This window comes from Talpa occidentalis, unplaced genomic scaffold (assembly GCF_014898055.3).
Source record: "Talpa occidentalis isolate TD23 unplaced genomic scaffold, MPIMG_talOcc4v2.1 talOcc4.3, whole genome shotgun sequence".
Taxonomy (NCBI): Eukaryota; Metazoa; Chordata; class Mammalia; order Eulipotyphla; family Talpidae; genus Talpa; species Talpa occidentalis.
The window spans coordinates 3,167,730-3,239,818 of NW_023603184.1; the positions used below are offsets into that span (position 1 = coordinate 3,167,730).

The 72,089-nt window shown below is 34.8% G+C and overlaps 8 protein-coding genes across 8 annotated transcripts in view; 2 read left to right on the forward strand and 6 right to left on the reverse strand.

The window, feature by feature from the left end:
* Positions 1–3,665: 3,665 nt before the first annotated feature.
* LOC119254462 (olfactory receptor 4P4-like) lies at positions 3,666–4,598 on the reverse strand. Its single transcript, XM_037521563.1, has one exon. The coding sequence runs from the start codon at positions 4,596–4,598 to the stop codon at positions 3,666–3,668; it is 933 nt and encodes a 310-aa protein (XP_037377460.1).
* Positions 4,599–11,592: 6,994 nt separating this feature from the next.
* LOC119254281 (olfactory receptor 4P4-like) lies at positions 11,593–12,525 on the reverse strand. The gene has a single exon (XM_037521397.1). It carries the CDS (start codon positions 12,523–12,525, stop codon positions 11,593–11,595), a length of 933 nt encoding a protein of 310 aa, XP_037377294.1.
* A 7,822-nt stretch (positions 12,526–20,347) lies between these two features.
* LOC119254463 (olfactory receptor 4P4-like) lies at positions 20,348–21,280 on the reverse strand. Its single transcript, XM_037521564.1, has one exon. It carries the CDS (start codon positions 21,278–21,280, stop codon positions 20,348–20,350), a length of 933 nt encoding a protein of 310 aa, XP_037377461.1.
* A 2,726-nt stretch (positions 21,281–24,006) lies between these two features.
* LOC119254282 (olfactory receptor 4P4-like) lies at positions 24,007–27,061 on the reverse strand. Its single transcript, XM_037521398.1, has 2 exons — positions 26,145–27,061; positions 24,007–24,049 (listed from the first exon to the last, which is right to left on the reverse strand). The coding sequence occupies exons 1-2, from the start codon at positions 27,059–27,061 to the stop codon at positions 24,007–24,009; spliced, it is 960 nt and encodes a 319-aa protein (XP_037377295.1).
* A 6,358-nt stretch (positions 27,062–33,419) lies between these two features.
* Positions 33,420–34,355, reverse strand: LOC119254283 (olfactory receptor 4P4-like). The gene has a single exon (XM_037521399.1). It carries the CDS (start codon positions 34,353–34,355, stop codon positions 33,420–33,422), a length of 936 nt encoding a protein of 311 aa, XP_037377296.1.
* Positions 34,356–49,571: 15,216 nt separating this feature from the next.
* LOC119254464 (olfactory receptor 4C46-like) lies at positions 49,572–50,640 on the forward strand. The gene has a single exon (XM_037521565.2). It carries the CDS (start codon positions 49,584–49,586, stop codon positions 50,511–50,513), a length of 930 nt encoding a protein of 309 aa, XP_037377462.1. The 5' UTR covers positions 49,572–49,583; the 3' UTR covers positions 50,514–50,640.
* Positions 50,641–55,931: 5,291 nt separating this feature from the next.
* Positions 55,932–56,880, reverse strand: LOC119254284 (olfactory receptor 4P4-like). The gene is given in 2 exon segments (XM_037521401.1): positions 55,932–56,418; positions 56,420–56,880. Coding segments are annotated over 2 exon segments (948 nt in total).
* Positions 56,881–70,474: 13,594 nt separating this feature from the next.
* Positions 70,475–72,089, forward strand: part of LOC119254285 (olfactory receptor 4C46-like) — a 3,985-nt gene continuing 2,370 nt past the window's right edge. Inside the window, exon 1 of the mRNA XM_037521402.1 lies at positions 70,475–70,505. Within this exon, the coding sequence (XP_037377299.1) occupies positions 70,475–70,505 (31 nt within the window). The remainder of the gene's footprint in view (positions 70,506–72,089) is intronic.

Below are 72,089 nucleotides of genomic sequence, written 5' to 3' on the forward strand. Positions count from 1 at the left end.
TTTTGATACTTTTACAAATTTTTATAAGTAATTGATTTTTTAAATTGAGATAACATTAGGATCTTCCCATCAGGTATCACCACTTAATACACCGACCTCAAAATCGCCCATAGTCCCCTATCTTTGGCCATTATGCTTTCTTCAAAATGGATATTTTTAAGCTTAATGCCCCCCTCTAGATTGAGAGTTTAGTAACACTGAGTAAAAATGAAGTTTCTAGCATTTCAGCATTGAGATCAAAAGCCCTTGTTTAATGGACGTTCACTTCCACATTATGGCCCAGGTTGCTATACTTGGCTCAGTTAGCTTGTGTCAGGTCACAGAAGGAGCTAACTGCTAATGCCTTTCTGCTTCCTGCCTGTCACACTCTAGACACCCTTAGGGACATATAAATTAAGATAAATCATAATTGATCTTTCTTATATTACTTAATCTGCTGAAAAACTTTAACATTGATAAAGTACAGCTTATTTTTAAATATTTGATTTATTTATGTTTGCTTAGAAGAACTGGGGCCAGAGATGTGGGAGATGAGAGGATTCACCAGAGACAGAGTGGGGAGCAGAACAGGTAGATTTACTGAAAAATACTGCTAAGGGGAGCAGAGGGCATAACAGCAGTAGTCTGCTGTACCAGGTGGGTCGGCTCTTGCCAGGGATGAAATCAGGGTGTCCAGGTGGGCCATGGAGGTGGTAGCGCTGAGTTTTGTTTTTTAAGATTTATTTATTTTTATACTAGAACCAGGGTACAAGCCAAATGTGTGAGAGGGTCAGAAGATTCACCAGAGACAGAGCAGGGAACAAAACAGGCAGATCTACTGAAGTACACTGCTGAGGGGAGCAGCAGGTGTAACAGGAGAGGTTTGCTTCACCATGTGGGATTCTTGCCTGCCGGCCAGAATCAAACCCACATTGCAAAGGCTGCAGACAGCTACACAATGCAGCGCTCAACCGCCTGTGCCAGCCCGGAGGCCCGGTAGCACTGAGCTTTAACCTAGGGCACCAGGTTGACCTTATTTTATTTTTAACCGCACTGTTTGTATCATATTTAAAACATTTTTACAAATCTAAGACCACAATGTCATATATATTTCAAATAATTGTTTCATAGTTTGCATTTACATATATACCTTTTAGCCCATTAAAAGCAAATATTTGTTTTCCATATCATAAGCAATATAAATTTCCAAGGAGCAAAATGCTTATTTCGACATATTGTCTTTCAGTCTTTACATTGACAAGTATTTTGTAATGGTTTTTCAACACATACATTTAAAGATTTATTTGTTTATGCATACAAGAACTGGGGTACAGGCCAGAGGTGGGGAGGTGAGAGGATTCACCAGAGACAGAATGGGGAACAGAACAAGCAGATTGACTGAAATACATTGCTGAGGGGAGCAGCGGGGAGTCAGGAGAGGTCTGCTGCGCCACATGGTTAGCTCCCTGGCTGGGGATCGAACTCATGCTGCAGTGGCAGTGGATAGCTTCATAGGTTGAGTCTTAACCACTTGCGCCACCAGGGAGGCCTAACACATATTTAAATTTCATGATGATTTTCTCCCTATATTATTAATTACTACAGTTCAATTCCTCTTTGCTATAATATTTCTACATAGTTATATTTCCCTCATTATGATTGCTTCTCTTTAACATTCTTTTGCCATGTCTCCAAAATGATCGTAACTGTTCCATTGCATGTACATATTCCAAATATCTTCCAGCAATTATTTATAATACTTTCATAAAATCACTTTATCCAGTCCCTTCTCTGTCATATTTTTTGCTATTTAATTTAAGGGGAACAAAAATCTTTTCCTAACATTTCCATCTGGTTTCCTCAGAAGAATTTCTCTGATGTCTCTGCTTCATTATAGTCACAAAAGAGTATGCTGTGCCACAAAATATTTATTTTCAGAGTAGATACATGTTCATAGAAAAAGAAAGTGAAAAGAACAGAGATTTCCATATACCCACTCTGCCCCTCCAGAGTGGGACATTTATTAAAATACACTGTATTCACACTGATGTACCACTATTAGGAAAGTTCATAGATTACAAGAGGGTTTACTTTAAGTGTTATACAATCTATGGGTTTTATCATACATAGTAACAGAATCCAACCTGTAGTAATACGCAGAGAATCACTGTCCTAAAAATACTCTCTGTTCTTCCAATTCATCCCTGCCATCTCTCCACCCAACCCTGGCATTACTGATCAATTACTCTCTCTTGCATTTTCCAGAAATCATGTAATTTATATCATAGAATAGATAGCCTCTGCAGAATAACAGCTTTTATTTTTTAATATGCATTTCAGTTCCAACATGTGTTTTCATGAGTCCTTAGAACATGTTTTGCTAGATTTTGAATGTAGATGTGTGTTAGATCTCGATCTAGTCACCATCAATTTACTTTAAAATTTTAATCAGAAGGTATGGTAAACATATTTTATTAAACAGATCCTTAAACTTAAAAGAGATTTTATTAAATCTCTTTAACAGATTTGTGTTGAAATAAGTTTGATTCAGCATACTGCATATTGATTCTCTTATCACTAGCTGATATTATTTATTTCGAAGTAATGTCAGGAACATTGACCTGCATTTAAATAGATTCTACCTAATAATTCTTTGCAACACAGCTGATTTCTGAAAACACTAGAGATGAATATATGACAATTTTCTATCAGATTTTAAATTTATTATTTTAATTTCAATTTCAACTCCCCCATTAGCACCAAATGTGAAAGCTATGTATTATCACACTAATCCAAAAGGTTTAATTTAGTTTATCATAATATATATTCTATTCAACTCACAGATCTAGATAGCATTAGCTTATTTTCTTCAGTAAATGTTTTTTGCTGAGGGCCTCCCCTGGTGAAGCAGGCGGTTGAGCGCAACGCTGTGAAGCTGTCTGCAGCTTCTGCAGTGCCAGTTCAATCCCAGATGCCAGCGAGGGTCCCACATGGTGAGGCAGACCTCTCCTGTCACACCCACTGCTCCCCTCAGCAGTGTATTTCAGTCAGTCAGCCTGTTCTGTTCCTCACTCTGTCCTGGTGAATCCTCTCATCCTCCCAAGCATCTGGCCTGTACTCTGGATCTTGTATAAATAAATCTTAAAAAAAAATAAAAAATAAAAAACAAATGTTTTTTGTTGATACAACCCTACATATATCATCCTACTCTTCAACAAATACAACTACAATTAATTTTGGTATGGAAGCTTTAGAATTTGATTATTTCTTTTTTAGAATATTTATTTATTTATACAAGAACCAGGGTACAGGCCAGATGAGCGGGAGGGTGAGAGGATTCACCAGAGACAGAGTGGGGAACAGAACAGGCAGACGGACCAAAGGCACTGCTAAGGGGAGCAGCGTGTGCAACAGGAGAGGTCTGCTGCACCATGTGGTTTCTCCCTGGCCAGCAGGGAATCGATTTTCACACTGCAGAGGTTGCACACAGCTTCATAGAGCAGTGCACCACCCGCTGCGCAACCGGCAAGGCCCTGATTATTTCTTATTTGTTATTGTAGTCATTTATTTTATTCATGATACATATTAAAATAGGAAGTTTAAGAAAGTTTTCCTAGTTTTATCATTCACACCCACTCTTTTTCCTTCACTAAGTTGTTTATCCAATAAATTTCTTCCTCATTTAGTTATGTGCTTCTTTTGAATAGTAATATTTGACACCACAGTTTCCTCATGGTGTTTTTCATCTCTGCATTTCTCAGGGTATAAATTAAGGGATTGAACATAGGGGCAACAATGGTGTAAAATAGTGCAAATATTTTGTCCTCAGGAAATGTAGTGGGAGGTCTAAGGTAGATAAAGATTGCAGGTGCAAAGAAGAAGGCAACCACAGTGATATGAGACCAACAGGTGGAGAGGGCTTTGCGTCTTCCCTCAGCAGACTGCTTTCTTAATGTGAATAATATAACACCATAGGAAAGAAATAAGACAACAAAGATAACTAAGGAAAGAATACCTGAGAAGGTGATGACAAGGATACCAGTGAGGTAGGTGTCAGTACAGGCAACTTTTAACAAAGGAAAAACATCACAAAAATAATGATCAATTTCATTAGGACCACAGAAGGGCAAAATGACTGCCATGATAAAGAGAGGAAAGGAATGGACAGCTCCACCCACCCAAGCACCTAAGACCAGGAGATCACATCTTGTCCTGTTCATGATAATCATATAGTGGAGAGGTTTACAGATGGCAACATAACGATCATAAGCCATGGCGGTGAGAATGAAGATTTCAATGCCCCCAAAGAAATGCATTGTAAAGACCTGCAACATGCAGCTACCATAGGAGATGGTCTTTCTTTCCACCAGCAGGTCACCAATTAACTTAGGAGTAACAGTGGAGGTGTAGCAGATGTCCATGGTGGCCAAGTGGATGAGGAAATAGTACATTGGTTGGTCAAAAAGAGGACTGCATCTAACAGAGGCAAGGATCAGAAGATTACCTGCCAACAAGGTAACATAGCAGAATAAGAAGAACACAAAACAAAATATTTGTATGTTCTTGTTATAAGAAAGTCCTAGAAGAATGAATTCTGAGATATTTCTCCGGCTTTCCATTTTGATTTTTGTATGTTATGTACAAATGAGTTACATACCTAAAATAAATAAAACAGAAATTTGCTGAAAAATGAAAATATGAACACAATAATATAAATTTATGAAATGCAGAAAAACATGAATTTTGTCTTAATAATAGTAAAGCTTGATTCATTGGTCAAGATGCTTTTACATTATGTTTTTCTCATAAGTCTACTTCTGAAAACTTTTATAATGATATAATGAGATGATATGTATCTTTTTACTCAATAATACTAATATTTAAAAATATTTAAGTATCATTTCATAGCAAAAGTGTTTATTACTATACATTATATCATTTAGTCTAAATAACTTTAAAAAGTTTGCATATTATTCCTCCTTTACAATTATTAGCACAATTCCCTAATAAATGTTTTAAATCCTGATTGAACTGCTGAACTTTAATATGGATAGAGCATAGTATTCTTTGCATTGTGATCAAATATTGTCAAGGAGTCATAATAAGTTGTAATAATTGCTGTTATATTAGAAAGAATGATTGAAAACTATCAACACAAAGAAAAATTTCAAGAAAAGAAAAAAAATAGGAAATGATCAGCAAATATATTCATATCATTATTACATATTTTATGTCCTAAATACATTTTGTATAAAATATACTCTTGTCAATGTTAGTGTGTCTGTGGTGAAGGAAACATAAAATTTTTAAATCCCAGGTTTATATTAATGGTGTAAATGTCATGAATTTTGCCAGGTATTTCAGGTTTTACAACAATCCAAAGAATGCATGTCAATAAAGGTAACTTGTGGACAAACTCTGAGGTCAGTTCATTCAGGGGATATTTGTTGCAGTTATAAGTGAATGTAAAATTCATGGATTTCTACCTATGTATATAAAGCATATTTTAAGACAGTACAAAATGATGACAGAACACTGCCAAGGAATTATCTGTACAATGTGTTTGCAAAAAGTAACATACCTCCCCTTAGACTGGATATAAAGCAACAGTCAATTTCTGACCACCATGCTTGCTAAAAAAAACCCAATGCTTTATAACAGGTTATTTAAAAATCATCTAGTTATTGATTCATGAATTCATTCTCTGTGTTATTTATAGTCTGGCTATTTAGGTAGAAGTAGCTGACAAATATGGCATTTAAAACAATGGTAAATATTGGAGGACATGCAAAATCTTTAACTTGTTCTTATTTTGTATCACATTCAGCTTTCTATATCCTTATGTAACAATTGGCAGTAACAGAACATTCAGCAGTTAAAAGTATCTCCAAAAATATGAAAAGATTTAGAAGGTGGGAAGCATTCATTTCATTTATATGTTCTTTGTCTATATTGTGGAAATGTTAACTTTAGACTTATTTATTTAGATAAAAAAGATTGATTTGCTGATAATTATATATGTGGATGTGTACTACTTATGTGGTAGCAATCCATTAAATCTCTCACTTTAATATGAGAGATTCAGATAAAAGAATCAGCAATTTCTGAGGGTTAAAAAGTATACATTGTGATAGTGAGAAGACAAATATCTTTATTCTTCCTCAATTTGGGGCTACAACTCATGTGTGAAAGCTGGCAGGAGAGCAGAAGGGTGTCTGTAGGACAGAAATTATGATTATTTGAAACTTCATCTGAGTAGAAAAGATCTTGTAATATATGGGGAACCACACAATTGGTCTTTTGGGGTATTTATGTGTGGGAAGAACTATGGAGTGCCTAATATAAATAGTATTTTTATTTTTCTGATTCTAAAACACTTCCAATAATTTTCCATTAGTTACACAAAGCACTACACAATGAAGATATCTGTAAGTGATGCAGACATTTAATGAGGAATGCATGAAATAATGGGAAATACCCGGGAACATATGTGGCTCAAAACAGTTGTTTTCCACCATGGTCTTTCCTCCTTGAGAGCATTTAAAACAGCTACAGAAATTGTCATACACATAAGACAATCAGGTTTAATGGAAAAATAAAGAAGAACTATTTATACCTTGTATTTAATCACTGATTAGACAAATTTCAATTTCAGTGTTCTGACTGTGTAAACCTGTTAGTTGGTTGATAGATTATTTACCTTAAGGCATTTCTTAAAGCACTTATCAAAGCTTGATATTTTTTGTACAACAGAACTATACTTTCCTTGGTAGTATTGAATAAAAATTATACATGTATTTGGGTTACACTATCTGTATATAAATAGAAGCTCTTATATTTGAATCAAAGTTGCCCCCACATATTGCAAGATTTTCTTAGTGTACCATGGAGAATGCACCATGCTATAAACTTACCTTCATTGATTCAGATGTAACTCATCTACTCTAGGATGGCAGATGTTTTGAACTACAGCAACATCTTCATTCTTATAGATGTTTAAGTGTAAAGTGGACTATTTTTTAATGGCAATACTTAGAAGTACCTATAACAAGGTTGGGACATAACTTACTACTAGCATGAAAATATTCTGTTCATACTATTGTTCTTACTGGAGTTTTACTAGGGAATAATGAACAATTAAAACTAAAGAATGCTAAAACATTTTTGTACATATCAAATTATTATGTGCTGACAGAAAATTTGCTAACTGTGAAGAGATATATAGACTAATAAAAGATGATGTAATAAGTCTATAACATGCCTGGGGGACACTCCCCATATTAAGGCAACATGGCTAATTCACTGACCATCAATCTGAGTGATGGTCAGGTCAGTTCCGGTTTCCATTATGATGCACTTATACCTCAGACACTTACTATTAACTATTTGTTCCCTTACCAAAATATGGATTAAAGTGCACTTTAAAAAACAACAATTCACCCACATCCAAATTAATTCTCTGAAAATAACTTGGAAATCTCAACATATCCTAAAATTTTCATAATTTATAAAGAAGGTGATCTCAAACATTAACAAAAAGTATCATACATACAAAGTGAAGTGCATCTTCATCCCTTAGGATAGGAGAGCAGGAATTTTCACTCCATATATAGCACAACTCTTGTTCAGAATAAAATTTAAACAAAAGTATTTTCAAATTCTTTCAAGACTACACAACTTAAGCTTAAGTTCAAGTGATCATCTATTTTATGTCTCTGATAAAATGTGATTCAGAAGAGCAGAATATAAACTAGAGTGCAAAAATAAACAATTAATAGTCTTGGAAATCTCAAAGTATTTATATCTTCAATGTACTCAACTCTTGAATGCATTCTGGGCAAATATTGTTCAACTGCTCTCCACGGTAAAGTCCCTGGCTCCCCTGGATGATTACCTTCCACACTTGTCTAACCTGTCCCACACACCAGTCTCAGGAGCCCAATAAGTCTAGTCAGAAGGAGAAGTTCAAGAAACTTGGATGACTGTGCTCTTCCAACTCATTGATGAAGGAGGAGAACCATGTAGTATACAATCATATTAGATCATCTTTCAGAAATTTGAGATGAGGTAGCTCAAGAGAACCTAAATGGATCCTTTCATCCAAGTGTGGAGTACTATCAAGATACTCTGCATGTAAAATATTTAATTCAATAAAGTCTATGGCCTACATTTTAAATTTATGTGTTTACTCATAGCTAGGGATTAGCATTATTGAAATTTATGCTTGGGGAATGGGAGGTAAAGAGAACACAAAGGAATAAAGAGTTGTCCCTCTATAAATATATGCAATCCAGACAAAGTTTTTCTTTTGCCTTTGGAACACCAGGAAATCAAATTTATAGTATCTAATCTAGTTCAGCTCAAACTGTAGAACAAAATAATCACCATTATCATCATAATGTATTGAGAGAGTATTGGGTTATTTAAGTTCATCACATTATTTACTGTAAGTAACAATGTTTATATAGATATATTAGTAGCTCTATTGTACAAACAAAAACACAGGAGGCTTAAGAGGTTAAATACCTAGCTTCAATATCCAGTAAGCAACAGATATAACAAAACAGGTATATCTTCTCTGTTTTGTATACTTTTTGAATTTTTAAATAATTGATTTTTTTTAAATTGAGATAAAATTAAGATCTCTCTATCTGATATCACCAGTTACTGCACCCACCTCAAAATCACCCATAAATCCCCTACTAAAGTTCATTGTGCTTTCTTCAAAAATGGGTCCTTTTAAGTTTAATGTTTCCTTCTAGATTGAAAGTTTCATAATATATAGTAAAAATAAAGTTTCTAGTATTTCCCCATTGAGGAGATCAAAGCCTGTGTTTACTGGATGCTCACTTTCACATCAAAGCCTGGGTTGCTAAAGTTGGCTCAGTTAGCCTGTGGCAGGTCACAGAAAGAGTTACTGCTCATGTCTTTACTGCTTCCTGCACAAATACTGTCTAGATCCCTTAGGGACTTATAGATCAAGATAAATCATTATTGATCTTTGTTATATTGCTTATTCTGCTGTAAAAAGTTTAACATTGATAAAGTACAACTTATATTATTTTTGAACCACTACTTGTACTGTATTTAAAATCTCTTTTACAAATCTAAGACCACAAAAGTCATATAAATTGCATTAAATGCTTTATACTTTTGCATTTACATATATATCTAAGATTTTTAAATTAAATCTGTATAAGGAATAATATATAAATAAAACATAATATTATTGTTTTATGTTTATGTGATTTAAACATGAATGCTCAATACCATTGCTGAGAAAACAATCCTCTTTTATTTCAGGTAAACCTAAAATCACTCTAAAGTAAATAAAGTATTTAAAAGAGAAAGTCATTGTAGGGAATGAGAGATAGCTGGGTTTAATTTCTCCCTGATAGTCGCATTGAGATTCACTCAAATTTGGGAGTTTCACAATTACTTCTTTGTTACTAATGCACAACTAATGCTGATCTAGATATGAAATCAGCATCCAAATAAAGCAAGCAGGTCTTATGTCGAATTCTTGCCAACCCCTTTTCATTTTCTTCAACAAAATTACTTGAGTCTGTATACTATGAGCCCATTGAAAAGTTAAGAATTATTTTCCTATGCAATAACCAATATAAATATTCTAGGAGCAAAATGCTTGTTTTCAACACATTGTCTTTCAGGCTTTAGACTGGCAGATATATTGTGATGGTTTTTCAACACATATGTCTAAATATGATGATTTTGTCTTTTTATTAGCAAAGAGGTTCATCCTCTTTGCTATAATATTTCTGCATAATTGTATTTCCCTCATTATGTTCACTGCTCTTTAACATTATTTTTATCATGTCTCCAGAATGATTGTAACTCTTCCACTCTATGTACATATTCCAAAACACTTTCAGAATTTTAACTGTGTCGCTTTTCACAAAATCACTCTAGTCTTTCCTCTGCTGTGGTCTTTGCAATTTAATTAAAAAAATCTTAGTTCCAATCCTACTAGGCATGCACAAAAATCTTTTTCTAACATTTCTTTCTGGTTTCTCCAGAGAAATTTCTCTGATGCCTCTGCTTTATAATAGTCACAAAACAGTATGCTATGTCACAAAATATTTTTTATTTAATAAACTTTATTTTCAGAGTAGTTTGAAGTCCATAGAAAAAGGGAGTGAATGGACAGAGATTTCCATATACCCACTGCCGCCATACAGGTACAACCTCCCAGAGTGGGGTCTTTATTAATGTGTGTCCACAATGACACACAACTATTAGGCAAGTTCATAGATTACATTAGGGTTTACTTTAGGTATTATACAATGTATGGGTTTTACCCTATATATTAACAGTATCCAAAATGTAGTAATAGCAAAAGTTTCATTGTCCTAAAAACCCTCTGCTTTCCTCCAATTCATCCCTACTACCCTCTATGTCCAACCTGTGATGTTCACTGGTCAGTTTACTCTCTCCCATGCTTTGCATTTTCTGCAAATCATGTATTTTACATCAAAGATTAGTTAGCTGGTGCATATTGGCAGCTTTTATTTTGTGATATGCATTTCAGTTCCAAAATGTATTTTCATGTGTTCTTAGAACATGTTTTGCTAGATTTTGATTGTAGTTAAATATGTGTTATGTCTGAATTTAGTCACCATCAATTTACTTTTAAATTTTAATCAGAAGGGGTGGTAGACACATTTTATTAAACAGACCCTTAGACTTATAAGAAATGTTATTGAGTTACAATATGTTTATTCAGCATCCTGAATTATAGATTCTCACTCTGTCATCATTAGCTCATATAATTTATTTCAAAGTAATGTCAGGAGCATTTACCTGCATTCAAATAGATTCTACCCTAATGTTTCTTTGTAACACAGCTGATTTCTGAGGACACTAGGGAGAAATATATGATAATATTCTATCAAATGTTAACTTTCCTGGGCCTCCCTGGTGGCGCAGGGGTTAAGACGCAACCTATGAAGCAATCTGCAGCCACTGCAGCACAAGTTCGATTCCTGGCCGGCCAGGGAGAAACCCACATGGTGGGACAGACCTCTCCTGTCTCGCCCGCTGCTCTCAGCAGTGTACTTCGGTCCATCTGCCTGTTCTGTTCCCGGCTCTGTCTCTGGTGAGCCCTCTCAACCCTGGCATCGCTGGCCTATACCGCAATTCTTGTATAAAAATAAGTCTTTAAAAAAAATGTTAAAATTCCTACTTTAATTCCTATTTCAACTTCCATTTAGCACCATATGTGAACACTATGTATTATGACACTAAACCAAATGTTTAAATTTAATTATCATAACATATATTCTTTTATACTCACTGATCAAGATATCATTATCTTACTTTTCATTATCAAGATATCATTATCAAGACATCATTATCTTACTTCATAAATGATATATATATTCATCTTAGTACTCCACAAAATCAACAATCATTTGGGTATGCAAAGCTTAGAAACGGACTATTTCTTTTTTGATATAGTAGGCCAATTTCTTCATTTATTCTATTCATGATACATACTAGTAGAGTATTTTAAGAGAGTTTTCCTAATTTTATCATTCACATCTACTCTTTGTATTCACTAAATTGTTTACCCAATAATTTCTTCATTATAAATTATGTGCTTCCTTTGAAAAATAATGTTTGACACCAAAGTTTCCTCATGGTGTTTTTCATCTCTGCATTTCTCAGTGTATAGATTAAGGGATTGAACATAGGAGCAATGTTGGTGTAAAATATTGCAAAAATTTTGTCCTCAGGGAATGTAGTAGGAGGTCTAAGGTAGATGAAGATTGCAGGACCAAAGAATAAGGCAACCACAGTGATATGAGACCAACAGGTAGAGAGGGCTTTGCGCCTTCCTTCCGCAGACTGATGTCTTAGCGTGAAAAGTATAATGCCATAAGAAAGAAATAAAACAACAAAGGTAAGTAAGGCAATCAAACCTGAAAATGCAATCACAAGGACACCAATGATATAGGTGTCAGCACAGGCAACTTTTAACAATGGAAAAATATCACAAAAATAGTGATCAATTTCATTAGGCCCACAGAAGGGCAAAATGACTGCCATGATAAAGAGAGGAAAGGAATGGACAGCTCCACCCACCCAAGCTGCTAAGACCAGGAGATTGCATCTTGTCCTGTTCATGATAATCATGTAGTGGAGAGGTTTGCAGATGGCAACATAGCGATCATAAGCCATTGAGGTAAGAATGAAGATTTCAACACCCCCAAAGAAGTGCATGGTAAAGACCTGCAACATGCAGCTGCCATAGGAGATGGTCTTTTTTTCCACCAGCAGGTCACCAATTAACTTGGGAGTAACAGTGGAGGTGTAGCAGATGTCCATGGATGACAGGTGGATGAGGAAATAGTACATTGGTTGGTCAAAAAGAGGACTGCATCGAACAGAGACAAATATCAGAAGATTACCTGCCAACAGGGCAATATAACAAAATAAGAAGAGCACAAAGCAAAATATTTGTATGTTTTTGTTATCAGAAAGTCCTAGAAGAATGAATTCTGAGATGTTTCTCCGGCTTTCCATTTTCATTTTTTGTATCTTATCCACAAATTATTTATAGATCTGAAATAAATAAAACAGAAATTTGAACAGTATGACAGTATGAACACAACATCATAGATATTCTGAAATGTTGTATGAACTGGATGGTGTCATAATAAAAATTAAGCCTGATTTATTAGACTAAGATGCTTTTATTATATATTTAGCTCATCAGTAATTTTAGAAAATTTTTATCATGCTATAATTTAAATATCATTTGATAGCAAGAGTTTATTATGATAGACTATACTATTTAGTCTAAATAACTTAAAATATACTTGCATATTTCTCCTCATTTAAAATTATCAACAAATTCCCTGGTATATGTTTTCAAACACTCAGCTTGACTGCTGTAATTTAAGTTGAATAGAGCAGTCTTCTTTGCATATGATGAAATATTTTCAATGTGTCACTTTATTTCAATTGATAATCATGGTTGCTTTAAAAAGAATGATGGAAAAATCTCAAGGCAAAGAAAAATTATCAAGACAAGATGAACATTTTGGGAAATGATCTGCAAATACTTTCATATTTCATGTTTATATTTCATGTTTTAAACATGCTTGTATAAAATATAGTTTTGAAAATGTTTAGTGTCTGTGGTCAAGGAAACATAAAATTGTTAAATACCAGGTTTATATTACTTGTATAAATATTGACTTTTGCCAGACATTTAAGGTTTTACTGCCATCCAAAGAATGAATGTTAATAAAAGGAGATCCTATTGAAGGTAACTTGTGGACAAACTCTGAGGTCAGTTGATACAAGTGATATGTATTGGAGTTATAACTAAATAAAAATTTGCAAAATATAACATAACTCCTACCTCAGCCTGGATCTTAAAGCCACAGTCAATTTGGCAACCCCATATGTTTACTAAAAAAAATAAAATGTTTTATTAGAGATTATTCAAAAATTATCTAGGTAGGGATTCATTAATTCATTGTCTGGGTCAGTTATAGTCCTGCTGATATTTAGGTGGAAATAGGTTACAAATATGGCATATAAAAACTGGTAAATACAGGGGGATAGGTAGTCTTATTTAAATTATGATTTGAAACTTTAAATTAATGAAGTGGAAATTTTAACTTGTTCTAACTTTGTATCACTATCTGCTACCTATATCCTTCATGCAACAATTAGCAGTCACATAATGTTCAGCCATTACTGGCATCTCAAAAAAGTATTCATGATTTAGAAAGTGGGGATCATTAACTTATCTTCTACTGATTGAAACTGATATTCTTTGTCTATATTTTGGAAATGTTAATTTTTGATATATTTATTTACATAAAACAAATTGATTTGTTGATAATTATTATGTAAGAGGACAATGAACTACTTATATGATAGCCAATCATCTAACTCTCACATTTTAAATACACGGGATTCAGATAATAGAATCTTAGAAATGTCTCAGTATTGAAAATTATTCTGCGGTTATGAGAAGATAAAAATCTTCACTTTTCTTCACTTTGGGATTACAACTCATGCATGAGAGCTGGAGGCATAACAGAAGGGAATCTGGAAGATAGCAATCGTAGATATTTAAAAATTCATCTGAGTTTAAAAGAACTGTATGTTAATGGCATACCAGATAACTGGTCTTTTGGGGTATTGATGTGTGGGAAGAACTATGGACCTTCTAGTATAAATTGTATTTTAATATTTTCTGATTCTAAAACATTTCCAACACTTTTCCAACCATTAACAACAACAACAACAACAAAAACCTCATGTAAGAATCCTGGCTTGATGTCTAGGTCATCATCTGCATTTGATCTATGGTAACCCTTAAGCCCCTCACCTGTTTTCTTGGAGAAAATACTACATGGCTAGTGTTTGGAAAAGAGGGAGGAGGAAAGTGTGTTGAAGAAAATAGCATCATAAAATACCATTGTGATATTAAAGGAAAGGTGTCTGAAATAAAGAATAAGTAATATTGGGCAATCCCTAGACAAGTGATTACAGTCATTAGAACAGTATAACACAAAAGAAGGAGACAGAAATGTGTGAAACTATGAAATGCAACTATTGACAGCTGTGATCCTTAAATTAACTGATTGATCTATTTATGCCTCATTTTCTTCCTCTATGAAATGCATTACATGATGCAAATATTTAATGATGGTTACAGCAGTACCCAGCAATAAATATGGCTCAAAACAGTCTTTTTCCTTCCATAGGCTTTCCTACTTGAGAGCATAAATAACTACAGAAGTTGTCATGCCCATTAGACAATTAAGTTTAATGGAAAAATAAAGAATGAATATTCATAACATGTATTTAATAACTGATCAGACAAACATCAATTTCCTTGACTTGGATGTAATAAGTCTTCTTTAGGATGGTAGATGTTTTGAAATACAGCAACATCTTCATTGTTATAGATGTTCAAGTGTAAACTGGACTATTTTTTTAATGGTAAATGCAGAATGTATATAACAAAGTAAGTATATGATTCACTACAAACATGAAACTATTTTATTAAGCTGTATTTTTCTTTCTGGAGTTTAGCTAGGAAATAATGAAAAATTAAAAAGTAAAGAATGTTAAAACTTTTGTAATAATCAAATAATTATATTCTGGCTGAAAATTTTCTAACTTTAAAAAGATATTCTAAGACTAGATAAAAGATGATGTAATAAGTCTAGCACATGCCAGAGGGATCCTATTCATATTAAGGTGACATAGAATATTCACTGACCATCAATCTGAGTGACTTGCAGGTCAGTTCCAGGTTCCATCAGGATGCACTTCACCCTCAGATACTCACTCTTAAATGATTTGCTCCCATACCAAAATCTGGAATAAAAATAAGTTCACAAAACAGTAATTCAATCACATCAAAATTATTGACCAAAATGAAAATGCATACATTGTACAAAGATGAAAAAAGATGTAAGAATTATATAAAATGAAATATTTAAATAAAAAAGAAATAAATAAATAAAATAAAAAATAATTTGGAAATCTCAGCATGTCCTAAAACTTTCACAGCTTACAAAGGAAAAGATGATTTCAAAATTCAAAAAACTATCATACTTAAAAAGCAAAGTACATCTCCATCACTTAGTAAAGCAGACTGGGGATTTCAATCCATATTTAACACAAATCTAGTGCAGAATAAAATTTAAACAAAAAGTATTTTTAAAGTCTTTTAAAGCTACACAAGTATTTAGGTCTCTGATAAAATGTGTTTTGAAAGAACAGCATATAACCTAAAGCACATTACAAAAATTAATAGTCTCAGTAGCTAGAAGTGTTTATATCCTCAATGGCATTCTTGAACACATCCTGGGCAAATATTGTTAACCACTGTCTGTGGCAGTGTTCCTGGTTCCCCTGGATGATTACCTTCCACACTTGTAGTAACTTGTCTCACCTGCTATTCCCAGGAGTCCAATAAGTCTAGTCAGAGGTGAAGTTCAAGAAAAATGGACATCTCCATGCTCTTCCAACTTGCTGAAGAAGGAGGAGACCCAATTAGGCTGTTAATCATATGAAATTTTCTTTCAGAAATCTAAGATGAGGTAAATCAAAGAAAACAATGCATGGATAATTATAGTCCAGGTATGGACTACTATGGTGATTCATAGTGTAGAGATACATAATGTAATAAATCTATGAACTGCAATGTAATTTGTACATGAATGCTTATAGTTAGTGACTAACATTGTTGCAACGTATTATTGGGAAATGGGACACAATAATAGGGAAAGATAAAAGAGAATATAGCCCCCTCTCCATATAATTGCCAGAGTGGAAAAGTGAAAAATAAAATGTGTAATAATAAGCAGAAGAAAGCATGCCAATGAAAGCAAGGCTTCCAGGTGGTCAACCCTTCAGTTCTTTCTCCTACCACTGAATATTCACACATTGTTTGGACTGAACCTCACCTGTAGGCACTGAAGTTTATTTAGTGTGTCTAAATATCATATGCAATCCAAAGTTTCTTTTGCATTTGGAACATCAAGAACATAAACTTATAGTATTTAGTCTGGTTCAGATGAAGCTACCCAGCAAAATAGATGATCATTATTGTCATCATCATCATTATCATCATATAATGTACTGAGAGATTATTGGGTTAAGTTCATCATTTATTTCATACATATAATAATGCATATATGGACATATTAGTAGCTCTATTATGCAGACAAAAATACAGAAGGCTCAATAAGTTAAATATCTAGTTTTAATAGCCAGTAAGCAACAGAAATAGCAAAATGGTTATTTCTCCAATTTTTTGGTGTATAATTTTAAATTTTTTTAATTGATTGATTTTTTAAATTGAGATACCATTAAGATGCCCCCCACCTCAAAATAGCTCATAGTCCTCTATCACAGGCCATTGTATTTTTAGGGGCCTCCCTAGTGGTGAAAGGGGTTGAGACAGCCTACGGAGCTGTCAGCAGCCACTGCGATGTGAGTTTGATTCGTGGCCAGGGAGCTACCCACATGGCACAGCAGACCTCTCCTGACTCATCCACTGCTCCCCTCAGCAGTATATTTCAGTCAATCTGCCTGTTCTGTTCCCCCTCTTCTTATCCCGCGCACCTCTGACCTGCACTCCAGTTCTTGTATGCATACATAATCTTTTTAAAAATGAGTATTTTTAAACTTAATGTTCCCTTCTAGATCCAAAGTTTAGTAACACTGAGTAAGAAATGATGTTTCCAGCAACTCAGCATTGAGATCAAATGTCCGTGTTTACTGGATACTCATAGCCACATCATGGCTCAAGTTGCTAAACTGACTTATTTCACCTGTGTCAAGTCACAGGAAGAGCTAGCTGCTCATGTCTTTACTGCTTCCTGAACAAAGACAGTCTCACACCCTCAGGGACTTATAAAATTAAGATTAAATCATAATTTATCTTTGTTATATTACCTGATAAAGTACAACATCATTTTTTTGAGCAACACTGTTTGTACCATATATGAACATCTTTTACAATATGACCACCAAAGTCATATAAATTTCATATAAATCTTTATACTTTTGCATTTATGTATATATTTAAGATACATTCTGGATTGAATGTGTGCAAGGAATATGTATAAATAAGAGATAATATTTTTGTTGTTTATGTTTATGTTGTCTTATACAAGAATGCCCAACACCATTGCTGTGGAAACCTTCCTTTTTATTTCAGATTAATACAAAATCACTCTAAAATAAATAGAGTGTTTAAAGAGAAAGTCATTGGAGGGAATAAGAGTTAGCTGGATTTACATTCTCCCTGATAGTTACATTGAGATTCACTCAAATTTTGGAGTGTTCACACATTTATTCTTTGTTATTAATGCACAACTGTGGGTGACATTAAAGAATGATCTAGATATGTGATCAGCATCCAAGTCAAATAAAGCATGCAGGTGTTTTGTTGAATTCTTGCCAACCCATTTTCATTTTCTTCAACAAAATTACTCATGTCTTTATACTATGTGTTCGTTGAGAAGACTTATTTTCCTATATAATAACCAATGTAAATACTCTAGGAGCAAAAATGCTTGTTTTCAACACATCCTCTTTCAGTCTTTAGACTGACAAGTATATTGCGATGGTTTTTCAACACATACTATTAAATCTATTGATGATTTTTTTCCCTATATTAGTAATATCTGATGTGCAATTGCTTTTTTTAAAGATTGATTTATTTATTTATACAAGCACTGGGTTCAGCCAGAAGTGCGGGAGGGTGAGAGAATTCACCAGAGTCAGAGCAGAGAGCAGAGCAGGCAGAAGGACCGAAGTACACTGCTGAGGGGAGCAGCGGGAGGCAGGAGAGGTCTGCGCGCCATGTGGGACCCTCACCATGTGTCCTCACCATGTGTCCCTGGATGGAACCTGCGCTGCGGAGGCTGCGGGCAGCTTCGCAACCCAGCGCTCCACCACTGTGCCACCGGAGAGGCCCTCAAGTGCTTTTCGTAGTAAAATTTCTACATAATTGTAATGCTCTCATTATGTTCACTGCCCTTTAACATTATTTTTGGCATGTCTCCAGAATGATTATAACTGTTCCGTTCCATGTACATATTCCAAAATCCTTACAGAATTTTAATTGTGTCACTTTTCATAAAATCACGCTATCCACTCCTTTCTCTGTTGTGGTCTTTGCTGTTTAATTTAAGAAATCTTAGTTCCAATCCTACTAGGCGTGCACAAAAATCTTTTTCTAACACTTCTGTCTGGTTTCTTCAGAGAAATTTCTTTGATGTTTCTGCCTCATTATAGTCACAAAACAATATGCTATGTCACAAAACATTTTTTTATTCAATAAACTTTATTTTCAGAGTAGTTTTATGTCCATAGAAAAAGGGAGTGAATGGAACAGAGATGTCCACATACCCACTGTCGCCATACAGGTACAACCTCCCCCTCCAGAGTGGGACATTTATTAAATTAAATTTTATCCACAATGACACACAACTATTAGGCAAGTTATTGCATTAGGGTTTCTTGAGGTTCTACAGTTTATAGGTTTTACCACATGTAAAAACAGTATCCAAAACGTAGTAATAGGGAGAAGTTTCATTGTCGTAAAAAAACTGTTGCTCCAGTTCATCCTTATCCCTCTCTAAGTCCAACCCTTGATGTTCACTGGTCAGTTTACTCTCCACAATGCTTTGCATTTTCTAGAAATCAGGTAATTTATGTCAGATTATTTAACCTGTACAGATACACAGCTTTTATTCTGTAATATGCATTTCTGTTCCAACATATATTTTCATGAGGTCTTAGAATGCATAGTATTTGTTTCGCTAGTTTTCTGTTAGGTCTGGATCTAGTGGCCATCAATTTACTTTTAAGTTTTAATCAGGGACTTCCCCAGTGGCGCAGCAGCTGGAGTCCAGCACTGTGAAGCTGTTCAAGATGTCCATAGCCTTTGCAGCGCGGGGTCCATTCCAGCCGGCCAGAGAACTTACCCACATGCGCGACAGACCTTGCCTGTCTCGTCCGCTGTGCCCTGAGGAGTGTTTCCCATCAGTCTGCCTGTTCTGCTCCCTGCTCTGTCTCTGGTGAGTCCCCTCACCCTCTCGCACTTCTGGCTGTACCCCAGCTCTTGTGTAAATGAAACTAAATCTTAAAATCAATCAATCAATCTCTAAAAAATTAAATAAATTTTAATCAGAAGGGGTGGTAACACATTTTTTTAAACAGTTCCTCAGATTTATAAGAAATGTTATTAAATCTCAGTTGAATAGGTTTGAGTTGCAATGAGTTTGATTTAGCATCTTCAATTATTGATTCTCACTCTACCATCACAAGCTGATATAATTCATTTCAAATGCCAGGCACATTCACTTGTATTCAAGTAGATTCTACCCTAATATTTCTTTGTAACACATCTGATTTCTCATGATACTGGAGATGAATATATGATAATATTCTATCAGATATTAAACTTATTTTAATTTCTAATTTTATCTTCCCCATTAACACCAAATGTAAACACTATGTATTATGATGCTAAACTAAAAGTTTCAATTCAGTTATTGTATATATAATTTTAAGCTCAATGATCAATATATCATTAGCTTATTTCCTTTGTAAACTATATTTTTTACATAAAACTATATATATATCATCTTTGTACTACACAAAATCAAATCCATTTTTAATTAATCTTGGTATACAAGATTAAGTATTTGATCATTTCTTCTTGATATTGTAGCCCAATTTCTCTCATTTATTCCATTCAAGATACATTTTAGCATAGTAAGTATCAGATTTTTCCTAGTTATATCATTCACATTTACTCTTTCTATTTCACTAAGTAGCTTATCCAATAAATTATTTATTTGCTTTCTTTGAAAAATAATGTTTGACACCAAAGTTTTCTCATGGTGTTTTTCATCTCTGCATTTCTTAGTGTATAGATTAAAGGATTGAACATAGGAGCTACAATGGTATAAAATATTGCAAATATTTTGTCCTCGGGATACGTAGTAGGAGGTCTAAGGTAGATGAAGATCACAGGCACAAAGAACAAGGCAACCACAGTGATGTGAGACCAACAGGTGGAGAGGGCTTTGCGCCTTCCTTCAGCCGACTGATTTCTTAGTGTGAATAGTATAATGCCATAAGAAAGGAACAAGACAACAAAGGTAACTAAGGAAATAATGCCTGAAAAGGTAATCACGAGGATACCTGTGATGTAGGTGTCAGTACAGGCAACTTTTAACAGGGGAAAAATATCACAAAAATAGTGATCAATTTCATTAGGCCCACAGAAGGGCAAAATGACTGCCATGATAAAGAGAGGAAAGGAATGGACAGCTCCACCCACCCAAGCTGCTAAGACCAGGAGATTGCATCTTGTCCTGTTCATGATAATCATGTAGTGGAGAGGTTTGCAAATGGCAACATAGCGATCATAAGCCATGGCTGTAAGAATGAAGATTTCAACACCCCCAAAGAAGTGCATGGTAAAGACCTGCAACATGCAGCTGCTATAGGAGATGGTCTTTTTTTCCACCAGCAGGTCACCAATTAACTTGGGAGTAACAGTGGAGGTGTAGCAGATGTCCATGGATGACAAGTGGATGAGGAAATAGTACATTGGTTGGTCAAAAAGAGGACTGCATCGAACAGAGACTAAAATCAGAAGATTACCTGCCAATAAGGCAACATAACAGAATAAGAAGAGCACAAAACAAAATATTTGTATGTTCTTGTTATAAGAAATTCCTAGAAGAATGAATTCTGAGATGTTTCTCCGGCTTTCCATTTTGGTTTTATTTTATATACAAATGATTTATATATCTGAAATGAAACAAATTTAGTGAAAGATGACAATTTGAACACAGTACTATAAATTGTATAAAAGGTTGAATGACATGAATGGTGTCTTGATAATAATTAAGCTTTGTTAGACTAAGATACTTTTACATTATATTTAACTTATACGTCTATTTTGGAAAATTTTTGTAATGCTATAATGAGAAGATATTTTACTCAATATTACTAATAATTTAAAATATTTAAATATCATTTGGTAACAAGTGTTTATAATATATATTATATTATTTAGTCTAAATAATTTAAAATATATTAGCATATTTTTCTCTTAAAATTATCACAACAAATTACTTGATAAATGTTTTAAAAATTCATTGAACTGCTGAAATTTAATTTGTTTAGAGCATAGTATTATTTGCGTTATGATCATATATTGTCAATGGGTCATATTAAGTTAATAATCACTGTTATATTAAAATGAATGACTGAAAAATCTCAAGACACAAAAAAATTGCCAAGAAAATTTGAAAATTTTGATTAATGATCAGCAAATACATTCATATTTCATTATTACATATTTCATGTCTTAAATATACTTTGTATAAGATATACTCTTGTCAATGTTAGTGTGTCTGTGGTCAAGGGAACATAAATTGTTAAATCCCAGGTTTATATTAATGTTGTAAATGTCATGAATCTTACCAGGTATTTCAGATTTTACTACAATACAAAGAGTGGATATCAATAAAAGAAGATCCTATTGAAGGTAACTTGTGGACAAACTCTGAGGTCAGTTCGTCCAGGGGATATTTGTTGAAGTTATAACTAAATGTCAAGTTCATGGATTTCTACCTTTTGTATATAAATATTATATTAAGACAGTGTAAAATAATAACAAATAATAACAGAGCACTGCTGAGGAATGATCTGATCCAATGAGTTTAAAAAAAATGGCACATGTCCTACCTTTGCCTGCATCTAAAGCAACAGTCAATTTTGGATGTCCATATGTTTACTACAAAAACACAAAATGCTCTATGAAAGATTATATAAAAATCATCTGGCTAGTGATTCTTTCTCTGTGTTATTTATAGTGGCTGATATTTAGATGGAAATAGCTTTAAAATATGCCATTTAGCAATTGGTAAATAGTGGGGGATGTACTATTTTCTAAATTATGATTGAAATTCTAAGTTAAAAAAGTAGAAATGTTTAACTTGTTCTTATTCTGTATCACATTCAGCTTCCTATATCCTTCATACACCAATCAGCAGTCACAGAATGTTCAGAAGTTAATAGCATCTCAAAAAATATGAAGTTATCTAGAAATTGGGAGTATTTACCTATCTCCTCCTTATTGAAACTGATAGATATACTTTGTCTATATTTTGAAATGTTAATTTTTATGTATTTATATAAAATAGATTTATTATTATATAAATGTACTGTTGACTACTCATATTGTAGCAAACCATCTGAATGTCTCATTTTATTTTTTCTCTCTATTTTAATTTTATTTTATATATTTTTACATCATTTTTCATTTTTGCACAATGTATGTATTTTCATCTTGGTTATATGTCTCATTTTAAATATAAGAGATTCAGATAAAAAGAATCTTAGAAATTTCTCAGGATTGAAAAATAGCGCTCTGTGGTTTTGAGAAGACAAAAATTCTTATTCTTCCTCAATTTGGGTTTGCAACCCATGCATGAAAGCTGGATTAATAACAGAAAGTTGTCTGCAGGACAGGTTATTTGAAACTTCATCTGAGTTTAGAAGACCTGTACCATAATGGGGTACCAGACAGATGGTCTTTTGGGCATTTGTTTGTGGGAAACGCTATGGAGTTCCTAATATAAATTGTATTTTAACATTTTCTGGTTCTAAAACATTTTCAGTACCTTTCCATCCTTTTTATAAAAAAAAATAAAATAAAATCTTCATGTAAGGATACTGGCTTGTTTTCTAGATCATCTACATCTGATGTATGGTAGATCTTAAGCCTCCATCCTGTTTTCTTGGAGAAAACAGGCTAGTTTTGGCTAGTGTTCAGAAAAGAGGGAGGAGGACAGTGAGTTGAGGAAAATAGTATCATAAAATACCATTGTGGTATTAAAGAAAAGGTGTATGCAAAAATCAAGATTACAAATAAAGAGTAAACAAAATTTGGTAATCACCACACAAGTGATCACATTGATCAGACAGTGCAACACAAAGGAAGGAGATAGATGTGGATGACTATGAAATACAGTGACTAACTGTTCTAATCCTCAAGCTAACTAGTTAATCTCTTTATGTCTCATTTTCTTCCTTTATGCAATAAAGATATCAGTACATGATACAGACAGTTAATGAGGGAGGCAGAAGTTAATGGAAAATACCCAGTAGTATAGGTGGTTCAAAACAGTCATTTTCTTTTCATAGACTTTCCTCCTTGTGAGCATTAAAAATAGCTATAGAAATTGTCATGCATATAAGACAATCAGGTTTAATGGAAAAATACAGAAGGACTATTCATAATATGTATGTAATGACTGATCAGACAAACTTCAATTTCAGCATTCTGACAGTGTAAACCTGTTAGATGGTAGATAGAGTATTTAGCTTAAGGTATTTCTTTTAACACTTATCATAGGCTGATATTTTTGTACAAAAGAACTACACATACTATCTTTCCTTGGAGTATTGAATAAAAATTTCTGTGCATTTGTGTTACACTATATGTATATATAAATCAAAAGTCTTATATTTAAATCAAAGTTTCCCTCACATATTGCAAGTTTTCCTTAGTGTATGAGAATGCACCATACTATAAACTTACCTTCGTTGACTTGGATGGAGCTAGTTACTACTGTAGGATGGAAGTTTTTTGAAATACAGCAACAAATTCATTCTTATAGATGTTCAAGAGTAAGCTGGACTCTTTTTCATGGTAATATGTAGAATTACATATAACAAAAGTGGAACATGAACATACAAACCTGAAAATATATTTTTACTGTATTGTTCTTACTGGAGATTAACTTAGAAATAATGAACAATTAAAACTAAATTATGTTCAAACATTTTTAATAATCAAAGAGTTATATTCTGGCAGAAAATTTGCTGACTTTAAAAATATTTTGTATAGAATAGATAAAAAAGATGATATAATAAGTCTTACACATGCCTGGGTGATCCTTCCCAACTTAAGGTGACATGGTTCACTTACTGACCATCAGATTTGAGTGACTGTCAGGTCAGTTCCAGGTTCCAGCAAAATGCACTTCACCCTCAGATACTCTTAAAATTTGCTCCCATACTAATATCTAGAATAAAACCATAGAGTTGCAAAGCAGTAATTCACCCACATCCAAATTGATTCTCTAAAAAAATTTGAAAATCTCATCATGTCCTAAAACTTTCACAAGCTTACAAAGAAAGATGATTTCAAATATTCATAAAAAGTATCAACTGTACAAGAAGTGTATCTTAGCCCCTCCAGAAAGCATACTAGGCATTTTCAATCCATATTTACTACAATCCTTCTCATAATAAAACTTAAACAGAAAGTATTTTTAAATTCCTGCAAAACAATCTCAATATTTAGTTCCTAGAAATCTTCTGCTGTATGTCTCTGTCTGATAAAATGTGGTTCAGAAAACATAATATAAACTTAAGGACCAAACAAAATTAATATGTCTTGGAAGGTTAGAAGTAATTATATCCCCAATGGAATTCTTGAATACAAGCTGGCCAAATGTTGTTAAATCACTGTCCATGGCAATGTCCCTGGTTCCCTTGGATGTTTACCTTCCACACTTGTCTAACTTGTCTCTCCTACTAATCCCAAGAGTCCAATAAGTCTAGTCAGAAGGTGAAGTTCAAGAAACTTGGATGGCTCTGTGCTCTTCCAACTTGCTGAAGAAGGAGGAGGGAGACCCATGTAGCATGTATTCGTATTAGATCATCTTACAGAAATCTGATATGAGGTAGGGCAAGAAAACCAAACAGTCACACATTCAGTCCAGATATGACTATTATCAAGATTCTTTGTGTGTAAAATACTTAATTCAATAAAAACTATGGCCTGAAATATAAAACATGTGTTTACTCAGTTAGGTACTAGCATTGTTGGAATTTATGTGTGGGGAATAGGAGACAAAGGAAAGATGAAAGAATAGTCATATCCTTGGCATGGAGGAAAAGTGGGAAAAAGGAACTTACTTAAATTTTAAAAGATGTTATTAAATATTACTCAGGAGGTAGAGTTGTAGTAAGTTAGATCTAACATTCTGAAATAAAGATACTCACTCTGTCATCATTATTTGTATTTTCAAAGTGATCAGAAGCATTGACTTGCTTTCAAACAGATTCTACCCTAAATAATTCTTTATTACACAACTGACTTCTGATGACAGTAGAGATGCATATATGTTAATGTTATATCAGGAATTTAAATTTATCAATACAATTTTAAATTTCAACTTCTTTATTAACACACAATGTGAGACACTATGGTTTGGACTGTAAGTCAAAAGTTTAAAACAATGTTCATAAAATAATTTCCTTTATAATTTACTGATAAATATATTACTACATTATTTTCTTTGGTGTATATCTATATATCATTTATATATATATAAAGATCAATTTAGTTTCCAATTAATTTTGGCATGCAAGCTTTAGAATTTGACAAGATATTACCTTAAATTTTAATTTTAGTTCTTTCATTTATCCTATTCAAAATGGATACAGAAATGGTAAATGGAAATTGAGTTTTCCTGGGTGTATCATTCACATCTAACCTTTGTATTTGATTAGGGTACTAATACAATATGATTTTTCAAATTATTTATGTGCTTCCTTTCAAAAATAATGTTTGACACCAAAGTTTTCTTATGGTGTTTTTCATCTCTGTATTTCTTAGGGTGTAGATTAAAGGATTGAACATAGGAGCAACAATGGTATAAAATATTGCAAATATTTTGTCTTCAGGGAAAGTACTAGGAGGTCTAAGGTAGACAAAGAGTATAGGTGCAAAGAATAAGATGACCACAGTGATATGAGACCAACAGGTTGAGAGAGCCTTACGTCTTCCCTCAGCAGACTGATTTCTTAGAGTGTATAATATAATGCCATAAGAAAGAAATAAAATAACAGATGTAACTAAGGACATGAAACCTGAAAATGTAATCACTATGATACCAGTGAGGTAGGTGTCAGTACAAGCAACTTTTAACAGAGGAAAAACATCACAAAAATAGTGATCAATTTCATTAGGACCACAGAAGGGCAAAATGACTGCCATAATAAAGAGAGGAAAGGCATGGACAGCTCCACCAACCCAAGCACCTAAGACCAGGAGATTGCATCTTGTCCTGTTCATGATAATCATGTAGTGGAGAGGTTTGCAGATGGCAACATAACGATCATAAGCCATTGAGGTAAGAATGAAGACTTCAACACCTCCACACAAGTGCAAGGCAAAGACCTGCAACATGCAGCTGCCATAGGAGATGGTCTTTTTTTCCACCAGCAGGTCACCAATTAACTTGGGCGTAACAGATGAGGTATAGCAGATGTCCATGATTGACAAGTGAATGAGGAAATAGTACATTGGTTGGTCAAAAAGAGGACTGCATCTAATAGAGACAAGGATCAGAAGGTTTCCTGCCAATAGGGCAATGTAACAGAGTAAGAAGAACACAAAGCAAAATATTCCAGCGTTTTTGTCATAAGAAAGTCCTAGAAGAATGAATTCTGAGACGTTTCTCTGGTTTTCCATATATTTGAGTTTGGTGTACATTATATACAAATGAATTCTTAACCTGAAAGAAATAAATCATAAAATTTGGTGAAAATAATAGCGTGAGCACAGTAATGCAATTTACCAAAAATTAATGGGCATGAATTGTGTTTTAATATTAAGTATGCTTGATATATTGCACTAAGCTGCTTTTACATTTTTGTATGATAAATCTATTGTGGAAAATTTAAGTCATAATACAAATACTCATTATTTTATTTGAAACTACTAATAAACTAATATATTTAAACATAATTTTGATAGTAAAAATAATGATTTATATTATTTGTAAGTAACTCAAAAATATTTTTTTGTTTATTTTGCAATTCTTGTGCTGTATAGACATAGTTATGGTATCTTAAATTGTCTACACTACAGGACATATATTGTTTAATTATTTTGTGAGATTCTAAATAAAGTAAGATCTTTGAGTTGTTCTTATTTGTTTTTAGCATTGTATAAGGCTTCCTATTCTTCTGTATGCAACACAGAAGAGTAAAATCTCTCATTTCATATAATAGATATACAGAAATAAAGAATACTACCAATTCTTCAGGACTGACAAGAAGCACACATGAATGTGAAAACACAAAAGATCTTATTCTCCCTCAAAGGTAATGCAAGGGTGTCTAGAAGACAGCAATGAAAGATTATTTGCACTTTCATATGAGTAGTAAAGTCCTTGTAAGATGAAAGGCTACCTGTCTATTGGAGTATTTATGTGTGGAAGGACATATGGAGTATCTAATATAAAATTGTGTTCTAGCATTTTCTGATTCTAAAACATTTCAAGTTATTTTCTTTCAGTTTGACAATAAAACAAACTCCTCATATCAGGATCCTTGCTTGTTTTCTGTACCATGGATATTGTTAGTGCTTAATCAGATGGAAATAGGGAGGAGAATTATTGTCATAAAGCATCATAGTGATATTAAAGGAAAGGTGTATGCAAGAATTGAGGTTACAGTTAAATAACAAACAGGTTTGGACAATCACTGAGCAAGTGGTTAGACAGTGGCAATGTAGGAGTTAGCAATGTTGAGGAGTGTGAAATAAATGGACCACACACAGTACTTAATAAGGAATGCAAGAGGTAGTAGGAAATGCCCAATAACATATGTGACTCAACTCTTTGTAGATGTTTGTGATCAGTCATTCATCATCAGTGTTGTGTGCAAAATTTTTCTCCCAATCCATGGGGTGTCTCTTTGCTTTGGTTACTGCCTCTTTTGCTGTTTCTCTTTTACCTTCACTATCACTGCTTTGGGTGATGTGTCTTTAAAGATGTTACTGAGGTATATGTCATGTAGTGTTTCGCCAATAATTCCTTCTACACTACGGGGAGGGGAGGAGGATCAAAACAAGGGGAGTGGGAATTGTATGGGAACTATAACCAAGATGAAAAAGCATACATTGTGCAGAAATGAAAAATGATGTAAAAACTATATAATTTTAAAAAATGAAAATAAATAAATGCCTATTCTAATTAAAAAAAAAAAAACTTATGTGTGTGACTCAGTCATTTTCCTTTTACAGTGATTCTTCCTTAAGGGCATCAATAAACAACTACAGAAATGGTCATGCAAGAGACATCACATTACAAGGAAAAAAGAAAAGAAAGGAAGGAAAGAAGGAAGGGAGTAGGGAGGGCAGGAGGGAAGGAGAGAGTATGGGAGGAAAGAAATTTCTAATGCATTTAATAATAACCAGATATGATTCAATTTTAACATTCTGACAGTGAAAACTTGTTAACTTGAAGATCAAATGGTTATTTTAGGTCATTTCTTAATATGCCACTACCTGATATTTTTTGTATGATAGAATTATAGTCAATTACTTTATTTCTTGAAATTATGTATGTATTTGTGTTATGCTATTTGTATTTAAATGGAAGCTTTTATTCTTAAATAATAAGTTTCCATCACATATTCCAATTTTTCCTTAATGTATGAGAATGCACTGTTTTATAAACTTACCTTCGTTGATTCAGATGGAGCTAGTCTATTTTAGGATGGAAGGTTTTTTGAAATATAGGAATGTCTTCATTATTGGAGATGTTCAAGCACACGCTGGACACTTTTTATAGTAATATGGAGGAAAACATGCAACCACATTTGGGACATAATTCACTCAAACATGAAATGAATTTAACCATGTTAATCATAATTGGAATTTTGTTTATGAATAATGAAAATAAATAAAGCTAGAACATTTCTAAAATAATCACTACATCATGCACTGCCTGGAAAGTTGAAATTTTTAAGTAAAATTCTGTAAAATTGCTCAAAGTACACATAGTTAATCTAGAACATACTTAATGGACACTTCCCCTGCCAAGGTGACATGGATAATTCAAGAAACAGTAGATTTGAACGACTGTTAGTTCAGCTCTTGGCTCCCTCTGCATGTACTTTATCTTCAGATGCTTTTAACAATTTGTCTCCTACACCAAAATCCAGAAAAAAAAAATAGCGCTCCAAAGTGGTAATTCATGAATATCCAAACTGATTCTCTGAAAATATTCTGGAAATCTCAGCATGTCCTAAAACTTTCACAAGCTTGCAAAGGAAGGGGATGTCAAGTTTTCATAAAAGGTATCAATGGTACAAGAAGAGCATCTTCATCCCTCAGGAAAGCAGGCATTTCCAATCCATATTTGACACATTTCTAGCTCTGAATAAAACATAATCAAAAAATATTTTCAAAATCCAGCAAAACTATCTCAACATTTAGGTTCTAGGAATCAAACTGTTTTATGACTCTGTCTGAGAAAATGTGGTTCAGAAGAACAAAATATAAATGTAAGCAAAACACAAAATTAATAGGTCTTGGAAGGCTTGAAGTAATTATATCCCCAATGACATTCTTGAATGCATCCTGGCCAAATGTTGTTAAGCCACTGTCCATGGCAATGTCCCTGGCTCCCTTGGATGTTTACCTTTCAAACTTGTGTTAGGTTTTCTCACCCACTATTTCCCAGAAGTTCAATAAGTCTAGTCAGAAGGTGAATTTCAATAAACTTGGATTTCTCTGTGCTCGTCTAGCTTCTTGAAAAATAGTGGAAAACCATGCAACTTCTAAATGTATTAGATTAACTTTCAGGGCCTTCCTGGTGGCACAAGGGATTAAAAAGAAGCAACCTATGAAGCCAGCCACAGCCAATGCAGCACAAGTTCAATCCCCAGCAAGGAAGATACCCACATGGCAAAGCAGACCTCCCGTGATTTGCCCGCTGCTCCCTTAGCAGTGTATTTCAGGTCAATCTGCCTGTTCTGTTCCCCACTCTGTCTCTGGTGAATCCTCTCACCCCCCACAACTCTGGCCGGTACCCCAGTTTTTGTGTGGATAAATAAATAAATCTTTAGATTAACTTTCGGAAATCTGAGATGAAATATAAGTGAACGAGAGCCAAGCATAGACACCACAGCTCAGGTGTCCACTACTATCAAAATGCTAAGTGTGTAGAATACAAAATTCCATACAGCCTATGACCTGCCATGTAATTAATACATTGATACTGATAGTAACATTACTGAAACTTATGCTTGGAAAATGGGAGGCAAAGAAAGAGAAGATAAAATAATAAAGAGTCCTTTATCCATAAAGTTGGCAGAGATGAAAAGTGAAAAAGAAAAGTATGGAAAAATCAGAGGAAGAAAACTCTCCAACTACAGCAATGCTTTTATGTAGTTAAACCTTCAGTTCTTTTTCCTATCACTGAATATTCACAGGTTGTTTGGCCTCAGCCTCACTTGTAGGCACTAAATTTAGTCTCTCTCTCTATTATACACACCATACAATATTTTATTAAGCATTTGAAATATCAAAAATAAAATTTGTAGAACTTAATCTGATTCAGTTGAAACTACAGAGCAAAATAGTGGTGGTGGTTGTGGTAGTAGTAGTAGTAGTAGTAGTAGTAGTAGTAGTAGTAGTAGTAGTAATGATAATAAATCAAAATATATTAAGATGATTGTGTGATTTAAGTTAATCGTATTAGTCATGGTAGACATTGAGGGATAGCTGGGTTTAATTTCCTCCTGATAGTTACACTAAGACACATTTAAATTTGGGGTCTTACAGACGTTACTTAGTTTGTTACAAATAACAACTGTGAGTAACATTAAAGAATGTCATATATATGTGATATCAGTGTCCATACTCAAATAAGGAAAGGTGTTATATTGAATTCTTGTTAATTTTCTTCAATAAAATTACCATTTTAATTTTCTTCAATAAAATTACCCTTGTCTTTATACCGTGCATCCATTTAAACATGAGGGCTTATTTTCCTATTTCATAAACAGTCAATATAAATTTTCCAGGAACAAATTCTTATTTTCTACTCATTGTATCAGTAACTTCTGAGATTCAATTCCTCTTTACTATAATATTTTTACAATTGTTTTTGTAATTGTAATTGTATTTCTCTCATTATGTCACTGCTATTTAACATTCTTTTTACCATGTCTCCAAAATGATCATAACAGTTCCATTGTAAGTATTTATTCTAAAATTCTTTCAGTATCTTAATTATATATTGCTTTCATAAATCACTGATCCAGTTCCCTCTGTGTTTTGACATTTGCTATTTGCTTAAGAAATCTTAGTTCTAATCCTATTAAGGGTGCTCCAAAATCCTATCATAACAGTTTCCTTTGGTCTCCTCATGACATATTTCTCAGATATCTCTGCTTCATTATAGTTGAAAAGCAATAACCTATGCCACTATATATACATATATATAGATATATTTTTTAAAGATTTATTTAATTTTATACAAGAGCTGGGGTACAGGCCAGAGATGCAGGAGGGTGAAAGGATTCACCAGAGACAGAGTGGGGGACAAAACAGGCAGATGACCAAAATGCACTGCTGAGGGGAGCACTGGGCAAGACAGGAGAGGTCTGCCACACCATGTGGGAATCTCCCTGGCCTGGCCGGCTGGGAATCAAATCCATGCTGCAGAGGCAGCAGACTGCTTTACAGTGCTGTGCTCTACCTGCTGCACCACCAGGGACGCCCCACAAAATATATTTTATGCAATAAACTTTATTTTCAGTAAAATGTAGTGAAAGAACAGAGGTTTCTATATAATCATTGTCACCACATTGGAATAACCTCCCCCTCCAGAGTGTGATATTTATGAAATGAATCTGTATTATGCATCATTATTAGCAAAAATCAATAAGTTACATAAACTAAAGTTCATAGTTTCACACTTGGTGTACAACATTCACAATGTAGTAACACTTTTACTGTCCTAAAAATACTCTTTTATCCTCTTATTCATTGCTAACTCCTCCTGTGCCCAGTCTTTGGAGTCCCACTACCTCTTTGCTGTCTCCAGTGCTTTGATTTATCCAGAGATCATGTAGTTCCTATGACAGATTAGGTAGCATGTGCAAATTGACTTCTTTATTCTGTAATATGCATTTAAGTTTCAGTATGTGCCTTTGTGAGTTGTGAGAGCACATAGTATTTGTTTCTTCTAGTTTTTTTTTAATTGTAGTGAGAAAATATTCCAGGTTCTGGATCCAATTACCATCAATTTACTTATAAAATTTAATCATATTCGGTGGGTAAAAAAAATGTATTAAACAGTTCCATAAAATTATAGGAAATGTTGTTAAACTTTAGTCAAAAGGTGGAGTTGCAGTACTTTTGATTCAGTATCTGAATTACACATTCTCTGTCACCACAAGCTATTATTTATTTAAAAGTGAGGTCAATTGTATGGGAGAATATAAAAATAAAATTTAATATTAAAAAAAAATAAAAGTGAGGTCAAGAATGTTTGACTTGCTTTCAAACAGATTCTACTGAAAATATTTCTTTTTTACACAACTGATTTCTATACTAGAAATGCATCTGTATAATATTCCACAATAAATTTAAATGTAATAGTATAAAAATATACTTTTAGATTTTAGCTTCCTCCTTAACACAAAGTGTGAGACACTATGTAGTTTGAACATAAGACAAACATTTTAATACAATTCTCATAAAATATTGTCTTTATAATTAATTGATCAATATATAACCATATTTTCTTTGGTAATTGTTTTCCTCTAGTAATTGATTTTTTCATACATGTAACCCTATATATACTATCTGTAATTACCACAAATCAACTTAGTTTCCAATTAGTTATGGTATGCAAGCTTTATAATTCAATTAGTAATTACTTAAAAATTTAGTCCTATATCTCTCATTTTTTTCCCATTCAAGATAGATATTTGAATGGTAACTCTAAGCAAGTTTTCCTAGGTCCATCACTCATCTCTACTCTTTTTACTTGACTAAGGTACTAATCCAAATCATAAGCTTCTTCAAATTAGTATGTGTTTCCTTTCAAAAATAACGTTTGACACCAAAGTTTCCTCATGGTGTTCTTCATCTCTGTATTTCTCAAAGTGTAGATCAAAGGATTGAACATAGGAGCAACAATGGTGTAAAATAGTGCAAAAATTTTGTCCTCAGGGTACGTAGTAGGAGGTCTAAGGTAGATGAAAATAACAGGAGCAAAGAATAAGATGACCACAGTGATATGAGACCAACAGGTGGACAGGGCTTTGCGTCTTCCCTCAGCAGACTGATTTCTTAGTGTGAACAGTATAATGCCGTAAGAAAGAAATAAACCAACAAAGGTAACTAAAGAAATGATACCTGAAAAGGTAATTACAAGGATGCCTGTGATGTAGGTATCAGTACAGGCAACTTTTAACAGAGGAAAAATATCACAAAAATAGTGATCAATTTCATTAGGACCACAGAAGGGCAGTGTGATAGCCATAGAAAATTGAGGAAAGGAATGGACACCTCCACCAACCCAAGCAGCTAAGACCAGAAGATTGCATCTTGTCCTGTTCATGATAAGCATGTAGTGGAGAGGTTTGCAGATGGCAACATAGCGATCATAAGCCATAGCAATAATAATGAAAACTTCAACTCCTCCAAAAAAATGCATGGTAAAGACCTGCAACATGCAGCTACTATAGGAAATGGTCTTTCTTTCCACCAGCAGATCCCCAATTAATTTGGGTGTAACAGTGGAGGTATAACAAATATCCATGGATGACAAGTGGATGAGGAAATAGTACATTGGTTGGTAAAAAAGAGGACTGAATTGAATGGAGACAAGGATCACAAGATTTCCTACCAACAGGGCAATATAACAGAGTAAGAAGAACACAAAACAGAATATTTGAGTGTTTTTGTCATAAGAAAGTCCTAAAAGAATGAATTCTGAGATGTTTCTCTGGAGTTCCATGTATTTGAATTTTGTGTATATTGTGCAGAAGAGTCCTATATTGAAAAAGAAAAACAGATTTCTTAAAATGTTAATAGTATGAACAAAAAATATAAAACGTACTAAAAGAAATACATATGAGTATTAATATTAGTTTAACTTGGTTTATTGAATTAAATGTTTTTCCTCTTTGTCATGTCTCTTAGATTAAAAATCCATTATGGAAAAATTGTGAATGCTGTATTAGACAATAATAATTACACATATTATTTAATATTGCCAATAATGATTTAATATTTACATATTATTTTTAAAATAAAAATATTTTATTCCTGCTAATTATATTATAGACTAATTGACCTAAATTAACAAAAAAGTTTTTGACTACTCTCAATTCTTGTACTTATACATTTGGTCATCATAGTTACTTTAAAATTAGTGATCATATTTACTGGATTACCTGGCAAAGAATTTTGAAGAAATTTAAATGTCTTTAAACAGCTTATCTTGAGATGCTGGACTTGAATTTGCATAGAGCATAATACTACCCTTTGCTGTCAATCAAAAGTTGTTAATGGGTCATGCTAAACCAGTGTAATTGTTACTATAAACAGCCCAGAAATGGCTAATAATTACACAGCAAGAGAAAGAATGTCATTAAATAAATTTCATTTATTTTTCAGATCACATTTTATCTGATGTAGACAATTAAATTATAATCATATTCTTACTGACATTTGCAAAGGCAATTGATATGATAATAAGATTTTTAAGCTTCCCAATTATTTTTTACTTGTGCAAATGTCATGACTTTTGCTAGAAATTTCATGTCTTACATACAATCATAAAGAATTAATGTCAGGCCTCCCCGCTGGCGCAGCGGTTGAGCGCTGGGTTGTGAAGCTGCCTGCAGCCTCTGCAGCACCAGTTCGATCCCTGGCCACCAGGTGAGGGTTCCACATGGCGCACAGACCTCTCCTGCTGCCCACTGCTCCCCTCAGCAGTGTATTTCGTCAGTCTGTCTGTTCTGCTCCCTGCTCTGGCTCTGGTGAATTCTCTCACCCTCCCATGCTTCTGACTGTACCCTGTGCTTGTAAAATAAATAAATAAATCTTAAAAAAAAAAAAAAAAAAAGGAACTAATGTCAATAAAACATGTTAGGAAAGGTCAGTTGAAGACAAACTCCGAGTCTAGTTCACTGTCAGTCATGTTTGTTACAATAATAAATAAATGAGAAATCCAAGACTGGCATGTTTCATATCCAGTTTATATCTTAAATCATTAACTAATGATAAATGAAATTAAGGTAAGAAGAAAACACTTCCCAGTAGCTATTTTGCTTACTGATGAGGAATCATTTGATTTCAGTGGGTTTTTTAAAAGCTAGCCCCCTTATGACCTTAGTTTGGACTGGAAGTGACAGTCATATCTGGGCCCCTTGAGATTTATTTAAAGAACACATAATGCTTTTGTTGTAAGATTATTTGGAAAGGCCCACTCTAGTGACTCACAAACTCTTCATTTAAGCTATTCATAGTCTTTTGTAGGGATTATATTCCAAAAGTTGAAAGCTACTGGTAATAATTTATGACCCACACTGTAGGCATTAATTCTATGTTAAATTATAATCCAAAACTAAATTCATAAAGTAGAAAACTTTAGTTTCTACTTTGTTTCAGTATTACTAGAAGGATTCTTATTTTCCTTTTTACTACATAAGGAAATAATTATCAATCATAGTGTGTCCAGGAACAAAGGAGTTAACAGAAACTAAGGTGTTTTAAATGTTTGAAAAGTTGGAGGGTGGCCTGGTGGTGCAGGGTTTAAAGTATCGACACTGCCAAGTTATCTCCAGCCACAACAGCATGAGTTTGATCTCCGGCCAGGGAAGTGACACACATGGCACAGCAGACCTCTCCTGTCTCACCTGCTGCTCCTCTCAGCAGTGTAGTTTAGTTAATCTGCCTGTTCTGCCCCCGCTCTGTCTCTGGTAAATGCTCTCATCCCCTGCACCTCTGGACTTGTACCCCACTTCTTGTATGCATAAATAAATAAATCTTAAAAAAAATTAAAAAAAGGACACTTTGAGCCTCTTTAGATCTCCATGTGAAAGGTGCCCTCCCCGTACTAGAGTTAGAGCAAAGTCCTCATTATAGAGTCAGGGAACTCAGGGCCTAAAGAGCTCTGTATTTATCTCTAGTGAGTGCCTTGCTAATTGGAGACCTCAAATCCAAAAGTCTCCCTCAAATCCACCTGCCTCGTGAATCTGCACAAATTTATTGTGTCTTTGTCAAAAATGTGTGTAAACTGACTTCTTTGGTCATTCCCCCTACCTATAAGGTCTCCACATGTATGGATTTAATTTTTTTTCTGTGTCTCCTCTTAATCTCTCGTAATGTCACTTTAATTGTTAGAGCTGCCAAATAAATTGAGAAGGTGAAGAAAGATTTTTCTCCCTCCGGAGCAATGAAGGGCAGCAGTGAAAAGATTATTTTCAGTTTATGTGAGTAGCAAAGAATATACAAGCTGATGGGTGACAGACTCCAGTCTGTCTCCTGAGTACTTAGATGTGTAAACAAGTATTGAGCATTTAATATAAACAGGCACTATATAATCTTCTGATTCTAAAACATTTAAAGTAATTTTTCTTCATTTTTATAAAGTACAATTCCCCAAGTCAGTATTCAAGTTTGTTTTCTAGATCACCCTTGACTTTTAATCTACAAGAGCTCTTAAACCCACATACTCTTTTCTTGGAGAACTTGTTATATGGTTAGTGCTCTTAGCAGAGGGAAAAGGGAAAAAGAGAAGTGGGTTGAGGAAAATTATTATTGTAAGATAACCAAATGATTTTAATGAAACCTTGCATGTAAAACTTCAAGCCACATTTAAGGAATAAAGAATATTGAACAACAAGCTATCCTAAGGGGCGGAGCAACATGGCGGTGAGGAGACGCTGCGAGTAAGATCTCCCATTAAAAAAAGTTAATAGGGAGAAGCGCAGGTCCCAGTGAGAACTGGGACACGGAAGATAAACAGGTGACGCCAGCGACTGCCCAAGAAGAAACTGGCCATAAAAGAGGACTAGAAGGGAGGGAAGCGCAGAACCCTGCTCCCCTCCCCCGCCCACAGAGGCGGCACTCTCCCGACCGGCAGAGAGGAGGAAACAACAAACCAAACGACCCACAAGAACAAACGACGCAGCAAGCGGGACTGTGAGTGGAAAGGAACTATTGCAGCCACCACACCCCGTGAACGGGAGCTGAGGCGAACCCTGCAGGATTCGCCGCGGCGGTGAGCGAACGGCTCCGGGCGCCATTAGAGAAGAACAAAGACCCCGGAGACGCGCACACAGCCCGGGCTGCCGGTAAGCTGCGCGGAAACGCGGCGCGCTCGCGCGCTTGAAAAGCAAGTGCAGACCGGGATCGCGGCTGCCCAGGTCCCCGCGCCTGCGACCTAGGCTTGCGGGGAGACGACCTAGGCTTGCGGGGAGACGCGCGGAGGTCCTCACTGAGTGAAGGTCCCTCCCTGAGTGAGCAGGAACCAGGCGCCCAGGCACGGGAGCAGTGCAAAAGGCGCCATTCCCGCGCCACTGAACTGGGCTACAGCCCGCGTCCTGGAACTGAGGGCTTTGAACTGAGACCCGGGGCACGAAAATTCGGGGCGTGGTTTCTCCACGACGGGGGCACAAGGCAGACACAGCACCCCAAAGCTGTTGAGGTGTACCCTACCATTCCTGCTCTGTTCTCTGTCCCACGGGGTGGGGGGAGGCGAAAAACAGCCCCCAAGGACAATAGAGATCTCTGGCGCCACCTAGCGACCAGGAAAAAAAAGTCACTAACACCCTATAAAACAGGACATTTCTTAAGACTGCTTGAAAAGGGCAGGTTTCTGGAGGACCCAGTGGCCAGCCGGGAAGTTATTCCACGCCAGCCCCTTCCGACCAGCAGTCTGAGCCCACAGAGGGAGCAGGCACCCACGTCCGGGGCAGACCGGGTGCGCAGAAGAGTGTGCCTGAAACCGGAGGCGCAGGGACTACATCCCGCTTCGCCATTTGAGAACAGGGACATTTCTTCAGTAAAAACTGCCTAAAACCAGCAGAAAGCTCCCCCAGAAGACAGAGATGGCTCCTGGAAGAGCCAGAGGGGAGCGGAGAAGTTCACCCAAGATGTCAGTCAGTCCGAGCAACACAGTGTCCCAACGCATACGACAAATTAGAAAACAGACAGTAGGGAGTAGAAGAACCACACGCAACCTAAAAACTCCTCAGGAAAGAAGCACACCACAAAAGAAAACCACTCCCCAGATTGCAACGACAGCAACTTGGAAGAACTTCTGAGCCTTCCAGAAAGAGAATTTAAAATTGCCATGATTAAAAAAGTGATAGATCAGAAGAAGGAAATTGAGTCCCTAAAGAGGGAAGTAAGAGAAATGCAGGAGATCAAAGAATTAATGGAGGAACTAAAGAACTCTGGGAAAAGCAATGAAAGCAGAATAGATGAAATGGAAGAACGAATAAGTAATCTTGAAGACACAGAAATAAAAAGAACCAAAACAGAAAAGGAAAGAGAAGTACGAAGGAAAAAGAATGAAGAAAGACTTCGGGAACTATCTGACTCCATGAGGAAAGGAAATATAAGAGTTATAGGAATTCCAGAAGGAGAGGAGAGAGATGTAGGAACAGAGAAAATATTCATGGATATAATTGAAGAGAACTTCCCAAATGAGAAGAAGGAGCTGAAAATTGATATACAAGAAGCAAGAAGAACACCAAACTTCCACGACGAAAGGAAAAACACAGCAAGACACATAATAGTAAAGCTCCCAAGAATCCAGGACAAGGAAAAAATAATGAAGCTGACAAGAGGGAAGAAACAGATAACATTCAAAGGAAAACCAATCAGGCTGACATCAGACTTCTCTGAAGAAACACTACGGGCAAGGAGAGAGTGGAGGGACATAGTCAACAGACTCCAAGAAAACAGATGCCAACCAAGAATACTCTATCCCGCAAAGCTCTCTTTCCTCCATGAAGAAAGAATATGGACCTTCCCAGACAAAGAGAAACTCCGGAATTTCATTGCGACTAAACCCCCACTCCAAAAAATACTACAAGGAATCCTAAAGCCAGAACCTCAGAGGGACGAATAACAACGAAAGAAGACCAAAAAAAAAAAAAAGTTATTAAAAGAATAAATAAATAAAATCAAAGGAAAGACAAACATAATGGCAAATACAGATGCTAACATATCAATATTAACTCTAAATGTAAATGGACTAAACTCTTCAATAAAAAGACACAGAGTTGCAGCCTGGATTAAGAAACAAAACCCAACCTTTTGCTGTCTCCAGGAAACACATTTAGCTACAAAAGATAAAAATAGGCTCAAAGTCAAAGGATGGAAAACAATCCTACAAGCAAATGGGCCAAAAAGAAAGCAGGAACAGCTATACTTATATCAGATAAAACAGACTTCAAACTCAAAAAAAAAAAGAGACCCCAATGGTCACTACATTATGATTAAGGGGACAATACTTCAAGAAGAAATAACACTCATTAACATATACTCACCAAACGAAAGAGCACCAAAATATATCAGACAACTGTTGTCCTCTCTGAAAACAGACATCAGAGAAAACACATATGTAGTGGAGACTTCAACACACCACTATCAACAATGGATAGATCAACAAGACAAAAAATAAGTAAAGAAACTAAAGCTCTAAATAAGGACCTAGAGCATTTGGGCTTAACAGACATCTATAGAACACTAAACCCAAAAAAACGGAGTACACATTTTTCTCAAGCGCACACGGATCATTCTCCAGGATCGATCACATACTGGGGCACAAGACAAACATCAACAGATACACCAAGATTGAAATCATACCAACCATCTTTTCTGACCACGAAGGCATCAAACTAGAAATAAATCATAAAAGAAGGCAAGGAACTATCCTACCTCATGGAGATTAAAAGCCACACTACTGGAAGACCACTGGACTAACGAGGAGATCAAAGAAGAAATTAAAAAATTCTTTGAATTGAATGACAAGGAGGACACCAATATCCTAAATGTATGGGATGCAGCAAAAGCAGTAATAAGAGGAAAATATATAGCAATAGAAGCTCACATCAAAAAACAAGAAAGAACTCAAAGAAACAACCTAATCTCGAAGCTCAAAGATCTAGAAAAAGAACAACAAAAAAACCCCAAACCAGTAGAAGAAAAGAAATAATAAAAACCAAAGCAGAAATAAATGAAATTGAAACTAAAAAAACAATCCAAAAGATCAATGAAACCAAGAGCTGGTTCTTTGAAAAAATAATAAAATAGACAAACCCCTAGCCAGGCTCACAAAGGAAAAAAGGGAGAAAGCACAAATACACAGAATCATAAATGAAAGAGGAGAAATCACAACGGACACAGCAGAAATCAAAAGAATAATCAGTAACTACTATGAACAGTTATATGGAAACAAGTTCAACAATCTAGAGGAGATGGACAAATTCCTACAACTCTACAATCACCCAAAGCTAGATAAAGAAGAAATAGAACACCTAAACAGACCAATTACAAGCAGCGAAATTGAAATGGTAATTAAAAACCTCCCCAAAAACAAAAGCCCAGGACCTGATGGATTTACAAATGAATTCTACCAAACATTCAGAGACGAATTAGTGCCTATCCTTCACAAACTCTTCCAAAAAATTGAGAAGGAAGGGACAATACCAAACACGTTCTATGAAGCCAATATTACACTAATACCAAAACCGAATAAGGACAACACAAAAAAGGAAAACTATAGGCCAATCTCCCTAATGAACACTGATGCAAAAATCCTCAATAAAATTTTAGCTATCAGAATCCAACAATGTATCCATAAGATAATTCACCACGACCAAGTTGGATTCATTCCAGGGGCACAAGGATGGTTTAACATCCGAAAATCAATCAACGTTATCCAACACATCAACAAAAAGAAATATAAAAACCATATGATAATATCAATAGATGCTGAGAAAGCTTTCGACAAAGTGCAACACCCATTCATGATAAAAGCCCTTGAAATTCTTGGGATACAAGGAACATACCTCAACATCATAAAGGCCATCTATGACAAGCCAACAGCCAGTATCATTCTCAATGGTGAAAAGCTGAAAGCAATTCCATTAAGATCTGGAACAAGACAAGGATGTCCACTCTCACCACTGCTTTTCAATATAATACTGGAAGTCCTAGCCAGAGCAATAAGACAAGAGAAAGACATCCAAGGAATCCAAATAGGAAAAGAAGAAGTCAAACTATCACTATTTGCAGATGATATGATAATATACATAGAGAACCCCAAAATCTCCACAGAAAAACTAATTCAACTCATCAATCAATTCAGTAAAGTGGCAGGATACAAAATCAACACGCAAAAGTCAGTAGCCTTCCTATACACAAACAATAAATCTGAAGAAGAAGAAATCAAAAAAACACCCCTTTTATTATCGAAACAAAAAAAATCAAATATTTGGGAATAAATCTAACAAAAGAGGTAAAGGACCTATACAAAGAAAACTATAAAACACTGTTAAAAGAAATAGAAGAAGACACAAAGAAATGGAAAGACATCCCCTGCTCATGGATTGGAAGAATAAACATTATTAAAATGGCCATCCTACCAAAAGCAATATACAGATTCAATGCTATTCCAATCAAAATCTCAATGGCATTCTTCAAAGAAATAGAACAATTATTGATGAAATTCATATGGAATCACCAAAAACCCCGAATAGCCAAAGCTCTACTGAAAAAAAAGAAGGAAATGGAGGCATCACACTCCCAGACTTCAAACTATACTACAAAGCCATAATCATCAAAACTGCATGGTATTGGAACAAGAACAGACATACAGACCAATGGAATCGAATAGAAAATCCAGAAATAAACCCACAGATTTATGGTCAACTAATCTTTGACAAAGGAGCAAAGACTATGCATTGGAGCAAAGAAAGTTTGTTCAATAAATGGTGCTGGGAAAACTGGGTCGCTACATGCAAAAGAATGAAGCTTGACCACTACCTCACACCATACACAAAAATCAACTCAAAATGGATTAAAGAACTAGACATAAGACCTGAAACCATAAAATACATAGAAGGAAATATAGGCGAAACACTACGGGATTTGCACATCAAAGACATCTTTACAGACACATCACCCAAAGCAGTGATAGTGAAGAGAAAGATAAACAGCTGGGACTACATCAAATTAAAGAGCTTCTGCACAGCAAAAGAGACAATAACAAAAACAAAGAGAAACCCCACCAACTGGGAGAACATTTTTGCACCCAACACTAATGATAAAGGACTGATCACAAAAATCTGCAAAGAGCTGATGAGACTCAGCAACAACAAAGAAAATAATCCAGTCAAAAAATGGGCAGAAGAGCTAAAAAGAAACTTCTCTGAAGAGGAAATGCAAATGGCCAACAGACATATGAAAAAATGTTCAACATCACTTGTAATCAGGGAAATGCAAATCAAAACTACCATGAGATACCATCTCACACCAGTGAGAATGGCACATATTAAAAAAACTAGCAACAACAAATGTTGGCGAGGATGTGGAGAAAAAGGAACTCTTGTGCACTGTTGGTGGGAGTGCAAACTGGTCCAACCACTATGGAGAGCTGTGTGGAGATTTCTGGACCTACTAAACATAGAGCTTCCATATGATCCAGCAATTCCACTCCTAGGTATTTACCCAAAGGACACAGAAACATCAATTCCAAAGAGCACCTGCACTCCTATGTTTATAGCAGCACTGTTTACAATAGCTAAGCTTTGGAAACAACCCAAATGCCCAAAAATAGATGACTGGATCAAGAAGATGTGGTACATATATACCATGGAATATTACTCAGCATTCAAAAAAGATAAACACATGCAATTTGCAGCAACATGGATGGCACTGGAAGGGATCATGCTCAGCGAAATAAGCCAAAAGAAAAAGAAAATACCGGATGGTCTCACTCATAGCAGGAATCTAGAAAACTTAAATAAGGGACCAGGAAAATGAATATAAGAAAGTGAAAATCAAAATCAACAAAAAACTATGAACCAGAGACACTTTTGGGGGGTGGGGGGCGGGAGGGGAAGGATTGGGGTCAGAATGGGGCGTTTGCAATTGTATGGGGGAATATAAAAATAAAATTTAATATTTAAAAAAAAAAAAAAAAATAAAGTAAAAAAAAAAAAAAATAAAAAAGATTTATTTATTTATTTTATAATAACTGGGGTACAGGATAGATGAATGGGGGTGAGAGGATAAAAAAAAAAAAAAAAAAAAAAAAAAAAAAATAAAGCATCCTAAAAACCTTTCAAATTCTTTTAAGTACATATATCTGAATTAACATGTAGTTACACATTAATTCTAATATGTCTTTGCATTCTCCATGATTTGTGTCTACTTTAAACAGAATGCTTTAACCTTTTTGTGGGAGGGAATTTAGTTTGTTAAGAATTTCTGTTGGGCCTTCCTGGTGGCACTAGGGGTTAAGTCTCAGCACTATGAAGCTGTCCGCAGCCACTGCAGCAGAATTCGATCCCTGGCCAGGGAGCTAACCCACATGGTGCACCAGACCCTCCTGTCTCTCCCCGCTGCTCCCTCAGCAGTGTATTTAAGTCACCCTGCCTGTTCTGTTCCCCACTCTGTCTCTGGTGAATCCTCTCACCTCTCAAACTCTGACCTACACCCCAGCTCTTGAATGCATAAATAAATAAATCTTTAAAAAAAAAAAAAAAAAAAAAAATATTGAACAGCTACTATTAACAGTGCTTAGAACACTGGCAACATGGAGATAAAAATTTTGAGGTAGGTGAAACAAATAACTGACATGGTCCCGAAGCTAATATTGAAATCTGTTTTTAAGGCTCATTTTCCTCCTCTATGCATTGAAAATATCATTACATAGTTCAAAATGTAATGAGGAATACATGGGATAATTTTAAATACCCCATTACATGCATGGTAAAACACTTCGCTACACTCTTATTACATTTTTCCTTTGAGTAAATTGTTTAACAACTACAGAAATTGTTATGTACATACATACAAACAAATCCATTAGAAAAACAAAGAAAAACAAGAATACTTATAACATGGATTTAATAAGTTCTATCAGGGAAACTTCAGATTCAACAACCTATTAGTAAATTCAGCAATCTTAGTAAAAACCCATTGTTTGATGATAGCTTAGCATTTGAAGTCTTTTTTCATAGTCATCACTTGCCTGATCCTTTTGCACTACTAAAATAAAATAGTCAATTCATACATTCATTTGTTACTTTTGGGTAAAAATTATGCATGCATTTGGGTAATGTTGTCCAAATAAGTATAGAAATTTCAACCATATATCCCAGCATTCTCCTAGTCTGTGAGAATGGACCATGTTGTGAACTTACCTTAGATGACTCAGATGAAACTAGGCTATTTTAGTATATAAGGTGTTTTGGAATATCCGGAAGTCTTCATAGGTGTTAGTTGTTGGAGCAAAAATCCATCTATTTCTTAAAAGTAGTATGGAGGAATGTATGCAAGGATGAATTTGAGGCACAAAGTCCCTGCCAACTTGAAAAAATCTTTACTTAACTCTCCTTTTCTTAAGTGGAAACTCCTTGTAAATAATTCACAATAAAATAAAGTATGCCAATACATTTTTATGTCAACCAAATTATCTATGCTACAGGAAAAGTAATAGTCTTCAGAATGAAATCATACGCAAGAACAAGAAGCATGCCATTTGTCTGTGGCTGGGTGACCCTTCCCAAACCAAGGTGTTGTGGCAGAATCTCTGGTCATCAGATCTGACTGACTGTCAGGGACTCTGTGGCTTCACCAGGGAACCCTCCATCCTCAGATGCTCATTCTGCCCATTGCCTTCAGTGTCGCAAAGAAGCAAAATGCAGCAAATTACAAAGTAGAAATTCAAACCTATCCAAATGTGTTCTTAGAAAAAGTTTCAGAAATATCACTTATCCTTCTAAAGGTTTTCCAGAGAAATGGACTTCAAAAGTTCACTAAAACTATCAGAGATGTGATGTAAATTGCCCCAGGAAAGCAGGCTATGAATTTTGAATGCATACTTGACACCAAAATACAAGCTTACACTAAAAAGATAAGTGAAATGCATATTTAAAAATCTGCAGAACTATTGAGGTCCCAGCAATATCTATTTTATCCTACACCTGAAGAAAATTTTGTTCAGAACAGAATATAAATTTCAGTGATAATGAACAAGCCTGAGTAACTGTATTCCCAAAGTGTTTATACACAGACCCAGACCAATGTGGTTAAACCACTGTCCAAGTTGAAGTGCTTGGTCCTCTTGAGTATTTATTTTCCACTTTTGCATTACTTGTCTCAGGCACTATTTCCCTGGAGGCCCAGAAAGTCTATAATCAAGCATAGTTTAGGAAACTTTGTTCCGTACCCTTCCAGCTTTCTGCAGATAGCAGGAATCTAATGTAGCTTGTAATATTATTAGGTAAGCATTCAAGAAAATATGGGATGAGGTAGGAAAAAGAATAAATGAAAGTAAGGAAAGCAATAAATGGCACAGCACAATTTGTAATAGTTTTAGCAACACTAAATGACACAATCACATCAAATATAGTGACTAAACTTAAGAAACTACCATAAGAATATAGATAGAAATTAGGCTATCTAGAAAGTTTTAATAATAAAAAGCAGGCTTTTGAGTACTTCTCTGTAACAAGAAGAAACTAAGCTCTGTCTCTGTGATTTGAAGGGGAATTTCTAGGACTCATGAATTCCAAATCCAGCCATTCAATCTCTCATATGGAAAACTACAGAGCCACAAATATAGAGACATAGGGTAACAGATACAGATAGAGAATAATTGGGATTATTTTGTTAATATAAAACTAAGGCACACCCTAGGGAAACCCAAACTTGCACACTGCAAAGGATCTCACTTATTTGAGAGATATAGAGAAAATATAAAAAAGATCAGTCAAGACCAAATCAATAATAAACTCTTAACATATGATTACAAAACTGTGGCAATTGACATGGGGGTGCGATGAAGGGGCCTATAAGACATGGTGGAGACTTGCAGGTACACTGGTGGTGGGCGAGGCATGAAAATTTACATTTGTAGAGGTTTCAACCTATAAACCCTGAAACAGATGAAGTATGTAAACCCACTTTCCCTCAGTAAACATGATTTGGGGAAAGAAAAACATCAGTGATACAAATTGACAAAGTTGTGGAAAGCCTGGACTCTCTTCTTGTGTTGTAGATTACTCTCTACATTTGTAATGGTGCCTAGAATTTCACACTAACCAGACTGTGAGTCCTACAGATAACTAAAAGGGACGCACATTTTTGTTGACTTCTGCACTCCTCAGATGAATGTGCAAAACAGCATTTCGCAGTAAAGTACTTTAAAGTGGCTGCCATTAAGTTTAGTCTCATAGCTCTAGCTCTTAAGCAATTGTTAGTGGGTTACTAGAAAAGGCTTAACATTGATAAGAAAACCCATGTGAATACACATGGGGGCTACATCAGATGTCCCCACTTGAAATTATGTCACCTTGCTAGTCACATGACACTCAGATGTCTTAGAAACTTGTGTTCACAGAGAGAAATGAGGCTCCATGTGTTCAGGTTTCAAGTGTAGGGAATACAATTCCCCACTCAAAAATGGGTGTTTCTCAAACTTGTCTCTCCAGAATACCTGCTTCTAAGTCAAAGTCTTTCCATCAAAGGAGATAATTAATTCCTGAGAGAAGAAGAAGCATCTCCCTTTAAGAGTTTCAAAGGGAATCTCTTTAAATACCCATGCAGTGCAAGCTGGAATTTACTTTGGCTGATCACGTTTTGAAGAGCAAGATTCCTCCTGAGCTAAATGACACATGTGAATGTGTTTGCTGCACATTTTCTGCTCCTTGACTGTGGGACCAGAGCCACCTGCAGCAGTTCTCCAGTGCTTCCAACAAATCCCTTCTAAATTCAAATGCTACTTTTTTTAGGAAATGTTCTGAGGATTTAATCTAGAAGGGAAGTTGTGATTATAGACAGCCTTCATAACAACTATTGATTTGATTTTGAATTATCAAAATACTCTCATTCCAAGTGTGATATTTCTTTCATGTTGGATCTACTAGCCAAAGGTCAGTTTAAAGTTGGGATTATTTGTGAACATTCCCAAACAGCATTAAGTTCTTTAAGACTAGAAGGTAAGATTTTTTAATAGTGCTGATTTTTATTAAACATTGTTAATTTCCATGTAGTAATTATGTTTTATTGTGCTTTAAGTGCGTGATAAAACATTTCATCCCCACCCCAATTATTCAAAAGATAGTTGGAACTATTACAATTTGACAGATGAAAACTTGGCCATGGAGATTAAGTAAATTGTAGGTTCCAGTTCCTTGACATGAGACACCCTGAGATACCCCCTATAGTAATCAAAACTCATCAAAAATGAAATTTAAATACATTTCCCACATAGAAAGTGCACAATTATATTGAAGATGTTTCTTTCTGACCTTACTGATTTGTTAACATTTTCTGACTATTATTACTCAAAATGTAATTTTTTTCTCTCTCCTAGGTGTACCTGCACACAAAAAAATACAGATGAAAATCCATATGTGTTTACATAGCCATGGATATATTCATATATGTTTCCTTATTAATATAAAATCCTGTGAGGTAGGTATTAATGTTGCTTTATAGATGAGGGGCAAAAATATGTTATATGTTATTAAATGTCCCCCCATATAAAAAGAACATACAGACAGAAAAATAAAGTTTTAAATTGGTCTTTTTTCTTTTCAAACCAAAGCACTTGACCACTGTGATAGTCATTTTCAAAATTGTCATTTTCAAAAATAATCATTTCCTATTGCGGAAGAGATAAGAACCAATGGTTTGGAGGGGGATTGGAGTAGTGAGACCTGGGTCAGAGGGAGAAGCCAAGATAAAAGGAACTTTCAATGAATGCCATCCCACATTTGACTTGATTTTTGGCTGTTCAAATGTGCCTGTGTGTATGTCTTTGCTTTTTTGGGTATTTTTTTTTACTCTGAAATTAGCTCATCTGCATTTGTGTCTGAGGTAGTAATAAAGTAATTATAATTATTATGGTTCATGTAAGAAGGCCATTTATAGTTCAATATTGTTAATTATAGCAATTTGGGGCATGCGGAAGAATTTTGAGGAAAGAAAGTTTAAAAAGTATTTTCTGACCTAATCTTGGTTCTGCTTGCTCTTGGGACACTTGGAATACACTCTTTATGGTTTAAGTAATGTAATTCTTAATATTATTGTCAACACAAATCTAAGACTATTTTCACATCTGCAAAATGGATAAGTGATACCAGCCACAGTGATTTCTATCAGTCTTGTACAGAATCATACGTGAGAGACACTTGATCTTTCACATAACAATCAATCATTTAACTATATATATATATATATATATATATATATATATATATGAAATTATTGGATTGAGTCAAATACATTTCAGTTCTTTTACAGATGCTCCTATATACTTCATCTTATTTACATTACCAAAGTCCTATTTTCCTTATATCAACTATTATAAATAACCTCCTAACTGGAATTTCTATCTCTGCCTTCCTAAATTTGAGCCCACTTCACTCAGAATTATGCAGAGACCTTTAGTGAAGTTATATCCATGGTTTCCCTTCTTTAAATTTCTCTTCATGTTTCCACACGTATTCTCAATTTCTAAACCATGGTTTACTATTTCCTAGGAATAAAGAAAAGTTTATTAACTTTACAATGATATAGTATCATTGATATTATATATATATATATATATATATATATATATATTACAATGATATAATATCCCTTTCCTGACTAACCTGCCACTGTGTATACAATCCACTCTTTCATGCCAGGCTGTTATCTCAGATAATCACAGGTACACATTGCATCTTACTTATTTGATAACAAATGTTCCTCATGCATATACTTTTATCAAATATTTCACTTGGGAGGCAATTTGAGTCTTCTTCAAAAACTAGAACTATTTTTTTAGTTAAAAAACCCCAGAATCCAAAACATCATAAAAGTCAAAATCCAATGGGATCCAGGCATTTAACATTTATTAGAATGAATAAGTTTAACAGATTCAGCATTGCAATACTAACACATAATTTCTTTTTCAGGTAATGTAATAAGTATTCAAATATATATGGAGACTAGAAACAATGTCACAGAATTTGTTCTACTTGGGCTCTCAGAGGATCCAAAGATGCAGAAAATTGTATTTGTTGTGTTTTTCCTCATCTACATCACCTCTGTGGTAGGAAATTTGCTCATTGTGGTCACCATCATTGCCAGCTCATTGTCAGCATCCCCCATGTATTTTTTCCTGGCCTATCTCTCCTTTATTGATGCCTGCTATACTTCTGTCAGTACTCCTAAACTTATTATAGATTCACTCTTTGAAAACAAGACAATCCCGTTCAACGGATGCCTGACCCAAGTCTTTGCGGATCATTTCTTAGGCGGCTCTGAGGTCATCCTGCTCACTGTGATGGCCTACGACCGCTATGTGGCCATCTGCAAGCCCTTACACTATGCAACCATCATGAAACAACAGGTGTGTGACGTGCTAATGGGAGTAGTGTGGGTGGGAGGCTTTCTTCATGGAGCCATACAGATCCTCTTCATCTTCCGTCTGCCCTTCTGTGGCCCCAATGTCATAGATCACTTTATGTGTGATCTGAATCCTTTGCTCAATCTGGCCTGCACGGATACCCATGCCCTAGGACTCTTTGTTGCTGCCAACAGTGGGTTCATCTGTCTGTTGAACTTTCTCCTCTTGATAGTCTCCTATGTCGTTATTTTGCACTCCCTAAAAAGCCAGAGTGCAGAGGCAAGGCAGAAAGCCCTCTCCACCTGTGTCTCCCACATCACAGTAGTCATCATGTTCTTTGTGCCCTGCATAATTGTGTACCTGAGACCGGCAGTGGCATTACCCATTGATAAAGCAGTTGCTGTGTTCTACTCTATGATAACTCCCATGTTAAATCCCTTAATCTATACCTTGCGAAATGCCCAGATGAAAAATGCCATTAGAAAATTGTGTAGTAGGAAAACATTTCCAGATGACAAATAAATGTGCCTGGAGATTGAAGTTGATTCAACTGAGGAAGGGATTAGAGGACATTCTGGATGACCTCATCAAAAATTTGTAGGGGAGGAGATATATATATACACACACACATATACTCCAGTGTTTGCTAAATCTGCCATATTAATTTAAAAGAAAAGCATTTACATGATGAATCAAAAACATTAACTGCTCTCATGATAGATTTTACATGTTATGGAGTAGAAACAGGTATAAGGAAATGACAAAACTTAAACCATTTGCACATTCAGAATATCCTAACAAAATTAGGGCTTACTTTTACCATCTTTATCTATGTGTTTTATTCATAAGCTTCTCTACCAAGTGTAAATATGAAAAATAATAAAATATGTTGGTTTTAAAGAGTAATCACTGTAACAATCCAAAGAGGTAAGCACCATAATTATCCATATTTTATGAATGAGGAACCTGACAGAAATGGGTAGTCAACAAAACAAGTATATTAATGACAGATAACTGGAGGATAACTTTCTCATCCATGCTCTTAACAGCTGGCACAGTTACACAATGATGACTGAAAGGTAAAAAAATGATGACATTGCTATTTATTGAACAGGGCTCTGTTGGGCATTATATATATATATATATATATATATATCTATATATATATATGCATACATACATACATATACATGCACACATTACACACAGATATTTATGTGTATATCTATGTATGTACAAGCATAATATGTGTCTTTGTATATGTGCCTAAATGTTAGTTCATTATAACTAAAATATAAGAAATTTTCTTTTAGTAAATTTGTTATGTATCTTAACTAATGGTAATATGTTGCTTGTAACACTTTGCTATCACACTGTGTTAAGGATATAAAATCAATGGGTCATGAAGCTTTTGATGGTAACTAACAAGGTTACATTACATTTCCAAAATTTTTGTACACATGTCACCATCTTCAAGTGTTAACCCATTAGAACATGTGATAACTCAAATTAATAAAAAATTTAAATATCAGATAGGAACTTCAATTTATTCAATAGTTACCCCATACTTATAGCATACTTGCATGCTAGCTAATAGTTGTTTATATGAGGCAGCATAATGCCTGGTTTATGACATTACTGAGTGAATGAATAAAAGGATAAAAGAAGATGAAATAACTCAGTAAAACTTTAACAAATAAATAGCAATGAAGAGAGGAAATTTTTTCCTCCCTTATCTGATTCACTCTGAGGAAATTTATAATTAGATCTACTAGGGAAACTATGGTTTGTTTCCTCTTAAATTGAAGAGTGAAAAGGAAATTGAAATGGAGAATCTCAGTGAATGAGTAAACATCAACCTTAATATTCTGTGCTCTCAGCAAAGTGTTAAGATCTTATGAATGTAGACTCCCTGTGTTATATTTCTCTATTAATCATTTTCATTTCTAACATTTTAGTGTGAAATCTTTTTTAGAATGTATATCACAATCTACATATAATGTAGTTTCTAGAGATATAATTTTCATTCATGCCTCTGTCCATCATCATTAATCAAAAAGAAACTTTAATCCTTATTAAGTTATCAGACATCTTGAAAGTTGCACTTCAGAGGTGAATAAATATAACCAGGTCCTCACTTCACTGAGCTTAGGATAAATTGAAATTTCCCAGAGACATCAGTAAATAACAAAAAATTGTTATAAATGTAAGGTTGTCGAACACAAAGAGGTAGAAAAGCAACACTGAGGGACAAATAACAAAGAACTGAAGGGCAATGAAGACTCAGACAAAGACAAACTTTGAAAGATGAACCAGGACAGGAGAGATAAGGAAAGATTGGGGAGGGGAGTATCTGAAGGGGGGGAGCACAAGGTAATATGGTGATGGACTAGGGGTACTTTGTGGTGGAAGAGCTATATATATTGTCCAAAAATTAAATTAAAAAAAGACTCCCTAGGGCCTCCCGGTGGCGCAGCGGTTGAGCGCTGGGTTGCGAAGCTGCCAGCAGCCTCTGCAGCGCCGGTTCGATCCCCAGCTGCTCCCGGCCACCGGAGGAGTGTCCCACATGGCGCGCAGACCTCTCCTGCCGCCCGCTGCTCCCCTCAGCAGTGTGCTTCGGTCCTTCTGCCTGCTCTGCTCCCCGCTCTGGCTCTGGTGAATTCTCTCACCCTCCCGCGCTTCTGACTGTGCCCAGTGCATGTATAGACAAACAAACAAACAAATGAATAAATAAATAAATAAAGCATGCCTCTATTAAAAAAAAAAAAAAAAAAAAAAAAAAAAAAGACTCCCTAGCTGAAAGACATAAAATTGCTCCCCAATAGAGGGAAAGAAATCAGCAGGGTGAACAGACATGAACTGAAACAGGAGCATCCTTAATAAAGGAAGACATAACCAAAGTCGGGATTGTCAAGAGTGTACACACACCTGATCTATGCAACATGGCTTAGCTTATTGCTCTATTAATTCAATAATAATTTACTGAACCCCTACTGTGTGTCAGAAACTTGTGGAACACTGAGACTGTGAGACTGTGCTCACAAGCAAGACATAAATAATTAGAGAAGACCAAGCTATACTTTGGGAAACAGGTAGATGGGGGCTTGACTAGCAAAGGCAGAGCAGTGCATGTGACTGCCATGATTTGGGGGTCCCTGCTCTAAAAAATAATTCTTATAAAAAAGAAACACATTGGGGGGTGGGGGGCGGGAGGGGAAGGATTGGGGTCAGAATGGGGCGTTTGCAATTGTATGGGGGAATATAAAAATAAAATTTAATATTTAAAAAAAAAAAAAAAGAAACACATTACTGGGACTGAGATTCTATTGAGTTTCCTTTTATCCATACAGTTACATGGAGATAAATGCTAAATTTGGGGGATTTCAGACATCCCTCATTTTGTTATTAATACATGACTATGACATTCATAAAGGAACATTCTTGATGTGAAAAATTAACATTTACAAATAGAGATGTTATATAAATAGCGGAGATGCTATGTTTGAAGACTCGCTAATACATTTTTTTCATGAAAATTACGTGTGACTTTATGTTATGACCCCATATTTAAGTGAAAGACATCTTTTCCCAGCAGCTCTCCACCTGTCTGTGTGTATGCAGGCATCTCTCTCTCTCATTTTATTTTACTTTTCCTTAATAAATTTAGCATGTGTTAATGAAAAACAAATATTTCTTTCTGTCATAAAATGTGAAATAAAAACATTTGAACAAAAAAACTGGTCATTTTCAACACATTCCTTTTCAACCTCAAGACTGAACATGGTTTTGTGATTTTTTAAAAAAAATTATATTTACATTGAGTAATATCTGTGTTTTTTTTTAAGATTTATATATGCATACAAGAACTGGGGTGTAGGCCAGAGCTGTGGATGGTTAAGAGGATTCACCAGAGACAGAGTGGGGAACAGAACAGGCATGTTGACTGAAATACACTGCTGAGGGGAGCAGCAGAGGAGACAGGAGAGGTCTGCTGTGCCATGTGGGTCACCTCCCTGGCCAGGGATCAAACTCATGCTGCAATGGCTGTGGATAGCTTCACAGTATAAATAATTGTGTTTTGGTATGAGTAACTTCTGATATTCAATTCCACTCTCCTAGAGCAGCAGTGATTTTACTTGATTTTATCTTCCTTATTATATTTTATGCTTTTCCAGAATATTTGTGACTTCCATGGCATTTATATATTCTAAAATTAATTCCATATTTTAATTATCTTCCTTTACATTATATCATCTTATCTATTGTCTTTTGTGTTGTAGTATTTGTCATTTAACTTAGGAGACTTTAGTTTAAATCCTATTAAACATGCACAAAAAATAATCATCATCTTTTGCTTTTCTCCAGAAATTATTTCTCAGATATCTCTTTCCTCATTATACTTACAAAATGATCTGCTTTATGTATTTACCACAATATGCATTTTTATTGTGGTAAACTAATATGCTAATTAGTTTATTAATTTAATACTAACTAGTGCAACTAGTTTTTTTGGTTAAACTAATAAACTTTATTAGTTTTAGGTTTACAGAAAAATTGAGTGGAAATTATCAAGCAAAACCATATATCCACTTGCCCCGGGCAGGGATAATACTCCCTCCAGAGATAGAAATTTATTACCAAAATAATGAATCAACATTGATACATTATTTACAAAAACTCATGTTTATAAAAACTCATTTGAGTTCATGCTTGGTATTGTCCAAACTATGAGTTTTGACTTGTATAATGACAATCCAACACTTTAATAATATAAAGAATAGTTTCACTGCCCCCAAAATATTCTCAGAGCTTCCCTATTTTTCCTTTTTGCCCTGCCCCCTGTCACTGACTACCCCCATACCCCTCACAACTCCTCCACCCTGCACCTGGGCAGGCATTCATCATTTCATTCTCTCTGTACCTTGCCTTTTCCAGAGCTTATATAGGTGAAACCATACAGTATTTGCTTTGGCATGGACTTCCTTCCTTCCTTCCTTCCTTCCTTGCCTGTGTTTCATGCCTTGTTACTTCATTTATTTTCAGCACTGAATAATATTCCATTGTCAGGACGTGCCACAGTTAATTAATTCACTTATTGAAGGACATCTTAGCCATCACCCAGGTTTGGCATTTATGAATAAAGCTGCTCTACACATTCCTGCTCAGTCAAAATGCATTTTTTTGGTTTGTTTCTTTCTTTGTTTTTAAACCACATAATGTTTCATTTAGATTTTTTGAAAGGTTTTTTTTTTTTTTTTTTTTTTTTTGGTAGTAGTAGTAGGAGGGTCTTTCTGGAACCAACGACTACCACTTTATTTATCGATTTTAGGCAAATATGAGTGGGTCAACACTTCATTTTGTTATGTGGTTCCTTAAGTTTTAATGAAAATGCTACTAATATCTGTCCAACAGATCTGATGCCAATCACTTTGTTTTCAGCTTTTTGATTTATAGATTCTGACTCTTTCTTCACTAGTTATTATTTATTTCAAAGAGAAGTTATGAACATTGAACCTCTTTAAACCAGATTCATTCTAAATTTATTTTTATTATATAACGGATTTCTGAATGACTCTTGGGGATATAAGTTTGAATACCTTACCAGATTTTAATTACTTAAATATTAGATTTCAACTGTCCCACTACATATGTATGATATTATATACTATAGAACTTATGTCAAAAGTTTTAATGCAATTATCAAGTAAATTGTACTTTAGTGATTAATATGGCATTGTCTTATTTTCATTAATCCAATATTTATACATATATATGTATATACACATTTATTGTATTCCACAAAACAATTTAGTCTCCAATTATTTTTTTCAAGTAATATGTGTAGTCCTCTTTCTCAATTTATTCCTTATAAGATAGAATATAACACAAAATCTAAGAAAGTCACCAGATATTTTCACTTATATCTACCCCTTTTAGTCATTAAGCTTCTTCAAATAAATTGTGTATTTCTTTGGAATTCATTGTTTGACCCCAAAGTTTCCTCATGGTGTTTTTCATCTCTGCATTTCTCAGGGTGTAGATTAAAGGATTGAACATAGGAGCAACAATGGTGTAAAATAGTGCAAATATTTTGTCCTCAGGATACGTAGTAGGAGGTCTTAGGTAGACGAAGATCACAGGAGCAAAAAATAAGATGACCACTGTAATATGAGACCAACAAGTGGAGAGGGCTTTGCGTCTTCCCTCAGCAGACTGATTTCTTAGAGTGTATAATATAATGCCATAAGAAAGAAATAAAATAACAAAGGTAATTAAGGACATGATACCTGAAAAGGTAATGACAATGACACCAGTGATGTAAGTGTCAGTACAAGCAACTTTTAACAAAGGGAAAACATCACAAAAATAGTGATCAAGTTCATTAGGACCACAGAAAGGCAAAATGATTGACATGATAAAGAGGACAGGAATGGACAGCCGCGCCAACCCAAGCAGCTAAGACCAGGAGATTGCATCTTGCCCTGCTCATGATAATCATGTAGTGGAGAGGTTTGCAGATGGCAACATAACGATCATAAGCCATTGAGGTAAGAATGAAGACTTCAACAGCTCCAAATAAGTGCATGGCAAAGATCTGCAACATGCAGCTACCATAGGATATTGTCTTTCTCTCCACCAGCAGGTCACCAATTAACTTGGGTGTAACAGTGGAGGTATAGCAGATGTCCATGGATGACAAGTGGATGAGGAAATAGTACATTGGTTGGTCAAAAAGAGGACTGCATCGAATGGAGACAAGGATCACAAGATTTCCAACCAATAGGGCAATATAACAGAGTAAGAAAAACACAAAGCAAAATGTTTGTATATTCTTGTCATATGAAAGTCCTAGAAGAATGAATTCTGAGATGTTTCTCTGGCTTTCCATGTATTTGAGTTTGGTGTACATTATATACAAATGAATTCTTTGTCTGAAAGAAATAAATCATAAAATTTGGTGAAAGATGACAACATGGACACAATAATATAATTTACTAAAATGTAGATTGACATGAATCATGTTTTCATATTAATTATGCTTGTTTTATTGCATTTATCTGCTTTCACACGTTTGTGGGATAAATCTATTATGGAAAATGTATGTTATAATGAGAATGATCATATATTTTACTTGATACTACTAATAGTCTAATATATTTACATATGATTTTGATAATGAAAGTAATTTAATACTTTAAAATATATTATATAAGGTAAGTAACTTAGAATAATTTTTTGTGTATTTTCCAATTCTTGTGGTATATAGACATAGTTATGACATCTTAAAATGCCTACACTATGGGACATATTTTTTTCGTTATATTGTGAGATTCTAAATAAATTGGAATATTTGATTTGTTCTTATTTGTTTTTAACATCATGTAAGACATCCTACCCTCATGTACGCAACTAAGGAAAATAATTTTCTATCAGTGTTCAGCTGCTAACAGTAGCTCAAAAACATAGAAATGTTTTATAAGGTGAGGTCATTGACCTATTTTTTATTGAAATTGGTACTAATTCTTTGTTTATTATTGGAAATAACGTTAATTTTTCACATACATTTATTTAATAAAACAAATTGATTTGCTGATGATTATTATCTAAGTGGACTGTGAACTGCATGATGGTGCAAACCTTCTAAATCTCTCATTTTAAATATAAGATATACAGATAAAAAGAATACTACCAATTCTTCAGGATTTGAAAGAAGCCCACATGAATATGAAAAAAAAAAAGACCTTATTCTCTCTCAATGATAATGCAGGGTGTTAGAAGACAGCAATGAAAGATTTTTGCAACATCACCTGAGTAGTAAAGAACTTGTAAGATGATTAGGGTGACAATTTGCCTGTTGTATTGCTTATATGTGTGATTACATATGGAGATTCTAATATAAAATTGTATTCTAGCATTATATGATTTTAAAACCTTTAAAATACTTTTCCTTCAGTTTGACAATAAAACCCCTCATATCAGGATTCTTGTTTGTTTTCTAGATCAAGGAGAACCTACTGTATGGTTAGTGTTACAAGAGGATGAAAACAGGAGAATTGTCATAAAACATCATCATGATATCAAGGGAAAGGTGTACGCAAGAATTGAGTTCACAATTAAAAAATAAACAATTTTTGGCAATCACTGAGCAAGTGGTTAGACAGTGGCAGTGTAGGAGTTAGCGATGTTGAGGAGTGTGAAATAATTGGACACTATGATGCTAAACTAATACTTAATCTATTTATATCTCCTTAGCTTCCTCCATGAAATGCAGATATATTTACACAATTCAGAATTTAATGAGGAATACAAGAACTAATAAGAAATGCCCAATTACAAATATGACTCAAAACTGTCATTTTCCTTTTACAGTGATTCTTTAAGGGCATCAAAAAATAGCCACAAAAATTGTCATGCAAGACACATCAGGTTAAATAGAAGGAAGGATGGACAAAGGAAAGAAGAAAAGAAGGAAGGAAGGATATTTATAACACATATTTAATAATGAGCAGACACAATTCAATTTTAACATTCTGATAGTAAAAGCTTGTTAACTTCAAGATAGATTGGTTATCTTAGGGCATTTCTTAACATTCTACTACTACCTGATATTTTGTTGTATGATAGAACTATAGTCAATCAGTTTATTTCTTGATTATGTATGCATTTGGTTTATGCTATCTGTATATAAATGTGAGTTTTTATACTTAAATAAAATTTTCCATAACATATTCCAATTTTTCCTTAATGTAATAGGATGCACCATGTTATAAACTTACCTTGGTTGATTCAGATGGAACTAGTTTATTTTAGGATGGAAGGTGTCATGAGATATAGGAATGTCTTCATTATTGGAGATGTTCAAGTATATGCTGGACACTTTTTAACAGTAACGTGGAGTAATAAATGCAAGTTTGGGACATAATCACTCAAACATGAAATATATTTAACCATGTTATTTATAACTGGGATTTTGTTTATGAAAAATTAAAATTAAATAGATCTAGGACATTTCTATGATCATCACTTTGTCATGTGCTGCCAGGAAACTTGCAAATTTTAAGTAAAATTCTATAGAATTGTTCAAAGAACATATAATAAATACAGAAAATGATTAAGGGACACTTACCATACTAAGGTGACATGCATAATTCAAGAAACAGCAGATTTGAATGACTGTTAGTTCAGCTCTTGGCTCCATCTAGATGCACTTTACCCTCAGATGCTCTTAACAATTTGTCTCCCCCGGTGAAATCTGAAAGAAAATACATAGCGATCCAAAGTAGTAATTCATGAATATCCAAACCGATTCTCTGAAAATATTCTGGAAATCTCAGCACACTCTAAAACTTTCACAAGTTTGCAAAGGAAGGGGATTTCAAATGTTCATAAAAAGTATCAATGATACAAGAAGTGCATCTTCATCCCTCAAGAAAGCAGGCACTTTCAATCCATATTTAACACAATTCTAGCTCCGAAAAAAAAAAAAATCAAAAATATTTTTTGAAAGCCAGCAAAACTATCTCAACATTTAGGTCCTGGGAATCACCTGTTTTATGACTCTGTCTGATAAAATGTGGTTCAGAAGAACAAAATATAAATGTAAGCACAACACAAAATTAATAGGTCTTGGAAGGCTTGAAGTAATTATATCCCCAATGACATTCTTGAATGCATCCTGGCCAAATGTTGTTAAACCACTGTCCATGGCAATGTCCCTGATTCCCCTGGATGTTTACCTTCCACACTTGTATTAGGTTTTCTCACCCACTATTTCCCAGGAGTCCAATAAGCCTAGTCAGAAGGTGATTTTCCAGAAACTTGGACTGCTCTGTGCTCTTCCAGCTTCCCGAAAAAGAAGGAAACCCATGTAATCTCTAAATATACTGGATTCACTTTCAGAAATCTGAGATGAAACAGGTGAACGAGAACCAAGCATGGATACTAGCATGGATACTGCATCCCGGTGTGGACTACTATCAAAATGCTAAGTGTGTAGAATACAAAATTCAGTAATATCTCTGACCTGCCATGTAATTTGTACATGGATGTTTATAGTTAGTGACATTATTAAAACTTATGCTCGGAAAATGGGAGGCAAAGACATGGCAAGATAAAATAATAAACACTTCTTTATCCATAGTTGGCAGAGATGAAAAGTGAAAAAAAAGATATGGAAAAATCAGAGGAAGAAAACTCTCCAACTACAGCAATGATTTTATGTGGTTAAACCTACAGTTCTTTCTCCTATCACTGAATATTCACAGGTTATTTGGCCTCAGCCTCACCTGTAGGCACTGAATTTAGATAGTCACTCTACCATACAAGTTTTTTTAAGCATTTGATATATTAGGAATTAAAACTATAGAAACTCATGTGGTTCAGATGAAACTACAGAGCAAAATAATAATAATAATAATTAATAAATAAATCTAAATATATTGAGAGATTATTGGGTGGTTTAAGGTCCATCATATTGTTTAATACATATAATAATACTTACATTGATGTATTATTACCTCTACTATGGAGATAAAAATGCAGATCCTTTTCATTAACACCCAACTCAAGTAGCCAGTAAGCAACAGGAGTAGGAAATTGGATATTTTTAAACATAGTGCTTGTTTCTAGTTTTGAAAGTTTAATAATGCTGAGTAAATGAAATTTCTAGCACTTCAGCAAAGGAGATCAAAACCTAATATCTACTGGATGCTCACATCAATATCATGGCCAGTATTGACTAAACTTTACTCAATCTGACCTATGTCAGGTCACAGAAGAAGCTAAGTGGTCATATTTTTGCCTGATTTCTGAACAAAACATAATAGCAAATCTCAGAGATAAATATTGGTTTTGTTTTAACACCCTCAAATCTTTATTACTCCTGGTCATGTAACTTACCTGCTATAAAAATATTAATGTTGATAAAGTTCAATTTATTATTTTCTTTTCAAAAACACATTTGGTACCATATTTTAAAATTCCTTTACAAATGTAAAACAAGAAAAATCTTTAATTTTATATAAATATTGAATTTCATATAAATATGTCTCCCAGAGCACATTTCTCAGCAGTCTCTGCTTCATTATAGCTACAAAGCAATATCCTGTGCCACAAAATCTATTTTATGCAATTACTTTATTTTCAGAAAAATGGAGTGAAAAGAACAGAGATTTCCATTTATTCATTGTCACCACACAGGGACATCCTGTCCCTCCAGAGTATGATATTAATTAAATGAGTCTACATTGATGCATCATTATTAACAAAAATCTATATGTTCACTCTTGGTGTGGAACAGCCCAGATTTTGCCATGTAGAACAACATCCACAATGTAGTAACATACAGGAAATTTTCACTGTCCTAAAAAAAACCACTTTGATCCCCCTACTCATTGCTAACTCCACCTGTGCCTAGCTGTTGGAGTCCACTGAGTCTTTGCTGTCTCCAATACTTCGATTTATCCAGAGATCATATAATTCATATCACAGATAAGGTAGCATGTGCAATTTGACTTCTTAATTCTGTAATACGCATTTAAGTTTTAGTATATGATTTTGTGAGTTGTGAGAACACATAGTATTTGTTTTTTATATATTTTTTTAATTGTAGTGAGAAATATCTCAGAGTCTGAATCCAATTACCCTCAATTTACTCATAAAATACCAAATCATATTTGGTGGGTAAAAACATTTTTTAAACAGTTCCATAAAATTATAAGAAATTTTAATAAATCTTTTTTTAAGATTTATTTATTATGCATACAAGAAGTGGGGTACAGGACAGGGGTGTGGGGGGTGAGAGTCTCCACCAGAGACAGAGTGGGGAGCAGAACAGGTGGAATGACTGAAATACACTGCTGAGGGGAGCAGCGGGCAAGACAGGAGAGGTCTTTTGAGCCTAGCGGATCACCTCCCTGGCCAGTGATTGAACTTGTGCTGCAGCCACTGCGGATTACTTCATAGTGCTGAAGCTTAGCCCCTTGTGCCAGCAGGAAGGCCCCAATGTTATTAAATCTTAATCAAATGTGGAGTTGCAATAAGTTTGATTCACTATCTGAAATATATATTCTCTGTCATCACTAGCTATCATTTATTTCAAAATAATGTCAGGAGCATTGACCTGCTTTCAAACAGATGCTATCCTAAATATTTCTTTATTACACAACTGATTCCTGTTGACACTAGAGATGCATCTGCTAATATTTTATCAGAGATTTAAAATTATCAATACAAAAGTATAATTTTAGATTTCAACTTCCTCATTAACACAGAAAGTGAGATACTATATAATTTGAACCATAAGAAAAATTTTGATACCATCCTCATAAAATATTGTCTTTACAATTCACAGATCTATATAGCACCTTATTTTCTTTGGTAAATGATTTTTCTCCAGTAATTGATTTTTTTTTTCACACTCCTAATCCCATAGATACTATTTAAGTACTCCATAAAATCAATTTCCAATTAATTGTGGTATGCAAGCTTTAAAGTCTGATTAGTAATTACTTAGAAATTTAGTCCTATTTCTCTCACTTTTTCCATTCAGGATAGATATTGGAGTAGCGAAACTAAGCATGCTTTCCTGCCTTCATCATTCACATCTACCCTTTTTATTTGACTAGGGTTTGAATACAGTATGTGTCTTCAATAGTTAATGTGTTTCCTCTCAAAAATAACATTTGACACCAAAAGTTTCCTCATGGTGTTTGTGTTTCTCAGAGTGTAGATTAAGAGATTGAAAAAAGGAACAAAGATGGTGTAAAATAATGCAAACATTTTGTCCTCAGGGAAAGTAGTAGGAGGTCTGAGGTAGATGAAGATCACAGGAGCAAAAAATAAGATGACCACAGTGATATGAGACTAACAGGTGGAGAGGGCTTTGTGTCTTCCCTCAGTAGACTGATTTCATAGAGTGAATAGTATAATGCCATAAGAAAGAAATAAACCAAGAAAGGAAACTTAGTAGATGGTAACTGAAAAGATAATCATGTGGATACCAGTGATGTAAATATCAGTATAGACAAATAGACAAATTTAAGGAAAAATCACATATCACAAAAATAGTGATCAATATCATTAGGAAAATCTGAGATGAAATAGGACAAAGAGTAAATGAAAGTAAAGAAAACAGGGCCTGCCTGGGCTCAGGGGTCAAAGACAGTGTTATCCAGCTATCACCAGCCACTGCAGTACAAGTTCGATCCCCAGCTGGCCAGGGAGCAACCCACATGGCGCAGCAGACCTCTACTGTCTTATCCACTGGTCCCCTCAGCAGTGTGTATAGGTGTATTTCAGTAGCCTCTTTTGCTCCCCGTTCTCTCTGGTCAATCTTCTCACACACCCCCCACACCCCTCGGGCCTATACCCCAGGTCTTATATGCACAAATAAATAAATCTTTAAAAAAAAGAAAGTAAGAAACATTAACTCCAAAGGGCACCTGCACCCCTATGTTTATAGCAGCACTATTTACAATAGCTAAGCTATGGAAACAACCCAAATGCCCAAAAAAGGATGACTGGATCAAGAAGATGTGGTACATATACACAATGGAATATTACTCAGCAATAAAAAAGATAAACACATGCAGTTTGCAGCAACATGGATGGAGCTAGAAGGGATCATGCTCAGTGAAATAAGTCAGAAAGAAGAAGAAAAATACCGGATGGTCTTGCTCATAGCAGGAATTTAGAAAACCTAAATAAGGGACCAGGAAAAAGACTAAGTAATATAAAGTAAAAATCAAAATTAACAAGCAACTATAAACCAGAGACATACTACGGGGGGGAGGGAAAGGGAGAGGAAGGACTAGGATCAAAATAAGAGGGGGGTGCAATTGTATGCGGAATATAACCAAAATGAAAATGCATACATTGTGCAAAAATGAAAAATGTTGTAAGAATTATATAAAATAAAATATTAATTAAAAAAGAAAGTAAGCTGGGGTCTCCCCTGGTGGCGCAGCGGTTGAGCGCTGGGCTGCGAAGCTGCCCTCAGCCTCTGCAGCACCATTTCGATCCCAGGCCACCAGCGAGGGTCCCACATGGCGTGCAGACCTCTCCTGCCACCCACTGCTTCCCTCAGCAGTGTATTTCGTCAGTCTGGCTGTTCTGTTCCCCGCTCTGGCTCGGTGAATTCTCTCACCCTCCCTCGCTTCTGACTGCACCCAGTGCTTGTATAAATAAATAAATAAATAAATAAATTTTTAAAAAAAGAAAGAAAGTAAACAATAAATAACAAAGCATGGTTTATAAATATTTTAACACTAAATGACTGAATTGACACCAACACAGTACATATGGTGGCTAAGCTGAGTATAGAGATATATAACATAGGTCAGTCAACAACAATCTTTTTTTTTAAAGATGCATACAAGAGCTGGGATACAGACCAGAGATGCGGGGGGTGAGAGGATTCACCAGAGACAGAGTGGGGAACAGAACAGGCAGATTGACTGAAATATACTGCTGAGGGGAGCAGCGGGCAGGACAGGAGAGGTCTACTGTGCCATGTGGGTCACCTCCCTGGCCTGGGATCAAACACATGCTGCAGTGGCTGTAGATAGTTCCATAGGTTGTGTCTCAAACCCTTGTGTCACCAGCAAGGCCCTACTCTCCACAGTTGTAATGGTGCTTAGTATTTCACACTGACCAGACCGTAAGTCCCAGAGATAACTAACAGGGACACAAGTGTTATGTTTACTTTTGCACTCCTCAGATGAATGTGCAGAACAGCAATTTGGAGTACAGCACTTTAAAGTGGCTGCCATTAATTTGTACTCTCATAGCTCTAGCTCTCAATCCTCACGGGTTTCCAGAAAATGTTTAACATTGATAAGAAAACAGACATGAACAAACAAGGGAGCTACATCACCTTGCTATTCACATGACATTCAGATGTCTTACAGAGAAATGAGGCTCCATGTATTCAGTTTCCAAGTGTAGGAATACAATTCCCCACTCAGAAATGGATTTTCATTCTTGTCTCTCCAGAATACCTGCTTCTAAGACAAAGCCTTTCCATCAAAAGAGATAATTAATTCCTGGGAGGAGAAGAAACATCTTTCCTTAAGAAAGAGCTTCTAAGGGAATCTCTTTAAATATCCATGCAGTGTAAGCTGGATTTACTTTGGCTGATAACATTTTGAAGAGCAAGATTCCTCCTGAGTTAAATGACACATGTGAATGTGTTTGCTGCACATTTTCTGCTTCTTGACTGTGGGACCAGAGCCACCTGCAGCAGTTCTCCAGTGCTTCCAATAAATCCCTTCTAAATTCAAACCCTACATTTTTTCAGGAAATGTTCTGAGGCTTTAGTCTAGAAGGGAAGTTTTGATTACACACAGACTTTCATAACAACTATTGATTTGATTGTGAATTATTAAAATAATCTCATTCCAAGTGTGATCTTTCTTTCACATTGCATCTACTAACCAAAGGGCAGTTTGAAGTTGAGATTATTTCTGAACAGCTCCAAATGTCATTAAGTTCATTTAAGACCAAAAGGTAAGTGATTCAATAATGTTGATGCTTATTAAATATTTTTATTTTCCAGTTAGTGTATGCTTGTAAGCTTGTATGAAGCCTATATGCTTCAAATGCTATGATAGAAGAGTCCATCCTCACCCCAATTCATCAAAAGATAGTTGGTAAGTATAATTAAAATTTGACAGATGAAAACTTGGAAGTCATACAGATTAAGTAAATTTTGATTCCAGTTTTGATACCAGACACCCAAGAGACCTCCTAAAGTAATTGATTCATCATGAATATTGAATTGAAATTTACATACAATTACCACATAGAAAATGCATGTATATGAATGTTATATGACAAATCATCAGTCATTTTGTGAGAGCACAAACAGAAAGAGCACTTACTCTCTAACAAGTGTCTGTGTGATCTTTGTAATAATAATATCGTACATGATTCTTTCTGAAATTACTGATTTGTTAACTTTTTCTAAGTATTATTACTCAAAATGTCAATTCTTTCTCTCTCCTAGGTACACACACACTCAAAAAAAATACAGGTGAAAATCCATATATGTTTACATAGCCATGGTGGATATATTCATATATGTTTTCTTATCAATTCTCATAAAATCTCTGAGGTAGGTATTAATTTTGCATTATAGATGAGGGGTAAAAAGATGTTATATGTTATGAAATGTATCCCCAGATGAAAAGAAGATACAAGCAGAAAAGTAGAGTTTTAATTTGGTCTTTTTGATTTTCAAACCAAAGCACTTTACCACTGAGATAGTAACCTTCAAAATGTTGCAGAAGAGACAGGAATCCATGCTTTAGAGGGGGATTGGAGTAAGGAGACTGGTCAGAGGGAGAAGTCTAGATAAAAGGAACTTTCAGTAAATGCCATCTCATAATTAACTTGATTTTTGGGAGTTCAAACTTGTCCGTAAGCATGTGTGTGTGTGTGTGTGTGGCATGTGTGTGTGTGTGTGTGTGTGTGTGTGTGTGTGGTGTTTGCTTTTGGGGGCATGTTCTTCTGCTATGAAATTATTTAATGTACATTTGCTTCTGAAGTAGTTAAAAGGGGTTGTAATATTATGGTTCTGTAAAAAGGAGATTTCTTATTCAATATTGTTCATTATAGCAATTTGGGACATATAGTGAATTCTGAGGAAAGAAAGTTTAAAAAGTATTTTCTGACCTAATTCCAGTTCTGCCATTAGTCAGCTGCTTGATCTTGACCAGGATCTTTAACTTCTCTGTTTTCTATTTCATAATATAGAAGTATATAAATAAGAATGGTTGTCATATCAAAAAGTTGTGGTAAAAGAACAGATGTCTGCAAAAACACTTAGAATACACTCCTTATGTTTTAAGTAATGTAATTCTCTGAGTATTACTATCAACACATGTCTGAAATCGTTTTCACATATGCAAAATGGAAAAGTGATACCAGCCACAGTGATTTCTACAGAATCATATGTGACATTCATTTGCCTTTATGCCTTGCACACAACAATTAATCATTTAAACATATATAATATATAATGATGAATCATAACATTATGAACTGTGCAGTAACTATGAAGTCTGGGTGATATTGATGTGCCAATGTAAGTTCATCATTGGCAACTCATGGGCCACTCTCTGGGGTTGGAGATGGCCAATGGCTACAGGATGTGCTTGTGTGAAAACAGCTGTTACATGCACAATCTCTTTGCTTTCCTCTGTCTTTCAGGTGAAGCTGAAATTGCTCAAAAAAAGTAAATTCTTACAAAAGAAAACACATTACTAGAACTGAGAGTCCATTGGATTTCCTTCTATCCCTAATAGCTACTTGGAGATAAATGCTAAATTTGGGGGATTTCAGACATCACTCATTTTGTTATAAATTCATGACTATGAATGTCATAAAGGCATATTCTAGATATTAGCTATAAATCTTTACAAATAAAGAGATATTATATAAATAGAGGAGATACTATGTTTGAATTATTTTAATATATTTAATTTTAAGAAAATTATGTGTGGCTTTATGCTATGACCCCATATTTAAGTGAAAGATGTCTCTCCCCAACAGCTCTTCACCTGCCTGTGTGTCTATAAGGCATCTGTCTTTCCTTTTTTTTGACATTTTCCTTCATAAGTTTTTTTCTGTACTAATGAAAAATAAAAACATTTCTTTCCTCTTTCAAAAATTATGAGAAAAATTTTCTGGTACAATAATCTTGTGGTCATATTCAGCACATTCTTTTTCAACATCTAGACTAAAGATGGTTTTGTGATTTTTTTAAAGCTGTATATAATGCCTCCAGAATGATTATGATATTTTAATTATCTTCCTTTACATAAAATCATATTCTCTAATGTCCTTAGTGTTGTGGTATTTGTCATTTAACTTAGAAGACTTAAGTGTTTAAATCTTCTTAAGCATGCACAAAAGTCCTATCATAAGTTTCTTCTGCTTTTCCCCAGAAAGTATTTCATAAAAATTTCTTCCTCTTTATACCTACAAGATGATTTGCTTTATGTACTGTACCATGATATGTATTTTTAACTAATAAACTTTATTAAAGTTATTATTTTTTTTTTTTTTTTAGTGGCCGGGCATCGAACAGTCACTGCAGAGGCTGTGGGCAACCTCACAACCCAGTGCTCAACTGCTGCACCACCATGGGAGGCCCTAAAGTTATTTTAATAATAACTAGTTCACCTGGTTTATTAAGCTAACAAACTTAATTTGTTTTAGGTATACAGAAAAATTGAATGGCAAGCACCAAGAAAACCTTGCATCTGCTTGCCCCAGGCAGGGACAACTTCTCCCTCTAGAGAGAGATGTTTGTTCCCAAAATAATGACTCTACATTGACACATTATTTACAAAAACCCGTGTTTACATTTGAGTTCACACTTGGTGCTGTCCAATCTATGGGTTTTGATTTGTGTAATGACAATATCCAGCACTTTAATAATATAAAGAATAGTTTCACTAACTCAAAAAAATTCTCAAAACTTCATTATTTTTCCCATCTGCCCTCTCCCCTGTGACTGAGACCACCACCACCCTCCACAGCCCCCGCACCCTGCACCGTGGGCAGACACCCATCATTTCACTGTCTCTGTATCTTGCCTTTTCTAGAGGCTCATAAAAGTGAAACCACAGAGTATTTGCTTTCAGGTGACTTCCTTCACCTTGTAATATGCATTTAAGTCCTGCCTGTGTTGACTTGTTACTTCATTGCTTTTCAGCCCTGAATAATATTCCACTCTCAGGATGTACCACTGTTAATTCACTTCTTAAAGGGCATCTTTGCTGTCACCCATATTTGGCAATTCTGAATAAAGCTGCTATACACATTCCTGCTCAGTCTAAATGCATTTCTTTTGTTTGTTTATTTCTTAGTGTTTAGACCACATACTTTTCCATTTTTTTCTTTTTGAAAATTTTTCCTTTGTAGTAGGATGTGTCGTTGGAACCAATGACTACTAATTTATTTATCAATTTTAGGCAAATATGAGTGGGTCAACACTTCATTTTGTTATATAGCTCCTTAAGTTTTATGGAAAATGCTACTAAATTCTGACCAGTAAGTGCAATGATAATCACTTTGTTTTCAGATTTTTGAGTTATAGATTTTCACTCTCTTCTCTAGTTATTGTTTATTTCAAGGAGAAGTTAGAAACATTGAACCTCTTTAAAACAGATTCATTCTAAATTTACTTTTTCTAAATAACTGTTTTCTGAATGACACTAAGGGATTTATATGTGAATAGCCTACGAAAAATTTAATTAGTTTAATATTTGATTTCAATTTTCCCACTATACCAAATATATGAAATTATGTAGTTTAGATCTTAAGTCAAAAGTTTATTACAATTATCAACAAAATTGCCTTTTTAGTAATTAATATGGTACCGTCTTATTTTCATTGATCCAACATTATACATATATTTATCATGTTCCACGAAACCATTTTTCCCCAATTAAATTTGTCAGGTAGATTGTGTAGTCTTATTTCCCACATTCATGACTTTTAAGATAGAATATGTAATATAAAATCTAAGAAAATCACCAGACTTTTCACTTACATCTACCCTTTAGTCATTGAGTTTGTTCAGATTGATCATGTATTTCTTTTGAAGTCAATGTTTGACGTGAATGTTTCCTCATAGTGTTTTTCATCTCTGTGTTTCTCAGGGTGTAGATTGAGTATTGAACATAGAAGCAACAACAGTGTAAAATAGTGCAAGTATTTTGTCTTCAGGGAAAGTAGTAAGAGGTCTAAAGTTAGATGAAGATCACAGGAGGAAAAAATAAGATGACCACAGCCATATGAGACCAACAGGAGAGAGAAACTTGCATCTTCCCTCAACGGACTGATTCCTTAGGGTAAATAATATAATGCCTTAAGAAAGATGTGAACACACAAAGGAAACTAAAGACATGATATCTGAAAAAATAATCATGAGGATACTAGTGATGTAGGTATCTTACTGGCAACATTTAACCAAAGATAAATATCATAAAAAGAGTGATCAATATCATGAAATAGGACAAAGCACAGATGAAGTAAGGAAACCAGTAAATGGCACAGCTCAATTGATAGTTTCACCAACACTAAATGACTGACTTGACACCAGCACACTAAATATGGTGGCTAAACTTAATATACAGAAATATAACAAAGGTCAGTCAACAACAGATCAGTAATAGACTCTTCACATCGGGTTATAAAACTGTAGCTATGTGGGGAGTGGTGGGGCGGGAGTGATGGAGGGAAGGGGCCCGATGGATTATGGTGAAGAATTGTGGGGCCATGGGTGGGCAGGGCATCAAAGTTTACATTTGTAGGTTTCAACCTATAAACCCTGAAGCAGATAAAAGATGGAAACCTACATTACCTTAGTAAACATAATTTGGGGAAAGAAAAGCAACAACAATACAAAGTAACAAAGTTGTGGAAAGCCTGGAACTCTCTTCTTGTGTTGTAGATTACTCTCCACATTTGTAATGTCGCCTAGTATGTCACACTCACCAGACTGTGAGTCCTAGAGATAACTAACAGGGACACTAGTTTTCTGCTCACTTCTGCACTACTCAGACAAATGTGCAAAACCATGCTTTGGAGCAAATTACTTTAAAGTGGCTGCCATTAAGTTTATACTCACATAGCTCTAGTTCTCAAGCAGCCATGAGTAAGAAAACAGGCATGAACAAACTAGGGAGCTATATCAGAGGCTCCCACACTGAAATTATGTCACCTTGCTATTCTCATGACATTCAGATGCCTTAGAAACCTGGGTTGGGTTCACATAGAGAAATGATGCTCCATGTGTTCAGGTTCCAAGTGTAGGGAATACAAGTCCCCACTCAAAAAATGGGTGTTTCTCAAACCTGTCTCTCCAGAATACCTGCTTCTAAGACAAAGCCTTTCCCATCAAAGGAGATAATTAATTCCTGAGAGAAGAAGCATCTCTCTTTAAGAAAGAGCTTCTAGGAGAATTTCTTTAAATACCCATGCAATGCAAGCTGGATTTACTTTTGCTGATCACATTTTGAAGAACATTATTATCCTGAGTTAAATGACACACGTGAATGTGTTTGATCCACATTTTCTGCTTCTTGGCTGTGGGACCCGAGCCACCAGCAGCAGTTCTCCAGTGCTTCCAATAAATCACTTCTAAATTCAAATCCTTCATTTTCTCAAGAAATATTTGGGATTTTAGTCAAGAAGGGAAGCTTGATTACAAACAGATTTTCATAACAACTATTTATTTGATTTTGACTTATTAGAACAATTTCATTCAAAATGTGGTATTTCTTTCACGTTGGAACTACTAACTAAAGGTCAGTTTAAAGTTGGAATTATTTCTGAAGATTCCCAAATGTCTTCAAGTTCATCTAAGACTAAAAGGTAAGTGATTCAATAGTTTTGATGCTTCTTAAATATTTTTATTTTCCAATTAGCGATTATATGCCTGTTTGCTTCAGTTGCTATCATAGATTTCATCCTCACCGCTATTCATCAAAAGATAGTTGGTAATTGTAATTAAAATTTGACAGATGAAAACTACAAGCCATGGAGATAAAGTAAATTTTGGTTTAAGTTTTCTGACACTAGACACTCCAAGATAGCTCCTATAGTAATTGATTCATCATAAATATTAAATTAAAATTTATATACAATTCCCATATAGAAATTGCATATGTATGAATGTTACATACAAATCATTAGTCATTTAGTGAAAGCACAAAGAGAAAGAGCACTTACACTGAGAGTCTGTGTGCGCTTTGTAATAATAATATTGGATGATTCCTTCAGACCTGACTCATTTGTTAACTTTTTCTAAGTGTTATTACTCAGAATGTCAATTCTTTCTCTCTCCTAGGTGCACACACACACAAAAAAAATGAAAATCCATATGTGTTTACATAGCCATGGTGGATATATTCATATAGGTTTCCTTATCAATTCTCATAAAAGCTGTGAGGTAGGTATTAATTTTGCATTATAGATGAGGATTGAAAACATGCTATGTATTATGAAATGTATCCGCAGATGAAAAGAAGATGCAAGTAGAAAAAGAGTTTTAATTTGGTCTTTTTGATTTTCAAACCAAAGCAC

Bases quoted from the DNA above. Each gene is read 5' to 3' on its own strand.
- LOC119254462 (XM_037521563.1), bottom strand. From the start codon at position 4,598: ATGGAAAGCCGGAGAAATATCTCAGAATTCATTCTTCTAGGACTTTCT.
- LOC119254281 (XM_037521397.1), bottom strand. From the start codon at position 12,525: ATGGAAAGCCGGAGAAACATCTCAGAATTCATTCTTCTAGGACTTTCT.
- LOC119254463 (XM_037521564.1), bottom strand. From the start codon at position 21,280: ATGGAAAGCCGGAGAAACATCTCAGAATTCATTCTTCTAGGAATTTCT.
- LOC119254282 (XM_037521398.1), bottom strand. From the start codon at position 27,061: ATGGAAAACCAGAGAAACGTCTCAGAATTCATTCTTCTAGGACTTTCT. The intron at 24,050-26,144 runs GAAAGGAAGCAC...AGGGAAACTTTG, and splicing joins TGGTGTCAAACATTATTTTT to ATTTAAATATAAGACTTTTG.
- LOC119254283 (XM_037521399.1), bottom strand. From the start codon at position 34,355: ATGGAACTCCAGAGAAACATCTCAGAATTCATTCTTTTAGGACTTTCT.
- LOC119254464 (XM_037521565.2), top strand. From the start codon at position 49,584: ATGGAGACTAGAAACAATGTCACAGAATTTGTTCTACTTGGGCTCTCA.